The sequence below is a fragment of the Miscanthus floridulus genome, chromosome 15, assembly GCF_019320115.1.
Source record: "Miscanthus floridulus cultivar M001 chromosome 15, ASM1932011v1, whole genome shotgun sequence".
NCBI lineage: Eukaryota > Viridiplantae > Streptophyta > Magnoliopsida > Poales > Poaceae > Miscanthus > Miscanthus floridulus.
The window spans coordinates 76341021-76411071 of record NC_089594.1 but is presented as its reverse complement, the minus strand read 5'-3'; the positions used below and the strand labels follow the sequence as shown (position 1 = coordinate 76411071).

General features: G+C 49.1%; 5 protein-coding genes across 7 annotated transcripts; 3 read left to right on the top strand and 2 right to left on the bottom strand.

Annotated features, from left to right (window-relative positions):
• Window positions 1-7642: 7642 nt before the first annotated feature.
• Window positions 7643-8380, bottom strand: LOC136507695 (uncharacterized). The gene has a single exon (XM_066502342.1). It carries the CDS (start codon window positions 8378-8380, stop codon window positions 7643-7645), a length of 738 nt encoding a protein of 245 aa, XP_066358439.1.
• Window positions 8381-18924: 10544 nt separating this feature from the next.
• On the top strand, window positions 18925-20424 carry LOC136507694 (uncharacterized). The gene is made up of 3 exons (XM_066502340.1): window positions 18925-19404; window positions 19849-20034; window positions 20155-20424. Exons 1-3 carry the CDS (start codon window positions 18925-18927, stop codon window positions 20422-20424), a joined length of 936 nt encoding a protein of 311 aa, XP_066358437.1.
• A 2929-nt stretch (window positions 20425-23353) lies between these two features.
• On the bottom strand, window positions 23354-30100 carry LOC136506765 (methylcrotonoyl-CoA carboxylase subunit alpha, mitochondrial). The gene is made up of 16 exons (XM_066501654.1): window positions 29611-30100; window positions 29072-29193; window positions 28830-28977; window positions 28526-28663; window positions 28329-28424; window positions 28128-28187; window positions 27651-27743; window positions 27421-27532; window positions 26719-26823; window positions 26502-26638; window positions 25819-26044; window positions 25570-25733; window positions 25006-25119; window positions 24671-24913; window positions 24497-24592; window positions 23354-23791 (listed from the first exon to the last, which is right to left on the bottom strand). The coding sequence occupies exons 1-16, from the start codon at window positions 30016-30018 to the stop codon at window positions 23774-23776; spliced, it is 2280 nt and encodes a 759-aa protein (XP_066357751.1). The 5' UTR covers window positions 30019-30100; the 3' UTR covers window positions 23354-23773.
• A 2281-nt stretch (window positions 30101-32381) lies between these two features.
• On the top strand, window positions 32382-39475 carry LOC136508130 (protein tesmin/TSO1-like CXC 2). Of its 3 annotated transcripts, XM_066502756.1 has the most exons (12): window positions 32382-32546; window positions 34134-34303; window positions 34398-35121; window positions 35520-35703; window positions 35794-35911; window positions 35993-36064; window positions 37098-37278; window positions 37359-37454; window positions 37538-37604; window positions 38333-38498; window positions 38595-39006; window positions 39113-39475. In XM_066502756.1, the coding sequence occupies exons 1-11, from the start codon at window positions 32502-32504 to the stop codon at window positions 38980-38982; spliced, it is 2211 nt and encodes a 736-aa protein (XP_066358853.1). In that variant the 5' UTR covers window positions 32382-32501; the 3' UTR covers window positions 38983-39006; window positions 39113-39475. The 3 variants fall into 3 exon arrangements, with proteins under 3 accessions (XP_066358853.1, XP_066358852.1, XP_066358851.1); XM_066502755.1 differs by having other exon boundaries at window positions 35520-35911; window positions 38348-38498; XM_066502754.1 differs by having other exon boundaries at window positions 35520-35911.
• A 2018-nt stretch (window positions 39476-41493) lies between these two features.
• Window positions 41494-53199, top strand: LOC136506596 (CRC domain-containing protein TSO1-like). The gene is made up of 6 exons (XM_066501508.1): window positions 41494-41897; window positions 42031-42096; window positions 43424-43577; window positions 49636-49728; window positions 49816-49879; window positions 52417-53199. Exons 1-6 carry the CDS (start codon window positions 41641-41643, stop codon window positions 52992-52994), a joined length of 1212 nt encoding a protein of 403 aa, XP_066357605.1. The 5' UTR covers window positions 41494-41640; the 3' UTR covers window positions 52995-53199.
• Window positions 53200-70051: the final 16852 nt, after the last annotated feature.

Below are 70051 nucleotides of genomic sequence, written 5' to 3'. Positions count from 1 at the left end.
TTCCTATAGATATTCTGACCTAGAAGTCTCCTGCATGCTGACCATCAATGAGCCTAGCCGCCGTGTCATCGACGACCCAGGCCACCGAAGATGATATTGTTCTTTCCCATCTCTTCGCGGAACTTCCTCTAACACCCAAGACGAATGGACACCAGTAGGCCGCTGTAGAACCTGATCTTGAAAGCCTTCTCCCAGCAATGGCGGAGCCACTGAAGTACCCATGAACCATGGTGGACGAAAGAAGTTGCCGCTCTCTTAGTCTAATGCTAAGGGATTTGGAGAGAGGGGAGGGGCGAGAGACTCAGTGCACCCAGACCCGGCTTAAATAGGCCAGCCTTAAATATGCACCTAGACTTAGTGTAGTTAAGATGCGTGATCTAGGGAGCACGCATCAGGGAATACGAGGTATATGATGGTTCCCGACGTAATAAGTGGTGGGGACGGTATTAGAATCGAAGTTGGGACATTCAACACTCACGCACTTAAATACGCCAGCCTTGAAGATGCACCCAGACTCAGTGCAGTTAAGATGCGTGATCTAGGGAGCACGTATCAGGGAAGACGAGGTATACGATGGTTCCCAGCGTAATAAGTGGTGGGGACGGTGTTGGAAGTTGGGACGACATTCAACACTCACGCACGCTTCCTTGAGTTTTGGGCTTCCTATGCATCTTCCTAGATTTCGGTGTGAACACATGCCCCCAAATTTTTTATGAACCCACTGTCCCCTGGGGCTAGAAAAATTTGGAGGCAAGGCGGAGTAGAAGGAATATTGCTTGTGTTCATTTGTTGTACTGTGACACATATATTTTCTTCTTCGTTTTCTCCTTCTAGTCTTCTTCTGAACAATGGCTCACGACAAGCGTCCAAGGGAGGAAACTCCAAAAGCCGTGGATCTACCTCCGCGCCTTCGTGTCCCTCTTTGTCGCCAAGGGTGAGAGGAAATGATTTCTTATCTCTATGGCTGCCTTGCATTAATCCTTTGAATATGCAGGGCTACCTCTCATGATGCGGTATATCAGCCAACTCCGATGGAGATTGGACAACAATGGATTGTACATCTTGCTGGGTCTATGGTATCTTCGTCTTCGTCTTCATCCTCCGAGTCGGATCAGGATATCTAGAATCTTATTCATGAAAGGAGGGAGGTCAGATACCTGTATTCTGAAGCCACGCTTGAGGTAGGTTGGCTTGAGCAATGTCTCGATGCTGTTAAAACAACCCTCTCTGCATCTGAAGAAGAGACCAATGTTGCTCAGATGAGGGCTGATGAAGCTCATGCTAGGGCAGCAGGTAAAATTGCTTTGAAGAGTCTTTGCTTTTATATTCGCGACTTTATCCGGTAACCCTTCATTTTTATTAAATCTTGAGGAACAATTGGCTGCTTCTCGTCGTGAGATCGAGGAGGCTCGTCACCGGGAGATCGACCTGGAGAATTGCCACAAGACCCTCCAACGTTCAACACTTGGCACAGTTGCAGCAGTCAATGCCAGGGGTGTTTCTCTTGAAGATCGCCTACAGAATATCCCGGTTCGTGCCAGTGCCGCTCTTGATGCAGCGCAACTACGTTTAGGGCATGAGCTCCGTCACCTGAAACCTAGTTTTCCAGACACTGATCGGCTGGAAGATCAAGAGGACCTGATTGGAGACTTCACTGATGCTGTCGAGGCTATTGCAGTGACCACCCATGCACAAGATGTTGTAAACAATGTTTTCTTAGGACCATAGATTATATCTAGGGTCTTATAAGTTATAAGTAAACAATCTACTGTTTGAATGTCACTTTTGATCCTATATCTTTTATTGTTATTTTTTATTCTAAAGACGATACTATAGGTGTCAGCTATTTTGAGCCGATGAGACTCAGCTATCAAGCATCAACCCAAATTAAATACTTCGGTAGTACTTCTTTACGTATTTTCCATTGAGGTCTACGCGATAACAGATCCGTATCATACGGTGGTTTGCACATACAAAGCAACAGATCCTCCGAGGTATAAAGATTATGGAATTTAAAGAACGACGCAGCACATCGCAAAACTTCACCCTCAGTGAGGTTCTCTACCTTCCATCTTGCAACCCTCACAGTCAAGGGATCTGATCTGCTTCTTGACCGTGAGAGCTACAAAATGGAATATAAAGCACCCAATCTTGAAGAACGAGCACCTCGCAAACTTGAAGCACCCCCAATCGAGTATGGAGCCCCTGAACAGGAGAGAACCAAATGATTGCAGATTTTCTGTTAACAAGATCTGCAAGAAGATCTGCAATCATCAAGGTCAAGCTCTTGTTCAACAGCAGCACCTCGCAAAGGATGGAGAAGGAGCACCTCACACAACTTGCACCAGCATCTCAGTGAGGTGCTTTATATTCCATAATCTTGCTACCTTTGAGGATCGAGGGATGCAAATCTGCATCTCGATCCTGAAAGGCAGCAAGATTATGGAATCTAAAGCACCTAATCTTGAAGGCCTTCTCCAAACACTAGCATCCCTGTGAGGTGCAAGGATGAAGACAAAGCACTTCTTCACGATGAGGAAAGATGTAGCTCACGAGTGTGTGGATTGAGCCCAAGAGGTGCATCCAGACCCTGGTTAAATAGGCCAACCTTGAAGATGGAGAAGTGCAAGTAATGGTGATGCAACTGTGTTGTGGGTAGTTGGAAAATAACTCACGCTGACTTTACCGCCGGAAGACCAAACAGTCGTGGAGAGCCGGCGGCCATAACACGTATCCTAGTTGGCTCGGCTTTTCATACGACTGAGAAAATACCATTGTCGCATCTATTATTAACCCGTCGGTGGTAGAAGTTTCAACTGCCGGTTTCCTTCCTCAGGAGGCCTTGCTATCGGTCCAATCGGCGGTGGAAGTAAAACGCAGTCGCTTCTATTGCTACGGCAGTGAAAGTGCCAATAGTGATAAGTCAATCTGTAGTAGTGTACCACCAGTAAAAAAAACTCCCGTTTGTTAGTATTGAGGTATAAAAGCTTATACTAAAAACTTATACAAAGTGGTATTATCATCATCTTGTCTCGTGTTATATTTTAGAAAGTGTATTATGCTGGAAGTTTTCATCAATTATAAAGTTCTCTCGTCCTGCCATTTACCGGCACTCTTGTTATGTTTCTTTAGTATTGCTTATCAATCTGTTTGGTTAACTGCACAAGAGAGTTTGTGTTTGCAAACACTGAAAAGTTTCTGTGCACTGGAAATAAGGAAATCATGTGTTTAAAGTGTGACCAAAGATTTATGACTATCTCATTTTTGTTGCAACTTCTTTTTTGCATAACACAGTAACTCTCTCTTGATGGGGATGACCGCCCCTTTATACATAATTTCTGGAGATGTCAAGCTCATCTGCAATACTGGTTGCTCTGCAATTCAGGATTCAGAGCCCGATATGGCGACAAGTTAATTTATACCACCCCATTGCAACAAGGCACCTTCTATTATGTCATTCGGTATAACAACCGTTACATTGTATGGGTGATAATGGCCAGGACGGCGTGGCTTATTGGTTTTCTTTCAGAGAAAGGATATTTTCAGGTGCCGTCACATGAAATAGAAGGACTGTATATGGATAGTGCCTTTACTAAGATCTTACACTTCAGTGGTAATCGTAAGTCAATCTTGCCTCAGGGAACTGAAAGTAACAGGAGTCACAGTAGTCTATATTCTAGCATAAATTACTTTCAATTCAGTATTAGTACTGGAAACAGCTTATCGTTTAATTTCAATAAATATTGAGTCTATTAAAATTAGCACTTGCATCAGGTATTGAGGTTTGGATCTGCTGTCCATCATTATGATTTTTCTAGGATATCATGTAATACATATATCCTTCACGCTGTGGTAATTATTGATAGCTTACTTGATAGTTTCATCAGTTTTTAAGACTTAGGTCTTTGCCTTCTTGTATTTATATGGATTTTGGTTGTAGCATTTTTCTATTCTTGTAATTTAGGGGTTGTATAAGGACATAGAAAAGGATGAAATGACCTTTGGAGTTTGCTCGAGAACTAATGATGTAGTGGAACCTATGATAAAACCACAGTGGTTTGCTAATTGCAGTACCATGGAAGGCAGGCCGTGACGCTATAAGGTCTAAATTGTTCCCCAACAGTATGAACAAAGAATCGTACACACATTAAATAGAATGAATGAGATAAACAAGATCAGCTTACCGTCGATTCTTTGTGGGGGCGGTAGTACATTTCCTAATCATCTCTTGTCCAATGATCAATAACCATGTGCTCTAGGGATCTACGGATATTACATGCTGAGTGTTTATCCCACTTTCGGTACTGGGGCTGTCAAGGTAAGAGCTGCTGCTGAGGACTACCTTTTTATCATCTTATTGTACCTACTTGTACCTTCCTCATATATCCTCTTAGACTGTATTGTTATTTGCTGTTTTTTATGCAGATTATACCTGCCCAAGATCCAAATGACTTTGAGGTTGCATTAAAAAAATGACTTTGAGGTTGGGAAGCACCACAACCTTGACTTCATCGATATCTTCACAGATGATGGAAAAGTAAATAGTAATGGAGGTGCACAATTCGTAGGAATGCCAAGATTCGCCGCTCGAGTTGCTGTTGTTGAGGCACTGGAGGAGTATTACAGGATTTGCCCAAGTATCCATTAAAAAAGTCTCTGAAAATAGCTCATTATCAATCGTTTTTAAGAATATATGCATTATAATATGTGGAACTGCATGCATAACTTAACAAACTGAAAATTATAATAGTGAAATATCATGATTTTTGTACCATAATCATGTTTTCTCTATTAATTTTGTAATGTGTTATAAAAAAAAGTGTAACAATATGGAGTCACACTAGTCTATATTCTAGCATGAATTACTTTCAATTCAGTATTAGTACTGGAAACAACTTATCATTTAATTTCAATAAATGTTGATTCTATTAAAATTAGCACTTGTATCGGAAAGAAGGATTTTCCTGATGGCATAGCAGAATGTGGTACTGATATCTTACACTTCCCAGGTTGTTATGGCACCCAGTTTAGTTGTTTCATGTATAATGTACTATAAATGCTTTTATTACTTTTATTACAATCTGTTTTTTTCCTCAGTCTGACAGGATAAATCTTGATATCAAGAGAGTAGATGGATACAGACAGTGGTGCAACAAATTATGGAATGCCATTTGCGATGGGCAAACTGGGTGATCATTACATTCCACCCGCAACTGCTGATGCCACGGATCTGCAAGACTGCAAGTGGATACACTCAGTGTGTAATAAGGCCATAGGGAAAACCGTTACTTCTACAAATTGTCTGGTACAGTATCAGCTATGATATGTATTTATAGAAGCTATTGAACCTTCTTCAACGGTTGTCAAGAGTTTGCAGCAAGAGCTGCCTCCGGAGATAGTAATATGGCAGGCTTCTCTTCATAATAATATGGGAAGGGTAGCTCTCATCAACTCGGTTCTCGACAGCCAATTAGGCCATGTTTAGTTTGCAAAATTTTCGGCGAAATGATACTGTAGCACTTTCGTTGTTATTTGACAATTAATGTCCAATCATAGTCTAATTAGGCTTAAAAGATTCGTCTCGTGAATTTCGTCTAAACTGTGTAATTAGTTTTATTTTTTATTTATATTTAATGCTTGATGCACGCGTCAAAGATTCGATGTGACAGGGAATCTTGAAAAAATTTGCAAAATGAAGTGCAACTAAATGCACTTAGTTTATGTGATGTCAGCTCTACAGGTACCACCGGATGTGATCAAACAAATTGACAAACGGAGGAGAGCTTTCCTATGGGCTGGCAACAAGGACACCTCATCTACGAAGTGTCTGGTCGCCTGGGTGGCCTGGGTGGATCGGAGATGATGCCTTTGCCAATCGTTTCCCGAGTCTTTTCAGTCGCTGCACAATGAAGGACGCAACAGTTCACCAGGCCGTGACCTCTGATCTTCATCGGGCCTTTGTCACTCGTCTGTCTACCCAAGCTCAACAAGAGACGCAGCAACTCAGGGTTCTAACTGCTCAAACAGTCCTCTCTGTTGGGGTTTAGTCTCACATCGTGTAGCAATGGTGAAGGAGCACAACATATAAGGCAGAAGAACCCTCACCTATAAAGCTAGTTTTTTGGGTTGGAAAGGCCTAAGGGCTTATATGTTGTAGCTCCGGTGGACCTGGGACCTGTGGGAGCGCAGGCTTGTGGTAACAAGCCGGGCCGGCTATAAGCCAGCTCCAAGATCGAGAACTCGGTGGTCACCGCCGGTTCTAACAATTGGTATCAAAGCTCATGGTCAGAAAAGCTAAACCCGATAAAAAAATCTCGAGCATCACACATATGGCGGGGGCACCCCGATGTGTGACTAAGAAGAAGATTGTTGGGGTTTAGTCCCACATCGTGTAGCGATGGTGGGGGAACACAACATATAAGACATGAGAACCCTCACCTATAAGGCTAGTCTTTTGGGTTGGGAAGGCCTAATGCCTTATATGTTGTAGCTCCGGTGGACCTGGGACCTGTCGGAGCGCAGGCTCGTGGTAACGAGCCGGGCCGGCTATAAGCCAGCTCCAAGATCGAGAACTCGGTGGTCACCACCGGTTGTAATCCTTGTGTGCTAGATTAGCTTACCATATATCTTAGCTTACCATATATTTCCAGTAACTATTTAGGCGCATGATCACTGATCGTGATTGTGTTCAAAGATCTCGATTAGTTTCCTTGTAATAGCTTATTTAAGCATGGCAATACAATCAGAAACGTTGCCGCTTTGCAGCAACAGATCATCGTGTGTCCACTGTGTTCACGTGTGTTGTTCATCTTCTTCCTCTCGCCAGTTCGGGATTCTAACACTTGGTACCAGAGCCAGGTCCCGACGTCGCCAAGTCGCAGTCACCATCCAAGAAGCTGCTGACGGGTGATGCCTCCGGCGAGAAGAAGGTCCAGCCGTCGAAATCGCCGTCACGTCGCCGTGGCCGCTCTCAAAGTCGTCGCTCGCGCAACCGAGACGTCGGGTCGCGCGTCGTCGAGCGCATCTTTGAGCGACCATCAACGAACGTCGCGTGGCCGATGCTAACCCGGACAAACTATCCGGAATGGGCCCTAGTCATGGAGGTGAACTTCTAGAACCTCAAAGTCTGGAACGCCGTTAAGGATGGCAACGGATCGGGTTTGGGGCGGATATCCGCGGGTTTTGGGTTCTGCGGGTTCGGGTTTGGGGATGGTTTTTCACCCACGGTTTTCGGGTTCGGGGCCCCGAAACCAATCGGGTTCGGTTTCGGGTTTGGTTTTCCACCCGTGGTATCTAATGGATATCCGAAATAAATCATTTGGAATTAAAACTCATGTTTTATAATATACTAATAATAATTTGTTTACTTAGATTATTAAATTTATTTAAAGTTGACTCATGAAAATATTTATTATTTGTTGCCTCTTGTTTATACATGTGAATATGTGTATATATATCCACGGGTTTCGGCTATCCATTCGGGTTTCGGGTATCCGTTCGGGTTTCGGGTATCCGCGGGTTTGGTTTTGGTGATGGATTTCCACCCGAATCGGTTTTCGGGGCGGATTCGGGTTTCGATTTTGGGTTTCAGTTTTGGGTGCACGGAGACTCCACCCGATCCGAACCCGACTCGTTGCCATCCTTAAACGCCGTCCACCATGGCATCGCCGAGGACCCCGACGAAGATGAGTACCACGACGATCGACAGGCGATGGCCGGGCTTCTGTGCTCGGTTCCCTCCGAGCTCTGGAGCACCCTCGCCGTCAAGCGCATGGTGAAAGAGGCGTGGGACGTGGTCAAGAACTTGTGGATCGGCGACGAACGCGCGCGCGACGCCAGCGCGCAGCAGCTCCGCCGGGAATTCGGCAATCTCTCCTTCAAGGAAGGGGAGAGCGTCAACGAGTTCGGCATCCGCATCACCGCGCTTGCCACCAACCTCCGCTCCCTCGGCGACAACATCACCGACGCTGAGGTAGTGAAGAAGCTGCTGCAGGTGGTCCCTGAAAGGCTGAACCAAGCCGCTGTCTCCCTCGAGATGTTCCTTGATCTGAACAAGGTCACCATCGAGGAGGTGGTTGGACGGCTGCGCGTGTTCAAGGAGCGCGCCAAGCCCAAGGAGGTCACGGACGCCATGGGGCGCCTGATGCTCTGCGAGGAGGACTGGGAGGCCCGCCGTAAAGCGCGCCATGAGCAGGAGAACTCTGGTGGTAGCGGTGGCCCCAGCAGCCACGGGAAGCGCCGACCGTGAGGACGCAGCCACGGCGGTGCGGGATCCTCGGCGCGTGACGGCCGTGATGGCCAGATTGTAGGCGCCGGGAACGCCGGTGGCGGGAGGCCACCACTCGGTACCCTCTGCAACAACTGTGGCAAGTCCGGCCATTGGGCCAAGGATTGCCGCGGGAAGAAGAAGGGTGCGGCACATGTCGCGTAGGCTGAGGAGGATGAGCACGCGCTGATGTACATCGCCACGGACGTCGAGGTAATCGCGCCATCTGTGTCATGCTGCTACCCCAGGTTGCCACCGCCCGTCGTTGAGCCACAGGCGCATGTCCACCTCGTTGAACCGAAGGTGCTCCTCCACCTCAGCGAGGAAGAGAAGGAGGCCGTGGCGTCTCACCGCTGGGTACTGGACACCGGGGCCATGAACCACATGATGGGAACACGCACTGTCTTCGCCAAGCTGAACACCAGCTTCACTAGCACCATCAAGTTCTGGGACGGATCGATGGTCGACATCCAGGGCAAGGGCACCGTGCTCTTCGCCTGCAAGTCCGGTGAACACCGTCGACTAGATGGGGTCTACTACATCCCGCGCCTCACCACGAACATCATCAGTCTTGGCCAGATGGATGAGGACGGGTTCAAGGTCGACATAGAGTCAGGCATACTGCGCCTCTTCGACCTAGAGCGGCAACTGCTGGCGAAGGTGCACCGATCACCGAGCCGGCTCTACTTCCTCGACATGAACATCGCTGCACCAGTGTGCCTCACCGCACGTGTCGGCGACGTGGCGTGGCGCTGGCATGAGCGGTATGGCCACCTCAACTTCCAGGCGTTGCGCAAGCTCGGGCGTGCGAACATGGTGCGAGGACTACCGGTGATCGACCACGTAGACCAAGTCTGCGAGGACTACGTCCTGGCAAAGCAGAAGAGGACGCCGTTTCCCAAGGCCGCCAAGTACCGGGCTCAGGAGGAGCTTGAACTGGTCCATGGTGACCTATGCGGCCCGATCTCGCCATCAACACCGGCCGGGAACGCCTACTTCTTGCTCCTCGTCGATGACATGAGCCGCTATATGTGGCTCACTCTTTTGCACTCAAAGGCGGATGCACCGGCGGCGATCATGATGTTCCAAGCACGCGTTGAGCACGAAACCGGCAAGAAGTTGAAGGTGCTCCGCACCGACAATGGTGGTGAGTTCACCTCAGTTGAGTTTGGTGAGTACTGTGCAGGCGAGGGCGTCCAGCGTCACCATTCGGCTCCATACGCGCCGCAGCAGAACGGTGTGGTGGAACGTCAAAACCAGATGGTCGTGGCGACGGCGAGGAGCATCCTGCGCGCGCGGGGCATGCCGGGCCACTTCTAGGGTGAGGCGGTGCACACCGCCGTGTTCCTCCTCAACCGGGCGCCCACCAGCGCGCTCGACGGGATGACCCCGTACCAGGCGTGGTACGGGAAGAAGCCGTCCATGCACTTCATCAGAGTGTTCGGGTGCGTCGCCTACATCAAGCGCCTGCGCCCGCATCTCAACAAGCTCGACGATCGCAAATAGAAGGTTGTCTTCATCGGCTACCAGGACAGATCAAAGGCATACCGCTTCTACGACCCCATCACCGAGCGCGTCCAAGTCTCCCATGATGCCACCTTCGACGAGGGCGCGCGCTGGGACTGGGGAGACGCGTCGGTCGCCATCAACGAGTACCCCTTCACTGTCGCAAACGACTACGAACTGCGGCGCCAACGTGTCGAGGTGCTGGCTCAAGAGCTGACGTCTCTTGAGCAGCGCTCGCCAGTTTCCCCACCACCGTCCGCGTCGCGTTCGTCGTCACCTGGCGCACCGAGCTCACCGCCACCTGCATCGCCGTTCTCCACGCCACTGATGGCTGGGACGCGGGTCGAGTTCGCGACACCGCTCAGCACGGACCTGAACCTTGATGCTGATGATGATGAGGAGGGTGAGCACCGGTACCGGACGCTGGACAACATCCTTGGCACGGATGCAGCACCCGAACTGGCACACCGCGACGCCGTGGAGGCTAAGCTGCACGCAGTGAGCCACGCCGTGACCGTGGAGGAGCCTAGGTCGCTGAAAGAAACCGACGGCGACCCCAACTGGGCTGCTACGATGGAGGAGGAGATGAAGTCGATCCGCGACAATGCAACACGGTCGTTGGTCGAACTTCTGCGTGGACACCGAGCCATCGGGTTGAAATGGGTGTACGAAGTGAAGCGCGACGAGAACGGGAGCATCGTCAAGTACAAAGCCCGCCTCATCACCAAGGGCTACGTGCAACATCTCGGCATCGATTTCGAAGAGGTGTTCGCTCCCATCGCTCGACTGGAGTCGGTGCGCCTGCTCCTCACCATCGCAGCGCACTACGGCTGGGCCGTCCACCACATGGACATCAAGTCAGCGTTCTTGAATGGAGAGCTCTAGGAGGAAGTCTACGTCCAGCAACCTCCTGGCTTCGTCAACGACAAGCACAAGCACAAGGTGCTTCAGCTTCACAAGGCACTCTATGGCCTCCGTCAGGCTCCACGCGCATGGAACCAGAAGCTTGATGCCGAGCTACTGTCGGTCGTATTCACGCGCTGCATCGACGAACACGGGATGTATACCCGTGGCAAAGGAGAAGGGCGCCTGATCGTGGGTGTGTATGTCGATGATCTTATCATCACTGGAGGTGATGCAGATGTCGTGGGGAAGTTCAAGAAGCAGATGCTAAGCACTTTCCGCATGAGCGATCTTGGGCTCCTCTCCTACTAACTTGGCCTCGAGGTCACCCAAGGAGCTCATGGGATCACGCTGCGCCAAAGTGCCTACGCCACCAAGATCCTCGAGAAGGCTGGGCTGGCAGATTGCAATGCGAGTGCCACGCCCATGGAGATGGGGTTGAAGCTGCTGAAGGAAGGCTCGACGCCAAGTGTGGACGCCACCGAGTACCGCAGCCTCATTGGCAGCTTGAGGTACTTGTGCAATTCTAGGCCAGATCTGGCATACGCGGTGGGCTACCTCAGCCGTTTCATGGAGGCACCACGGCAAGAGCACCTCGCCGCCGTGAGGCGTGTTCTCCGCTACGTGGCAGGCATGGTGCATTGGGGCCTGCACTATCATCCAGGAAGGAAGAATGAAGGCACTCCCAAGCTGTTGGGCTACTCCGATAGTGACCTGGCCGGAGACGTCAACGACCGGAAGAGCACCAGCGGCCTCATCTTCTTCCGTGCCGGTGGACCGATTGCATGGCAGTCGGCAAAACAAAAGGTGGTTGCGCTGTCGTCCTGCAAGGCGGAATACATCGCAGCTGCGTGTGAGGCAGTTTGGCTAGCAGGGTTGCTGGCTGAGCTCGTCGGAGGAGCCGTCCTCGCACCCAAGCTTAAGGTGGACAACAAGTCCGCTATCGCGTTGATGAAGAATCATGTGCACCATGACCGGAGTAAGCATATTGATGTAAAGTTCCACTTCATCCGGGAGTGCTGCGACAGGAAGCTGATCGACGTCGAGTTCATTGGTACTGAACTGCAACTGTGCGACATTCTCACTAAAGCGCTCGGGGGCGTTCGGTTTCAGGAGCTTCGCGGAAAGATCGGCATGTTTGATGTAAATAGTAAGCACAGCAAGACTTAGGAGAAGATTGTTGATTGTAATCCTTGTGTGCTAGATTAGCTTACCATATATCTTAGCTTACCATATATTTCCAGTAACTATTTAGGCGCATGATCACTGATCGTGATTGTGTTCAAAGATCTTGATTAGTTTCCTTGTAATAGCTTATTTAAGCATGGCAATACAATCAGAAATGCTGCCGCTTTGCAGCAACAGATCATCGTGTGTCCACTGTGTTCGCGTGTGTTGTTCATCTTCTTCCTCTCGCCGGTTCAGGATTCTAACACTCTCTGATGAACCGGGCAGAAGACAATCACCATTCAGTCGGGGCCTGGGAAAGCTTGACACCTCAGCGAACTACGAGCTGCTGAAGGCGCGAAGGCAATCAGCGGATCCAACATCTTCTTTCATCTGGAACAATGCTGCTCCACCGAGGGTGCAGCTCTTCGTTTGGCTACTCTTCAAGGGTCGAATCCAATGCCGGTCTGACCTGTACCGAAAGAAAATCGTTGCCACACTGCGGGGCGCCTGAAGAGACTTCGGAACACCTCATCCTCGAATGTCCTATTGCAGTGAGCTTCTGGGCTTCAACTACAACCAGGACAGCACATTGAAAACATTCACTGTCTGTCGAAGGTCAACTCAATCCCTGATGCCCAGTACAGCTCTTTCATCGCCTTATGCTGCTGGCAGCTGTGGAAAAGGAGGAATGGGATCGCCTTCTGCAACGAAGCCATTTCCTTACATCAGTTGATGCTCTCATGCAAGTCAGGGGCAAGGCAATGGTGGGCAAGAATGCCAAGGAGGGATAAAGCTGTAACCAACGAATGGTGTAGGTTGTTTGATCAAATAACTACAACACAAATGTAAAGCTCCCCCGTTGCAACCCACCCCCCTTCTTAACCCCTCCCCCCACAAACCACACCCCCCCCCCCCCCCCCCCCCCCCCCCCCCCACCCCAATCTCAAGTGCCTCTACCTCCTGATGTAAAACTGTGTTCAGACAATCTTGTAACAGGGCAAAGCAAGCCCAAAAATCAATAAAATCAGGTGGGGATCAATCCCCCACTTAGATTTTCAAAAAAAAAGATTTTCCTTGTAAAGATTCAATTATGATTTGAGGAAAGAGCCTTTGAGTACTTATTTGCCCATGGGAACATATTGTTCTTCGTGACAGGAATGGAGCAATGACAGACTTGAAAATGAAATGGACATTGACTTGGGTGCTGGTGAACAGAATAAGGTCTCCGAAGCCACCAACAGATTCAAATGAAAGGTATAACCATCTGTTTTCTTTTGTGTTAGTATTTGCTTGGTTGATTCTCCTTCAGCCTGCTTTTGCAAAATGGAATAATATCTTATTGATATTTTCTTCTTTTTTATAGATGGTCTGATTTTGCAAAACGGAGTGATATCTTATTGATATTTTCTTCTTTTTTATAGACATCCTGCTTTCGCACTTCGCTGAGACCAAGAGATTGCTGCCACTATCCAATGTTATCAATCTCCAATCTTGTGTCTTTCTTCCATATCACATCTCAAGGTTATACCTTGCACTTCTATATGACTATTTGTGTTATTTTCCAGAGATATCATCCCCCTTTCATCATCTACAACCAGTTTATCCTTTATGGATTGGAATTTATGCTGAAACCTAAATGGATCCTTATTACTTCATCTACAACCAGTTTACCCACTGGTTCTTGCTGAATAACATTTCTTCTTGGCTTTCTTCAGCTGTTAACATTTATATTCTACTACCTACTTACGAAAAGAAAAAATCCACCTTAGCTAAAAGCTCCTGAACAAAAGCACTGATCTTTTATTGGAAATTCTTCAGATCCTGACAGAGAACAATGAAACTCCAGCCGATTGTGCAACTGCTGTTGTTAACAAAGACTTGTCGGTGTACCTTGAGCTCCAAGTAGCTTCAAATGCAGATGCTGAAATGTGAAAAACTAAGGAAGAAAAAAAAATGAAATTCAAAAGTAAGTGCACTTGTCTTGTTTTCCATTTTCTACAGTAGACCTGCGCATGTTTCAGTGTTGTTCGATCTAATCGGGACCATGTTCTCTTATCAACAGTTAAGCCCCAGGTTATGGACCTTCTTCAAAGCTTTCACAGCGGCAATGTTACTTGGCAAGGATCAACCGAGCCTATATGGTTCTTAACTTCTTATCCCGAAGAAATCTGGTGCTGTGACATGCATTCAGACTAGGTCCTTCTAGTTAAGGTCGTGTCGGGTTTGTTTTTATGGGTCTTATTCTTGTGTATGTGTAATCGCCTCATTCATATTTGGTCCCCGTATGAGTGGGGATCCTGTTGGGGACCCCTTTTTTCATTCTCTATAATACAATGAAACGCAACTCTCCTGCGTTTTCAAAAAAAAATAAGTCTTCAGAACTGCTCAGTAAAACTCATTGCCAAGGTACTGACTGCTCGGTTACAGAAGGTGATCTTGAAGCTCATTGATGGACATCAGACAGGGTTCCTTCAGGGCAGGTCTATTTCAGAGAGCTTTGTCCATACGGTGGAACTAGTGCAGCACTGTCATAAGAGGAAAGTCCCCTCAATTGCTATCAAGATAGATTTCGCCAAAGCTTTTGACACTGTCAATTGGATGGGCCTACAGGCAAGGGGCTTTCACCAGATGTGGCGGGACTGGATGCTTCACCTTCTTCAGTCCTCAAGATCGGCAGTTCTGGTTAATGGCTGCCCTGGCCCTTGGGTTTCTTGCAAGCGAGGTCTTCGCCAGGGGGACCCACCTATCACCGTTTATTTTCTTAACAGTGGCATATGTCCTACAACAACTAATCAAGGCTAACTCAGAATCTATTAGGCACCCTGTCTCCCCTGAACACCCGCGCCCAGTGCTCCGGTACGCGGATGACACCCTCGTTGTTGTCCGGGGTGAGCCTGATGATGTTCAGAGTTTGAAGATGATCTTCGATTCTTTTGCAGCGGCAACGGGGTTACAAATAAACTATAGCAAGACAACAGCAGTCCCAATTCATATGTAAGATGACAAAGCTCAACAATGCATCTCAATCCTCGGATGCAGCCGTGAAGACTTCCCACAGGTATACCTGGGACTGCCGCTGTCGGTTAATAAACTACCCTTGCGCCCCTTCTCTCCCCCTACATTGCCAAAACAGATAGATACTTGGCAGGCTGGCAAGCAGCTCTTCTCAATGTCATGGTTCGAGCGGTTATGGTGAATGCAGTCCTTGATTCACAGTTAATATACGCTATGTGCGCCCTCCCTGTTAGCAAACCTCACCCTGGGGATCCATTGGCGGCACCAAGGCCCAAGAGGAAGAGAGTCAGCAACGTCAAATTGGCTGGGCCGGAATGGGCTTGCACATCTTGCAACGAGAAGCCCGAGTCGGCCTAAAGACCACTCCGTCGGCCCACTGGCTTGAGGCTGAGAAGAGTGAATCGAAGCTGGTATATCTGTGCCGCAGGGAGAGGAAGAGGGCATGAAAAGAATTCTGTATTTTCTTCCCGGTAGCGAACAAGTTCTTCTATCAATACATATCGTAGGTTCTGTAATCTCCTTCCTGAGTCCAGCCGCCTGCTATCGGCGACACTGACATTGGTACCAGAGCCGTCGACCTCCGACCACCGCGCGTGCTGGAGATCCTCCCACCCGCCCATCCCCACTTCACCCACCTTCAACGCTCCCGCGGCGCCATGGATCCCGTCGTCCGCCAGATGTTCGACGATTTGATTCACCGCTTCGACAGCTTCCGCTCCGAGTTCGATGGCCTCGGTGCCCGTCTGGACCGACGCTTCACCGAGTCGGAGGCCTTCCGCTCCGAGCACGACTCCGCTGTCGACAGTCGCCTCGACTCCTTGGAGCAGTTCGCCTCCGCCCAGTACACCGCCGCCATCGTCGCTGACAACTGGGGCGGCCACTTCTCCGAACGCGTCAGCGAGCTGGAGGGGCGCGTCCATGATCTGGAGATGGTGCGCTACGTCGAGATCCAGGACGAGCGCGACGAGCGGGTTGCCGCCCTGGAATCCGCCTCGGAAGCATTCGCCGCCTGGCGTCCCCGGATCGAGAGCTCCCTCTTCACCATTCGTTCAGAGGTGGATCGGCTGTCCAAGCTCTAGGATCGATCCAGCGTTGCTCCTAATGGTGGATCTCCCTAGCACAAGGGTATTCTGGAGTTGGTCGTCGGGCACGCATCTGCCGTATCAACGACCGACTGGCCCAGTGGGCATGGCGTCGCCTCACCACCACAGGATGCGGGGTATGGCTCGGTCACGACCATAGCCCCGTGCCCGGCCAATGGTACGTTACCCGCACCTAATCCTCCTCCGCCGCCATTATAGTTCCCTCCTCCTCCTCCACCACCACCATATCCTCCCCCTCCACCCCTGCTGCCGTACCCTTCCCAGCCCCCTCCACCACCGCCGAACCCATACCCATCCCCATACTACCAGTCGTCTCCGTTTCCACCTACGCAATATGCTCCTCACCCCAGTTCCCAACAGCCTAATTATTTTCCCCATCAAGCCAATCCCAATTTAGGCCAACTCCCTAAGATGTTGTTTCCTCAATTCGATGGGGATAATCCTAAGCTGTGGCTCTCCCGTGCTCGTGCCCACTTCGAAATGTACTCAGTTCATCCAGCGCTCTGGGTTCGCATCGCCACTCACCATTTCACCCATGCCGCAGCCCGTTGGCTTCAGTCTGTCGAGTATGAAGTTCAGAACATATCCTGGGAATCTTTCTCTAACCTCATCCATGAGCGATTTAGCCGTGATCAGCACGAGCTGCTCTTACGATAGCTTTTCCACATTAAACACACCTCCACCGTGTCTGATTATATCGAAAAATTCACTGATCTTTTTGAACAACTCAAAGCCTACAATCCTCACCCTAATAAACTCTACTTTACAACTCGCTTTGTTGATGGTTTACGCGATGATATTCGCTCTGTTGTTATGGTTGCTCGACCCCAAAACCTCGATACTGCTTGTACTCTCGCCTTGTTACAGGAAGAGGCGCTGGACCAAGGTGTCCGCAAGGAATTCAAGTGCTCGGAAGCGTCCCCGTTCGCTCGTACGGCAACCATCAAGGGTGCTCTTCCCCTGCCTCTTCCACCCCAGCGTCCCCAAGCTGTGCCAGATCCAGTCCCTGAGAAGCGAGTTCCAACCAAGGCTACTTCTATCGACGACAAGCTGTCCACTCTAAGAAATTACCGGAGAGCACGTGGCCTCTGTGTTCGCTGCGGCGACAAGTGGGCTACAGGCCATAGGTGTGCCCCAGTTCCACAAGTTCATGCTCTTCAAGAAGTCTGGGACCTGTGCTCCGAGGCATTCCAGGAAGCTGTCGATAGTCCAATCCAAGATGCTGATCAGCCCACCGATGTTCAGGCTTTCATGATGCTCTCCTCTGCTGCAGCTTCTGGTTCAGCTGCTCCCAGAACAATGCAATTCAAGGGATCGTTGCTTGGCCGTGACATCGTCATTTTGGTGGATTCCGGAAGTAGCCATTCCTTCTTGAGTTCCTGCATTGCAACCGGTCTGCCCAATCTGAGTCCTCTTCCTAAACCAATGACAGTTCGTGTGGCTGATGGGGGCTCTCTTCTCTGTGCCGCCGAACTCAACTGTGCTGAATGGTCAGTTCAAGGCTACTCTTTCCACTCTACCCTGCGCATCCTGCAGTTGGGCTCTTATGACATGATTGACGGTATGGATTGGTTAGAGGCCTTCTCGCCTATGAGGGTTGATTGGCAACACAAATGGATGAGCATTCCTTATGGCCAGTGCCATGTCATTCTTCAGGGCCTGTTGCCGGATTCTGATCAGCACAATCTCATGCAGCTCTGTCACATTGCTGCTCCTGCTACTTCATCGGACACTCCTGTGCTTCCTCCAGCCATCCAGCATCTCATTGACGAATTCTCTGAGCTATTCCAAGAACCTTCTAATCTGCCACCTCGCCGTCAATGCGATCATCATATTCCATTAGTTCCTGGTGCTCCACCAGTGGGTCTCCGTCAGTACCGTTACAAGCCAGCGCTCAAGGATGAAATTGAAAAACAAGTTGCTGAGATGCTACAGACAGGCATGATACAACCCAGTTCGAGTGCTTTCTCTTCCCCGGTGCTTTTGGTCCGCAAGAAAGATGGATCATGGCAGTTCTGCGTTGACTACAGGATGCTCAACGCCTTGACCATCAAGAGCAAATTCCCTATCCCAGTGGTGGATGAGCTGTTGGATGAGTTGGCCCACGCCCGCTGGTTTTCTTGCTTGGATCTCCAGGCTGGCTTTAATCAGATTCGTCTAGCACCCGGTGAAGAACATAAAACTGCCTTCCAAACACATTGGGGTCAGTTTGAGTTTACTGTCATGGCCTTCGGATTGACCGGCGCACCAAATACATTCCAAGGCGCCATGAACACCACTCTCTACCCTTTATTGCGCAAGTGTGCCCTAGTTTTCTTTGATGACATTCTTGTGTACAGCCGTACTCTCGAATACCACATTCAGCACCTTCACCAAGTTTTTACCTTATTAGCAAGCGACCAATGGAAAGTTAAGATCTCCAAATGTCGTTTTGCACAACAGTCCATTTCATACCTAGGACACATTGTCAGCCATAATGGTGTTTCCACAGACCCCAGCAAGATTGAATATGTCCAGCAGTGGCCTCCACCCCAGAATATCAAAGAGCTCCGCAGCTTCTTGGGGTTAGCCGGCTACTACCGCAAGTTTGTGCAGCACTTTGCTACATTGGCCAGACCTCTGACTGATCTGCTCAAGAAGGGATCTATATTCATTTGGACCCCATCTCACCAAGCTGCTATGGATGCTTTGAAGTCTGCCCTGGTTTCAGCTCCGGTGCTCGCCCTGCCGGACTTCAGTAGGCCATTTCAACTTCAGACCGATGCCAGTGACTTGGGTGTTGGAGCAGTCCTGTTACAAGATGGCCACCCACTTGCTTTTGTCAGCAAAGCACTTGGCCCCCGATCTAGAGCTTTGTCTACTTATGAAAAGGAGTTCCTGGCAATCATAGTGGCAGTCGAGCAGTGGCGTTCATATCTCTAGCACAGCGAGTTTACCATCTTTACTAACCAACGCAGCATCATGCACTTCACTGATCAGCGCCTGCAGACCCAGTGGCAGCTCAAGATGCACACCAAACTGGTCGGTCTTCAGTACAAAGTAGTCTACAAGCCCGGCAAGTCCAATTCTGCAGCCGATGCCCTGTCCCATCATCCAAACCCACCATATCAACTACAAGCTCTATCCATTTCCACTCCGGCTTGGCTTGCCGATGTTACCACCGGTTATGCTTCTGACCCTGAGTCTTCCAGGTTGCTCCAGGAGCTGTCTGTCAACTCTCACAGTCATCCACCCTTCACCTTGCATCATGGTGTCATTCGCCACTCAGGCCGCATCTGGGTTGGCCACAACCATCAACTGCAGCAACAAATTATCTCAGCCCTTCATGACAGCGCGCTGGGAGGCCATTTCGGGTTTCCAGTCACTTACAGCCGCATTAAGAAGCTCTTTTTCTGCCGCGGTATGAAGCAGTCTATCAAAGCTTTTGTTGCTGCTTGCTCAGTTTGCCACCAGGCCAAACCCGATCGAGCCCGCTACCCGGGTCTTCTTTCTCCTCTGCTAGTTCCTGCCGAAGCCTGGCAAATGGTTTCTATGGACTTCATCGATGGCTTACCACCTTCTGGCCACGCTAACTGCATCATGGTGGTTGTGGATAAGCTAAGTAAATTTGCACATTTCATTCCATTACATCATCCTTATACAGCCCAAAGAGTAGCACAAGCCTTCCTCGACAACATCTTCAAAATTCATGGCTTGCCTACTCATATCATCTCCGATCGTGATCCCATCTTTACCAGCCAGTTTTGGCGTGAGCTCTTTCGCCTTGCCCAAGTCACTTTGGCTATGAGTTCAGCGTACCATCCTCAGTCTGACGGCCAGACCGAACGTGTCAACCAATGCCTCGAAACTTATCTGCGGTGTTTTGTTCATTCTTGCCCACGACAGTGGTTGAAGTGGCTGCCACTTGCCGAGTACTGGTACAATACCAGTTCACACTCAGCTTTGGGAAAATCTCCATTTGAGGTACTGTTCGGTCGTTCTCCTCGTCATTTTGGTATTACTGAACTTGCTGCTTCCCCTGTGCCGGACGTCGCCTCCATGCTGGCGGAGCGCACCACCATGCTGGCCTCTGTTCGTCAGCATCTCCTTCGAGCCCAGCAGCGCATGAAGCACCAGGCGGGCAAGAAACGCTCCGAGCGTTCGTTCCAGGCTGGCGACTTCGTCTACCTCCGTCTATAGCCTTACGTGCAGTCGTCGTTGGCGCCGCGCTCCCACCACAAGCTATGCTTCAAGTACTTTGGTCCTTTCAAGGTGCTGTCCAAGATCGGAGCAGTGGCGTACAAGCTGGAGCTGCCACCGACGTCTTCCATCCACCCGGTGTTCCACGTCTCGCTGTTGAAGACGGCGTCGTCCGCTGTTCCAGCTGTCTCCGCCAGGCTCCCCGACCTCGACAACAACATGCAAGTCCCGGAGCGCGTGCTGCAGTCCAGACTTCATCAACGTGGATCAAACAGTTGCTGATCAAGTGGTCCGGCCTCGACGACGACCTTGCTACCTGGGAGGACGCCGACGCTGTTATGCAGCGTTTCCCTGGTGCTCCGGCATGGGGACATGCCGGCACTCAAGGGAGGAGGGATGTTAGCAAACCTCACCCTGGGGATCCGTTGGCGGCACCAAGGCCCAAGAGGAAGAGAGTCAGCAACGTCAAATTGGCTAGGCCGGAATGGGCTTGCACATCTTGCAACGAGAAGCCCGAGTCGGCCTAAAGACCACTCTGTCGGCCCACTGGCTTGAGGCTGAGAAGAGTGAATCGAAGCTGGTATATCTGTGCCGTAGGGAGAGGAAGAGGGCATGAAAAGAATTCTGTATTTTCTTCCCGGTAGCGAACAAGTTCTTCTATCAATACATATCGTAGGTTCTGTAATCTCCTTCCTGAGTCCGGCCGCCTATCGGCGACACTGACACTCCCTTTGCTGCCTGGAATCATTTCTCAAATGGACCAGCACCGCCGCTCCTTTCTTTGGTCTGGAGAGAGCTCTATGACAGGGTCGCAGAGCTTAGTGGCTTGGGAACGGGTCTGCTGGAATCGTGATCACGGGGGCCTGGGAAACAAGGATTTAAGCTTGATGAATGTCTGTCTTCTTCTAAAGCTCATCCATCGCCTGCATGTGGCTGAAGACTCGGCTTGGGCAGCTTCGGCAAGGCAGCATGTCAGCCTTGCATCGCTCGAGGGCGATCTCTGTGGTCCACACTCCACACTGGGATGTGCCTCGGACACTGTCCCCTTTACCAGGCGATCACCACGGTAAACATTGGCAATGGGGCACACACATCTTTCTGGTAAACCTGGGCTTCTGAAGAAGCTTTTGTTGACCGCTTCCCGGCACTGTACAGTCACTGCGTTCAGAAAAAATTTTCGGTGGCACAGATAAAGTTGATCGAATTGCGCCTTGTTCGTTTGGACTTGTTTGGCTGATAAGCCATGGCTGAAAGTACGGTTGGCTGATTTAGTGTGGGAGAAAAATATTATTCGTTGGCTGAAAAAGTACGGCTTATAAGCCAAACAAGCCCAAGCGAACAGGGTGTCGATGATCAGGGCTTCCTTGTCAGCAGACTGTCGTTGCAGGCGGAGGCTGAACTTCTGGAGGTGCGACAGCTGCTAGCAGATACAGAGTTCCAGAAAACCGCTGATTCAAGGAGTGGAACATTCTGCCTACCAAATGGAAAGTTCGATTCAGGAGGACTCTAAAACTGCTGAAGTCACCTGATGGCACAGTCCAAGGCTGGAGGCAAGTTTTGTCTGGGATAGCTACGCCCCAAAACGTGTTCAGTTCTTCCTCTGGCTGCTAATGCAAGGTAGGATTCTGTGCAGAACAAATTTGGTCCGTAGAAAATTTAACGGTGGAAAAGGCTTTGCAAGATAATCGTTGGATATCCCATATCATCCCATTAAGGACGGCACAGGAAATTAGAGAATATGTTGAGCTGTGGGTAGCCATAGGGCAAACGCAGCTTCAGGAGGACAGGGAAGATAGCATCCGTTGGCGATGGACGGCAGACGGGGAATACACAGCCAAGAGTGCGTACAGCATTCAATTCGAAGGAACTTTCAGCAAGTTGAAGCTCCTGCCGATTTGGAAGGCAAAGGCGGAACTAAAATGCAGATTTTTCGCTTGGACGTTACTACATAAAAAAATCTTAACAGCCAACAATTTGATCAAGCGAAACTGGCCGAATGATCCGATATGCAAATTGTGTGGTACTGAGCCAGAGACACCAACACATCTTTGCAAGGATTGTGTTTTCTCAAAACAAGTATGGTCTGATCTAAAGCAGTGGCTTGGTTTAACAGTGCTAGACATAGTGCCCATGACAGGCTCAATCCACTCATACTGGCATAAGTGTCGTGCCAAGATTGACAAAGACCGGAGGAAAGCATTTGACAGCATAATGATTTACTTGTGGTGGAACGTGTGGAAAGAGCGCAACAGAAGAACTTTTCAAAACAAATCGATGCAGCCAAGACAAGTCGCTCTTCTTTGCAAGGAAGCACTAGAGCAGTACCAGTTGGCAGGAAACAATGGGAGGTCCTAGCAATCGTAGTGTCTGTTCCATACTTCTGCTATGCTTTTTTCTTCTGTTTTGTCTTCTTGGTTTTGTCTCAGTTGAGAACTTCTTTTTCTTGCTTCGGGTTGGGTGGTTTTCAGGTCGAGGGGGCAGTCAGGAGACCGTGGTAGTACAGGGCCTAGTCGGCTGTTCTTGTTTGTAAACCTTTTTTCTTGTTTCTATCGTCTAATAAAAATAGGGCAAGGCTCTTGCCGCCCTTCTAAAAAAATGGTCTGTAGAGGTGCTCGACAGTGCCATCTGTGAAGTTTGCAGTCATGAGGAGGAAACGGCACACCATGTTATTATGGGATGCCCTTCTGCAAAGGATTTCTGGGGATCAATTGGTTTCCAATTAACAGCAAACTACACAGGAGCAGCCAATCAATTACCATGGAATTCACCGGAATTTTACATGTTGCATCCCATCGAATTCAGAGCTTAGAAATAGCCATGCAGGTTTCAGGACTTACATGAGCAGACTGGGATGAGCATGAACCAGTATTTCGTTTGCATCCTGACATTATTCTCGGAGCTCATAAATGTACTCTACGATTCAGCAAGTGAGCCGCTGTTGGGCCCTTCTACTCTACTATGTTCGGTTATTACTGTTATATTTCTTAACTGTGGATGATCATTTGGTTTCCCGTCCATTCACTGACTGCGCATTTCGTATATTTATCATCATTTTCGCTAACCGACAAACCATTGCATATATTCGGCGAGAACTTGGTGATCTCTTCACGACGCTGACCTTTCACCTCAAAATTTGTTCTAGGCGGTTGCAAGAGTGGCATTTGGTTGGGTATAGCAATGAAAACAGACGGACCAGACTCTGTTCTGTTTTTATTTCTATGTTTATAACCTGGAATCCATTCTTTGTGAACCCAAGTCGATGAGCATAAGTGTTATCCTGTCAGTTTAAACAGACAAATCAACCGATTAAGCAGAAGCGATGTACCGTCGTATAGACAAATCAACCGACCATCGTATCAAGCTTATTTCTTTGCTCAACGTGGTACAGTTTCATGTTCGTGTACACTATGCAATGGAATTATTGCGGCGAATGATGGATTCGTATCAAGCTGGGAACACCATGAGCCGTCTGCTTGCATTGCTGGATTGCCCGCAGACGAACCCAGCTTGTTTATTTCCTTCGCTTCTCTATCTAGACAGGAGACAGCAGCGTCGTTGGCCAACGCCTGAGGCATCCGTTGAGTGTTTGATACAGTTGCAGTGCAGCTACTTGGGCTGTGATCGCTCCATCTCAGCTTGCAGCATTGTCCTGGAAAATTGGAAAAAGGTGCATTTGGATTTCATCTGAGTTCTAGGCCTGTACTCGAAGGAAACATAACTTTTGTAGTCGTATCATATCATATATATTATAATATATAATTGTATAGATTCCATCCATGAGAAGCTGACACAAGGAACGTGTGAAACATTTGTGGATGAAGGGGGAGTCCTGCTCTCTACATAAAACGCCGCGATCAATTTGGTGGGGCCGTTTGAACCAACAACTCCGCTACAAATAGTAAGGTTTTACACCGTGTGAAACATTGTTGCTACTGCTTGCTTTCCCTTGAGATGACTATGAACACCGTTATTGTTTCAAACCATTATAGATAGCTAAAATATATTAAAAAGTTAGCAAATCAATGCAAAAGAGCAGGAGCTCTCTGCACTGGGTACGCCCATTTTTTTTAGCAAATCAATGCAAAAGATGCTTTTTGCTGCTGCTATGCTACAGAGGGTGCATAGCTGCAGATGCTTATGCAGCACGTCACAATATTCTAATTTTCGTCGCTTACTGACTTTTATACGTTTTTCCTTGATTTCAGTTAATCTTCTAAGTTGAATACCTTTAAATAAGTTCGATTGCTATTGGTCTGCCTCTAATGATGATGAAACTTAGCACTAGCTTTGTAGTGACAAAAAAAAAGGCAAACTGCAACATTCCAGGATATTTTTATAACAAAATACTACATACCTTGATTGTGAAAAGGACACTGGAGTCAAAAACTTGTTGGCCAGCAGTAACCTTCAGGCCCTCTACATATCCGGCATGAGGCGCTTTCACAACATGCTGAAAAGAGTAAAAAGAGAAAAATTAGGATTATTTTCGTTAACTTAGAAAAAAGAACCATGAAAAAGTTATCCAGACCTCCATCTTCATTGCTTCCATAACCATGATAGGCTGCCCTGCCTCCACCTGTGCCCCATCTTCAAGCAAAACTTTCACAACCAAACCAGCCATTGGTGCCAGAACACTCCCTTTTGGATGTGACTTCCCTTCAGAAGCATGACTAGGTTGGGAGCTATCATCAACTACATGCTCAGCTCTTGCAGACTGTCTGTAATGGTGATGATGCTTCCCATGCCAGACATGTATGTGTTTGCTGTTGCCCTGCAAGAAACGAGGTGAGGATTTAGTGAAGGAATTACAGAAATAACGGATTCTGTATGCCTCAGTTCACTGTGACCAAAGTTCAGGTAAACCTTCGAATAAGATGCTAGAGTCACATCGGTTTGCAGACCAGAAACATCGACACGAAAATCATGGTCACCCTTGTGATCAACTTTGACATCTAAACCAGAAGTGCCATCTTCTGTCTGATCAAGATAGAAATACAATTAGTAAGATATCAACTGACATATGAAGTGTATTATATTGCTAAAGTCCATTTGATTAATCTGCTGGGTTGAAGCCATGCGATGGACACATAACATCAGTCATATTTGTATACTTTCCTGTGTCTGGTCTCAACAGTGAAAACCGATTTCTAGTGGGGTTTACTAGAAAAGTAGAAATACTCTCTTTCACTATGCAGGCCATATGAGTTGTTTTGTCAAATATTCTTTGTTTTGACTATCAATTATGTAAAGACATATCAGATTGGCCACATGAATTTGGTTTGCTACATTCACCATAAAACATATGATGTTTGTTTGTGCCTAATAGGCAGTAAGCATTTTGTGACATGGATCCCATCAGCTCAAGTTCAAATACGGAAATGTCTATGAAAACTTGAAAAGTAGTATGTGCCTATATATAGTAATCACCTCGATGAAGTAGCTTTCATCAGATTTATGAGTAATGAACAGTTTAAGAAGTTTCTCACTGAATCCATCATTCTCTTCCAACTCAAGATCCAGGGGATGCCTAGCAAAGTGATGCATCCTGAAAGGTGGATTATTGTACCATACAGATAGTGTGTTGTTGGCTCCTGAAAAGCACGTAGCATATGTCATTACCAGGTCAAATTAGCAATGTTATTGTTGAAAAAAAAACACATGGTAGGTCTAACATACGTTGTGATTCTTTAGATGTAATGTGATCCTTCTTGCAAATGCATGCAGCAGCCAAAATTGCACCAAGCTCAGCTACACCATGATATTCTTCTGAGGACTTCGTAGAAATACTCAAAAGATCATCCTTATAACATTCAATGAAGTGAGTGTCAACTAGGCCTTTTTCAAAGGCACTATGGCTTGCGAGTTCTTGGAGGAAACCAACATTGGTTGGCAAACCTGCAATCTGTTTATTCATTAACCAAGGCATGTCAGGGAGGTTATCATCAAAATGACAGTATTGAGATTGCATTTCTACACGACTACACTTCCAAAGTTCAATGGACTATTTATGCATAGAAAATCAATATTGGTTATCATCAACGGACTGTCACTTCTTAGGCCTCATGTAAAACTTTAGTAGCCACCATAAAAAGGGGGGTATGTTAACTTCTGTATGGATTATGGAACGAGGATATCAGCAAAAGCATAAAGATTAGTGACACTTCTTGAACTGAACTAGCATAGACATCTTACACAATTGGACTCCCACATAATATGCCTACATTTGTGAAGTTCTTTAAGACAACTAAAATTATATCAACATGAAAGCGTCACTGTACTGATGACCTCTTAGAGAAGGGAAAAGATGTAAACAGATAATACGTCAAAGAAATGTATTGATTCTGGTGAACTGATTATACCTGAAACTTTGATAAACAGTTCTTTAGCTTGACTAGTGCAGCAGTGCGACTTTCACCCCATACTACAAGTTTGGCTATCATTGGATCATAATGCATGCTGACTGTATCTCCTTCTTGGACTCCAGTTTCAACTCTTACTGAGCAAGAATATGTTAATTGTGCAATACTGAAATGTAACTCGTAATATAATTGGTCATAGGATATCTCCATATTTCACCTGTTGGATCAGAAGGGGCTGGTCGGTAGTGATGTAAGGTTCCTGTTGCAGGGAGAAACCCTCTTGGAACATTTTCAGCATATATCCGTGCTTCAAATGCATGTCCTATATCAAGGCAAAGCAGTAGTTAAGAAGTAATCTGGCTGAGTGGTGTTATAAGTTTAGAAGGCTCATATGCAAATATAGATAATCCTAATTCAAAGGAAAACAAAATATTTTCGAGCTTCTTATCATAAACCAATAGCAGCATGTAAGTTCGGTTTCCACAATCATAAATAAATTTCTTAATTTCTTAATGGGTACTTGGCTACAAGTAATGAAGTGATAATGTATGAAAAATAGCTTGTAGAAAAGGGCTATAGGGGCTCAGCCCCCTGCCATATGAGATGGCACCTGTGCACAGAAGGGAAGCCCCTCTCTCAAATGAGCTAACCAACCAGGCTAGAGCCCATTTGCATGAAAAACAGTTGAATAAAATGATGTAATCCGAGTCCAAAAATGTATCAAATCAGTGCATTACTGTGAACTGTTAAGTTAATAATTAAAGGCGGCATCTTCAAAATTATGGCCCAAATAGAACTAGATAAGATGGACAATGCTGTTCATGATGCAAACAAACTATAGTAGCCAAGAGACAACATGACAATCAGAAATCATCAGTAAAGTTTTTGGGTGAGACAATGAGTTATTGATAAGGTTTACCATTTAATGGAACCTGCTCCTGAGATAATGGCAGCCGTTCTCCATTTGCAACACGTATTTGCCACTCCACAAGATCTTGACCAACAATCATCTCTGTCACTGGGTGTTCAACCTTCCAAGATTGATTCACAAGATGATTTTGTGTTTGACTTTTAACCAAGTGAGTCAATGAAGTACCATGCAAACCCAAGGTACTCAAGTATATCAGATTATTATCGTAGATATATTACCTGGAGTCGAGTATTCATCTCCATGAAATAAAACTCTCCAGAAAGAGTATCCACAATAAACTCCACTGTGCCAGCATTGTAGTAACCAACTGCCTTCAACACAAATAATCCAATAAGTGACCCTGTATGTGAAATAGAAGGATTAAACAGAATAACTACTAAAGAACATATCAACAGAGAAAACAAAGAAAGAACTACTTGTTTTGTGACAGACAGCATGAAAATGTTAGGTAGCTTGCAACTGTCGAGTATTATTCAACAAAAAGTTGATTAACATAGTAACATGAGCTACTAGATAATGCATGTAACTTTGAACTGAAGTTCATGTGAAGCAAATTGCTTGCGCATTTGTCATTCCATATTGGTGTGAAAAAAATTGGCAGTGTAGATAATAAAAAGAAAAACTTAACCAACAATAGCGAACTGAAAACATTAAATTTGTCTCCTAAACACATACTAATGTTCAGAAGCATTCACCTTTGCGGCAGATACAGCAGCTCCACCAATATGAGACCGAAACTCAGCTGTCACATTTGGCTACACCATATACAAAAGGACAACTGAATCAATTATTCTATCAAAGTAAAATTCAAGGCACAAACAGCTAGCAAAGCCTTAGAGCTTCCTCAATATGTTTTCAAGCAAGTTCCAGGGTTTTGTTGGATAACAGATCCTTACAGCTGGAGCTTCCTCGATAATCTTCTGATGCCTTCTTTGTAGACTGCAATCTCTCTCATAGAGGTATATTGCATTCCCATGTTGGTCGCCAAATACCTTCAAACATCAATACAGTACCAGGGAAGACAACAGGGAGTTACTGCAGGTTTCCAATTATATAAAAGACTGTGGCAGGTCCAAAATCAATTGAGTCTTACCTGGACTTCTACATGTCTTGGTTGAGTAATATACTTCTCAATCAATAGTGTGTTTACACCAAATGATGCTGCAGCTTCCCGTTGAGCGCTCAGTACAGCATCCACAAATTCGTCAGGCCTTTCGACTATTCTCATCCCCTTAAGAAAGGATATAGGATGAAAAGGTTAGAGACATGACACACATATGATAGGTCATGCAACTACAGAGAGCAGGCTTCTCTGGAACAGTATAAAGCTATACGCATAGGAAATTAGAATAAGCACTTTTCCTGTATGAGACAATCTGAGAAACAGTTCGGCATACCTTGCCCCCTCCACCATGGGTGGGCTTGATTAAAACAGGATAACCGATTTTATCTGCTTCAAGTTTCAACAGCTCAATGTCTTGGTCAGCCCCATGGTATCCTGGAACCAGCGGCACGCCAGCAGCACCCATGATCCTCTTGGATGCACTATATTTCACAAATCATGTTTAGGGTGCACCGTTCTGAACAAAAGCCCAAACAGAACACTCTGTATGCACACACCAGACAACAAGATATTTACCTCTTGTCACCCATATCTCGGATTGCAGAGGCTGGTGGTCCAATGAATTTGAGCCCCTCAGTCTCACAGAGCTGCGCAAAATCAGCACTCTCTGAAAGAAAACCGTATCCTGGGTGGATAGCCTGCACAAAGCAAATAGAAAAAAAAAATGTCTCATAAATATCCGTGCCTGCATCATGGCACACTAAAACTTTCGTACTGTTTTCCACTTTCACACTATTTCCCTACGACACGGTTCTTGTATCTTCACGAAAATGTGATGTAGCAGCCAACACTATTTCGACACAACTCGAGGACTGATGAAGTGGCAGGATTACAGAGGTTCAGACGCTAACTAGTACTGTATCACCTACAGTGGAATTGTGTGGCGCGGGATCAGATGCTCATTTCAAGCAACGACCGACAATCAGTATGCCTGCTCAGTAGCTCACCCACCTAGACAGAGTGACACGGCAGGGCACGCGGCTCAAGACGCAGGCAAGCTAGGGGAAATAATGAGCGAGACAGCGACGAGCGGCAGGGGTTGTTGGTACACGGACCTGGGCGCCGGTGCGGAGCGCGGCGTCGATGATGGCCCCGGCGTTGAGGTAGCTCTCGCGCGCGGGCGGCGGGCCGATCCTGACGGCCTCGTCGGCGGCGCGCACGTGCAGCGCGCCGCGGTCGGCGTCGCTGTACACGGCGACGGTGGCGACCCCGAGGCGGCGCGCGGTGCGTATGACCCGGCACGCGATCTCGCCCCGGTTCGCCACCAGCACCTTCTCGATGCCCCCGCCGCCGCCCGCTGCCGAGGACGAGGGCCCAGCTGCGGCGGGTGTAGGGGACGAGGAGGAGAGGAGCCGCGCGGCGAGGAGGGGCAGCGCGGGCACGGGGCTGCCCGCCGGGCTCCCGCCGCGCCCGCGCCCGCGCCCGCGGCGGCGCAGGTGGAGGTGGAGGAGGCGGGAGGCCATCACGCAGTGGCGGTGGTTGGGCTGGTGGAGGCTTGGAGAGCAGTGGTGAGCAAGGCGGAGTGGCGCGGCGACGGGTCGGGGAAATAATTCGCGAGGCGGAGGACAACCCTTTCAAAGAATATTTATATTTAGGTTACGAGTCTGTTACAGCCTAAAATACGTCTTATATAGATAATCTGTTGAAGACCAAAACAGTATCAATTTGGGTTTAGGTACCATATGGATAAGCTTTCGGAGACAGTCAAGGGCGGTGACCTGTCAGACGAGTCCGCGACGTCTCTCCCTTGCCTGCTCTCTCCAGTCCGACTGCGCGAGCGTGTCGGAGCGGATGATGGGATGAGCACCAGCACTCGTGGGTGTGACTCGGACGGTATAATTGTATAAATAAATCGATTATTAGAAGGAATTTTTTTGCTTGAACTAGCAGAAATCAATATCTGCTAACTAATTTTCTTTTATAGCTGCCTACTTATTATTATTCGGTAGGGTGTTTGCAAAAGGAGAAGAAGCTTAGTGGGTTAGGCTACCTGTGGTGGACATACCATCTCAGTTCAAGTTATAGATTTGTTCATATTTTTTTAGATTTATTAACGTTAGAATTTAATGGTGTTGTTTCCTCAATGATAAAGGCCCCATTCGTTGGTCTGAAACTTAGCTGAAACTAGTTGAAAAACATTGTTCTGGCTGAATTGTTGTGAGAGAAAAATATTGTTCCGGCTGAAAAAACAAGCCGAATATGAGGTAAGCCGAACAGGGCCAAAGACATGCTAGGGACATATTTTTTAGGATTTAACGGTGTTACTTTTTTAGTGGTAGTAGTGAGATGCAAGATCTAGCGGCTAAGTCTACATCGGTACTATGATTCTCAAAGACAAAAGAAAAAATAAGAAAAGAAAACTTTTGGTTTCATCCTAATGAGAGCCTTCTTGATTTAGAAATCGATTACTTGTCCAAAGGAAAAGTTGCTATGATTTGAAACGGAGAAAGGAGTCCAATGAACCTAAAGTGTAAAATTTTGCAACGTAGTAGCAAGTAAGAATGAGAACCTCCTTTTTGTGATGTTTCGTGATATTTAGGGTCAGAATTAGCATTGAGGTTCAGATGGCCACAGATGTCATCCGGCCAACATAGCCAATGGTGATAGGGTATTGGCAATGGTTAGCAGAGGCACTAACCACTTTGATTGTGGAGCATAGTACTCCCTCTGTTTTAAATTATAAGAGTTTGGAATCGAGGGAGTAGATTGAAAGAATCGGTGTGTGGGCAGCTCATTAAAGTGGTTAGGTGAGAGGCACGCGAGGAGCAACAACCGTGTGGGTGAATTGCAGTATAAATCGCCAATGATCGCTAAAGGTAGAAGGAGGCAATGGATAAGGGGCGCTGCGCGAATGTGGCATTGGAGGCCATGGGATGACGACAAACAGGGTAGATCGAGAAGAAGGGAGGTGGCCAATAAGAGCGATAAAGTGGATGCGAGAGGAAGATAAGATGATGTCGTTGATATTGTTGTTCCTTTTTTCGATGATGCAAATCAACTCGTTTAGAAAAATATACATGGATCCATCGGACTCCTAACAAACCATTAACAAAATACGGGCACGATGCCAGGGAGAGATTACACGGGGTCTAGCCAGCGTTCACCTTTCCGGGGAATGCATAACGACACCTACCAAGTTCCATGCTACTCATCCATAACCATCTACCAAACTATGCCATCAATCAATGATTAGTGCATAATATTAGGTAAAAACACCTGCAGCTGTTAATTAATGTTGATCAAAGATGAAATAAATGTTATCATAAAATGGAAAGACACAGCTAAGCCCACTCCAACAATTTTTGGGCCTTTGTTTCCCTTTTCCACGTACAACCTCCCAAACAACAACATTCTTCCAAATATGGGCACCCAATTCAATCCACCCCTGAATCCCCTGCATCTCCGTAGCCTACGCAAAAGGTAGGAAAAAAGGGTTCCAGCCTGGCCTCGTAAATCGGCCAGGTGAATCTAAAATCCTCAGTTTATGTCCTACTCAACTCACCCAATCATCAAAAAAAAAAAAATCTTTTTCCTTCTCCCGTTCCCACATGGAAGGCCCAATCCGAAACTGGCCTGCTGGCTGCGGCTGCGGGGCTGGCGGCCCATGGCCCAGGCGCCCGTCCTCACTGACAGCTCGCCCCCACCGCCGAAAACCTGGGGTTCCCGTTCCCGCCCATGGCCGCCTCCTTGAAACGCACCCGCACGGCCGCACCCGACCCGAGCCACAGCACGCGGCGGGAGCGCTGGGGTGGGGGACGCAGTCGCAGGCTCGCAGCAGTAGTATAACACGAAACCCCTCGTCAGGCATCAGGCCCAGTAAAAATTACTGGTAGTAGTAGTGCTGGTGGTGCTGGGGGCTCATCACTCACTCGTCAGTAGCAGGAGGAGGAGGCGGCGGGGAAGGGGACGCAGATGCGGGAGGCCCACCGCGGGGTCGCCGGACCAGATGGACACGCCGGATAGGCCCCGCGCCGCCGCCGCCGGTTTCGAGGTCCGCCATCTCGCTCTGCGGCCCGGGGCCCGCCCGCCCCCGCTGATGCTTGTTCCCCACCGATTTTCCATGTTCTGATGTGGGGTTTGGGGGCCATTTTTCCTAGGGATTTTAGGGGCGAGGAAGCGGGCTGTTCGTGGGTAGGCGGCCGTGCCTGTATTAGGATTGGATTGGTCGGTAGGTCGGCGGGCGGCTGCGCGGCCGATGCGATTTGCTGCGCCGCACTTGCTTGACTTTTCGGTGATTTGTTTTGGGGGACTGGGAGGGCGCATTTCGGCGGGTGGGTGGGGGATTAGGGTTCTGATCGACGCACCCTGTCGCGGTTTTCCCCGATGTTGGACTTGGATTCGAGGTCTTCAGTCTTCAGGGGGGTTTCTCTCTCTCTCTCTCTCTCTGTGGTGGTGGTGGTGGGGGAGGGGGGGGGGGGGGGGGGGGGGGGGGGGGGGTTGAGAGGTGGGGATTTGGGGGGCTTGGCTTACTCAACCATCTGGAATGAATCATTTCTACTGGATGGATCAATTGGCGGCGCCTGTCAGTTTGGATTGTTATGTCTTTCCTACGAGATTTGACAAGCTCTGATGTGCGCATTGTTCGGAAATGGAGGGATTCTACCTTTGGGTCTCCAACGTTAGCGCTTAGAGGGTGTTTAGCTGGGTGAATTTTGGATTTTGGGCTACTGTAGCACTTTCGTTTTTATTTGGCAATTAGTGTTCAATCATGGTTTAATTAGGCTCAAAATGTTCGTCTCGCAATTTCCAACCAAATTGTGCAATTAGTTTTTTTTTCGCCTACATTTAATGCTCCATGCACGTATTACAAGATTCGATGTGATAGGTACTGTAGCACTTTTTTTGATTTTGGCCCGGCAACTAAACACGGGCTTAGATCGGCAAATCTCAGTGTTGCCTGCTAGTTTGATACGTTTGGTGGTCTTCTGTCCATGGGAAATGCTAGTTCTTCTTCGGAGTCTGAGGTTGTTTGTGCCTTTGGCTGACAAACTCCTGCGTGTAGCTTGGATAGGAGTGTCTGATCATGCACATTGCTTTGTCATGGAAAGACTTTCTCAGCAATTCGGACGTCCTAGTATCAAACCCCTCACTTCATTTCCTTGTGCAAGTATTATATTTCTCAGCACTTCTACATTTGTTTAGCTCATCATTCTAGGCCTTTCAATGCATCTCGGGGTTCCTTGCAAGACTGCTTTCCAATCAGCAGAGGCACTTAACTATCTTAATTAATTGTCATCACAATTCAAGTATTCATGAAGCACTCGTAATAGATAAACTTGTATCCTATTTTATGCATGCAACTCCGTGCGTTACTTTGGATATGCTGGTCTTATTGAGCCTGCATGTGTTTTTGTTCTCTTAAGTGGGTTGGAGCAAAAGTTGGTGTAAGTTACGGGGTTTAGCAGACTTCCTTCTTACAGCAGATTGTGGTAATCTCAATTTGCTAAAAAAAGGGTCATGGTTTGGATTTGGCCAATCCTCAATTCATTGACATCAGGGCACTAAGCTCGCTTTCATATTTAGTGATGAAATAAAGACCTGTGGCTTTACTTTTCTAATTTGATTTTACTGCTTGCAGGATTCTCCTGTCTTCAATTTCATCAACAATCTCTCTCCTATACCACCGCCTAAACCTTTAGACACAGCACATAATGTGCAGCTATTCAAGTCATCAGATTTGGCCCCTGTTTCTTCGATCTTTGCCTCACCACATGTTAATCCAGCAAAGGAAACTAAAGTTTTGATCAGGTTATTTTCACTTTTTCCCTATGCCTTCTAGCTAATGTCGACTTTTATGTATCTGTCTTGGCTCTGCCTTACAGTTTGTATTTCATGCTGGTAGGGATGAATCTGTTCAGCTTCCTCAAGAATTGCACTCACCTAGCAGTGTCAGGACTCGAATATGTCCCTCAGGCTCTTTTAGAATGATCAGATGCAAAGACATTGTGTCAGAGAATTGCAATATCACTTGTCATCTAAACGAGGCATCTATTGATTCTTCAGAACATACATCAAACCGTACAGGCCAATTGACTCAATCCATACAGGATGCTGCTGGCAGTATGGAAAGCAATAAGGATCAATGCGCTGATGGTAAAACAGACCTTACCATGTCCCAGGAGTGCACAGGCCTAGAAGGTATGAACCTTGATGAGAGTGGCCTAGACAAAATGGATTCATCACATTCTGGGATAGTTGTTCACGAAAACCAGCTATCTGAACAAAACAATGATGAACCTGCAGCATATAATGGGGATTACATGATTACACACCAATCAAGTAGTGATATGCTGACTTTAGCTGTAACATCTGGAACAGAAACACAACCAGTGAATGATACACAAAAGTCTGATGATCCCTACTCTTGTGAATCCTTTTTGGATGATCAGTCAAGTGGATATTGCACCCAAAATTCTGTGCATGAACCCCATCTGTATTGGACTGGGGCAGTTGAAGGGGCTGCAGTAGCTTATACTCCCCAAACACTCCCTGGTGCTTTGCAAAGTCAGTTGATGCCATGTAACAAGCTCAATGAGACAAAAGATCACATGCCTACTGAGCAAAATGTATGTATGCTTTGTGTTATCATTTAAAAGTTTTGTATATTGGCTTTACTAATGCTTTGTGACTAAGTGGTAATTGGCCTGATCTAATTTGAAGACTAGTGCAATATATCTGTACATACAAACTAATATTAGCTTGGATACTATATGTACGAGAATGGATTTAACAAGCCCATGTTTATTAGCAGTTTTCCATTCATGTGCCTTGTGCACTGTATTGCTCTAAATTGCATAATCTTGTGTCCACGTGTTAACAAGATTGCCATCACCCATCAGTATTCAGCTCTCTTTACTTTATAGCATTTTCTTTCCTGTAAATCTAGTTTTGTATAGGCTGTGCTAATTTGGCTGAACTATCAATGTTTTTTTCTTATGAAAGGACATGTTTTCTGCTATTTCAGGCCTTGCCACAGCATTTACGTGGCATGCGTAGGCGCAGCCTTTTCAACGAAAAGGCTGGGGTTAGTAATAAAGGTGTAGACAAAGCTTCAGATCATCATCCTGTAAATTCAACTACCCCCAAATGCAAAACTATTTCTGGTGACAACTCAAAGCCTCTAAGAACCCCTCCACGTGCATTGCCTGGTATTGGCTTGCACTTGAATGCCCTTGCTGCAATACCTAAAGAGAAAATAGATATTCAGTCTACTATAAATGAATTGAGTAACTTGATAGGTCCTTCTGGATCTTCTCCAGCACCTTCTGAGCAAATCATTATAAATGATGATTTCAATCAAACAACTGATGTTGCAACCGCCGAAGCTTCTAGTCAGGGTAGTCCCAAGAAGAAAAGGTACTATGTCTTTGGCTATTATTTTAGGTCAAATAGCACTATTTCATTGGAAAAATCATGAAATGCAATAGTATTTTCCAGGCAGAAGTTTGATAATGGTGATGGCACTTCATGCAAGCGTTGTAGTTGTAAGAAGTCAAAATGCCTGAAACTGTAAGTTTGAATATTTGGTTCATTTTAGGTATCATTGTATGAAAAAGGTGCTGTTGTTTGACTTGTGAGTAACTCGGGTTAGGATTAAATGATTAATCATTTATCCATTCATGTTTTTCCTTGACTAAGATGTATAGCCTTGTAGGTGTGTCTGCCACTATACTGTTTAAGTGCTTTTCAGTTTTGGGCAGAATGTTAAATAACAAGTATAATAGTCTTCTAGTCAATCCTAATCCAGTTTTGGGCAGAATGTTTTTCCTTGACTAAGATGTATAACCTTGACTAAGTTGAGGTAGGCTAGTAACAACATTCAGTTAATAGTTCTATCAATCCTAATCAAGTTGTTGCGAGGTGTTCAAGTTTCGATTTACAGTCATCTCTATACCTGGTTACCTTGTTTATTCCTGTATTCATGAATAACACTATTATGCTCATTAGCGTTCATCATGGATTCTATTCTTGGTTGGTTTAGTCCCTTTATCACGGATAATAATGACTTAGTTGTGATATTTATTTTCAGTAAATATATTTCCTTATTTGAGATTGATTGTTTATAGGACAAGTTACATAATTCCTACAAAAAACAATGGCATCTTACCTTATTTAATAAAAAAAGTCCCAGTCATTAAAATCCATGCCATGCTAATTTCTTTTGGCTAGCTGTTCTAGATTTATCCCTCCCTAAATGATGCACTCCTTCACTTGCCATTCTACTTGAAGTCATTGCCATCCGTCTGACCTCTCTAATGGATATTCACCCTTTTCTGAACTAGGTTCAAAACATTGATCCTTTTCAAGAGTTACCCATGTTCTTTCCATGCTATTCCTTCCCTCCGTCTTCAAACTGATATTTTGTCTGGTCTGAGTGTCTGACCCTTCTCTAATGAATGTTTACCCTTTCCTGAATTAGTTTCAATCCTCTGACTCTTTTGAAGGGAGAAGGGATCTGTGTTCTGTTCCTGGCAAACTGTCTTTACACTGACAGATTGTCTGGTTTCTGTTACATGATAATTTTTTGCTTAATTTCATGCAGTTACTGTGAGTGTTTTGCCGCTGGAGTCTATTGTTCTGAGCCTTGTTCGTGTATCGGCTGTCTGAACAACCAGAGTCATACGGAAACAGTTCTATCTACACGGCAACAGATTGAATCTCGCAATCCATTAGCATTTGCTCCAAAAGTAATTCATACATCTGAGCCTGGTCTGGAATTAGGGGTAAGAGACACTAACTTATTGTACTTGATCACTTCCTTTAGTCTTGTCTGTTGCTAATATCATTATCTTCAATATTGTAGGACTTCTCCAATAAAACTCCTGCTTCAGCTCGTCACAAAAGAGGATGCAATTGCAAGAAGTCGTCGTGTCTAAAAAAATATTGTGAATGTTTTCAGGTTTCAACTCCTACATTGTTTTAGTGCTCTCTTTTTTTCTTCCTAATCCCTTTGTATGCATCTTATCTTTACTCTTCATCAAGGGTGGCGTGGGATGCTCCATAAGTTGCAGATGCGAGGGCTGTAAGAATGCTTTTGGAAAACGGGAGGGTGAGTCAAATCCATTTTCATAAACTTCTGTTTTAAACAACTGCAACAGCAACATGCATGCTCTAAGATCATAGTTGCATCCATGCAGTCTTATTCGATATACAAGTTACAAAAGCAGCTAAGAGATGGTTCTAATCAATCGTGCTACTAGTTATAGCTTCACATGAAACCTGGACTCATTGAGTTCTTTAGGACCTCATGTTTGACCTTTCAACTTGAAAATGTAATACCATATATCCTCTCTGTTAATTGGTTACCGACTTACCGATTAAGAAAAGCAAAAAAAAATGACCTTTGCACATATTGGAGTTATATCTCTTGCTACCTGATTTAATTTGGAGTACTCTTTAATTTGTTTGTCTCCTAAATCACCACGGTGACCATTGGCATCAGTAGTCTGGTTATGCTGCTTCAGTTTGGAGTTGGGGTCTTTGTCTCTTCAACAAAATAATTTAGTTCTGCTTCTTGGTAAAACTTTCCTAAGATTAGCTTGTGTTGTATGATGTTTGGTTTATTTAAAGCAAGCTGCTTACTTTTAGCTATACCATTCTGAAAGGGTGCCCTATACAATACAATACTAGATCTTGGTTACTATATGAAGTAATATACTATGGCTACCTTAGCTATTTCAATTTGTCTTAGTAACCAACTAACCATGTCCTATATTCTGCTATCCATAAAAAGCTACTATTTCTCTAAAGTATTTTTATTTTAAAACCTGATTCAAGGGGCTGCTGTGTTAGGCATAGAGGAACCTAAGCAGGGATTGGAAGAAAAGAATGTTTGTGTGAAAGAAGAAAAAAGTGAAATCGATAAACAGCTTGTCATCTACCAAACTACTGACGCTGCTCCTGCTGAGAATGTACTGACCACACCTTCCATGGTGGAGTGCAGGTTTGTATGTCATATGTTTGCACAATACACATCTGTTACTGCGAATCCTGCCTTCTATGTAATATACTGAATTCTAATGCATTTTGCTCTTCCCAGACCCTTGGCTTGTCTTCCACCCCCAAGCTCCAAGAAAAGCTCCAAAAAACCACGATCTTCAACAAAACTCACTGGACATCCTTCTCGGTTGTGCAACTTACAAGCTCCTCGAAAGACCGACATTGTGCTCTCCCCATTCGAAAACTACGCGGAAATGGTCCTTGGCGATAGCACATCAGATATCCTGAAGGGAAATTCATCTCCTCAAACTTCTGTTAAAGTCGTGTCACCAAATAAGAAGCGAATCTCTCCCCCACGAATGGGTACTCGACTATCTCCAATCTGTATGAGTGGCAGGAAGCTGATTCTCAAGTCCATCCCTTCTTTCCCTTCCCTTGGTGGTGATGTAAACAACGAGGATCCCAAGGCCAAGTCGCCAGCGCCTTGAATTTATCATCTTTTGTCCCTCGTGGTGAACTTCTTTGCCTCTCTATTTTTCTGTTATTACCGTTGCTTCTTGTTGAGATGTTAATCCTCTTCCCTGTCTCAACACAACTAATATGTCTCTTCCTGTACAGGCTTTTCCTGTTGGTTCACGAGATCACCCACCCGCCGACTGCACCAGAATTGTTTCTATCATACCATCAGATATCCATGGACAAGCGAGCTTCCTTTCATCATTTCTATTTCTCTTGATTGACGATTATTTATGTACTGCTATAATAATCCACTGTGTGATGGCAAGATTCTACCTCCCAGAATCACCGGTGGCACTTGGTTTGTTGGTAAATTATGCCTTAGCTCAAAGGACGTCGTCGTTGTGTTACCTGTGGCTGTATGTCTGTATAATTTATGTTCATTATCTGGGATCAAAATGTAGAACTTGTATGTATCTGATGACAGAACTGTTAAGACTTTATTTATGTGAGGTTGAACTGCAAGACTTATTTATCTAAGGTCAAACTATTTTTACATTTTTTATCAGGCTTCAGTAACGTGCCTGAGCATGTGTTTCATTGATAGGGGGAAAAAAAGAGATTACAAGAAGCAACCGACTGCACATTCAGAACAGGTTTTGAATAGTAGAAAAGTCCAAAAAAAATTCAATGTACATCCACCAACCTTCCTATTGGCGGCTTGGACCCAGAACCTCCCTTCGTTTCGGTCCAGCCCCAGTCTTGTCACTTGTCAGGTCAGAGGCAAGGCTGAAAGTCCGTTCGGTTCCTTCCATATATATTGCCGGCTGCCGTGGTTGAAAATATCGTTGGCTAATTTATTATGAGAGAAAAATATTATTTATTGGTAGAAAAAGTACGGTTTATAAACCTAAGCGAATAGGACGATAACCATGCTCCTAATAAAATGACCAAAGAATCAAATCAAAGCCTCGACCCAGTTCCTTGGCAACTTGGGCCTTGTTTAGATCACCTCCAAATTCTAAGTTTTTTTACTCTCTCTCCATCACATCAATTTTTGGACGCATGCATGGAGCATTAAATGTAGATAAAAAAAATAACTAATTATACAGTTTGGTTGTAATTCACGAGACAAATCTTTTGAGCCTAGTTAGTCCATGATCGAACAAAGTTTGTCAAATACAAACGAAACGTGCTACAGTGTCCAGATTACAAAAATTTGCAATCTAATCATGGCCTTGTTGTTGGATTGGCGCTGTCCGTAGGACGGCATGCCCGAACGCGATAGTATCCATGTCCAACGTCACTCATCGATAACGACATGCCCCTTGGCGGAAATTTGCATGCAAGATCACAAGCCCAGGATGAACAATGTGTTCTTTTGCCTTGTGTTTCTGTTTTTTTTTTTGTTTTGTTTTAGCTAGAATATGCACGATAAACATGTCAAATTGCCAGCCTCGGTCACAAGGAAATGGTACATGATGAAGACTATTCGGAGTTTCGGACATGTCAAATTGCTAGCCTCGGTCACGAGGAAATGGTAGATCCCGTAATGCAGAAGTCCATCCCTATTCTGAGCAAGCAAAGATTTTGAGACTAATAATGCTTCCTTGATCCCACTTATCACTTATGTCACACACAGTACTTTTTTAAAGAACACTTTTCGGATACAAATCATTTATAACTTGTAGCTCAAGGCAATCTTTTCCCACCTCTTAGACGTCACTATAATTACTATCATATCTTTGAACTTCAACTAAGTGATATTTTTGCACAAAAGACAAAAGATGATGTTTTTTTATAAGGACAAAAGATATCCATACTAATAATGCGTCCTTGATGTTTTTTATAAGGACAAAAGATGATGTAGATGTAGCATGAAGCAGTAGAAGAGAGAGCGTGCCGGCAAGTGCACCAGACAACATAGCTGTAAAACACCGTATCCCGAGCAATGAGTACGCCAGTATCCACTTTGGCTATCCATACTCGTATTCATTTCATTCTTGGATTTGTGGAAATTTATATGTACACACCGAAAAAAAAACCCTCCAATTATTATTCGAGCTGCTACTGATTCATGTGGAGCATAGGATTTGGAATATCAACTTTGGCTATCCATGTTCGTATTCATTTAACATTTGGATTCGTGGGAATTTATATGTGCACACCACAAATTCATTCATTATTTGAGCTGCTACTAATCTATCCGAATTTCAGCTGCTAGTAATTTACTACTCCATCCGTTCCAAATTATAAGTCATTTTGATTTTTCTAGATATAGTATATGTTTAGATGCATAGTAAAGGCTATGTGTCTATAAAAGCAAAAAAAAAAAAAACGGCATTAATTTAGAGTATTTAATCACTCCACTACCGATCACACCCTGCCAAACCAAAAAGAAAAAGGCCAAGCCCAGGTCGAAACGGAACCAAACCGGATCCAAGGAGGAAACAGCCGATCACAGCCGTCCCAGCAGGGAGCGCGAATCTCAAAGCACCCCTAACCCCCATCCCTTCCATTTCACCAGTTGGCTTTCCTTCCCTCGTGCCCCTCCCTCTCCCCTTCCGACCGCACCTCGCACCCCCTCACGCGCTCGCCTTCGCTTCGTCGCCACGGAGAGCCCCACCACGCCGCCCGAGCCGCCGATCGGGGCGCCGCCAGCTGCTGCGGCGGCGGCGGCGCCCGATCTGATGGAGGCGGAGGTGGGGGCGCCGAATCTCCCGCTGCCGGAGCCCGCCGGATCGGAGCCCGACGACGCGCGCCTCTCCCCGCCTCCTCCTGCTCCTGCTCCGCCTCCTCCTCCTCCGCCCCCGCCACCTCCCGCCCCGGTCCTGCCCCCGACCCCCGCCGCAGAGGCTGCCGCTCCCACCGCCTCCGCGGCCGTCTCGCCACCGGCTCCAGCGCCGGCGCCGGCGGAGGCCAACGGCAACTCCGACAGGAAGAGGAGGTCCGTGCGCCTTCCCCTTTTCTGCAAAGTTTCCGGTTTCCAATTTTGGTTCGTTGCGTGCGATTCGCTCCTGCTAACATTTTTTTCTCTCCCTTCGCCACTCTGTTTTTCTTCTCTTTGCTGGGTGAATCAGGAGGAAGGCGGAGGACGGGGACGGGTGCAAGACCTGCAGCTGCAAGAAGTCCAGGTGCATGAAGCTGTAAGTTCCCCTCTTTCACCCCCACACCGGGCTTGCAGCCTTCTCCATTGTTTCGTTCGCCCCAGCAGTATATGTTTCACCATGGGATGACTGATGAAGTGATGAGGTATGGCTAGAGAGAAAAAAACGAGCTTTTTCCTTCAGTACAACATGTCGTCCTCAGTGTGCGCCTAGGATGTCTTTATCATTTTTGATGCGCTGCTGTTCTGGTTTGCTGTCGCTGACGAATTCAGTATTGTTTTAGGCAGGTTTAGATCTGATTAGTCTTATATGTTTCAAATGCACGGTGCTAATTTTTGTTTCGTCAATCTCACACTGCCTAGTAGCATAATGCTGCGGCTTTATTTAGTATCTTGAGCTCTCCACTAACTCCAGTAGTCCAGTTCATAATTCGATATAGATTAATGAGAAGAAGCTGGTTCCATTGTTTTAGTTCAAAGTGTAGCAATGCTTCTCGTTTTATTCTATCCCACTGTGTGGTTGCACAGTGGAAGAAGAGCATGCTGCATTTTCTGGTGTATTTGGATGTAATGCTGTGTACCACTCATCCTGTGGAGAGAGCTGAGTTTGCCGATGAGGGTTTAACATACAGGTCATTATTGCAATAAAGGTGAATGCTGAACCAATGTTTTCAAGTGTTATAAAGTCAGGTGGACTTGCCTGGGCACTGCACCACTACCAACTAGTCAACTACACATGCATGATTAGTCCGTTGGCTAGTCGACCAAGTTGTCCGGTTGGCTCATGCTGCCTACTACCTAGTTTGTTGGCTGTACCTGATTGTGTAAACCCTATTAACTCATGTTGAGGGCATTAACATCTTGCAGAGCATGGAATAGAGACTGCAGAGAACAAATAGATTCGAGTTAGGTAAAAAAACAGAGCTGCAAATGTTATATGTGTGTGTATACATGCATATATTGATTTCTAATGGGCTCATATACTGTTGGGCCAGAATTGCCAAGCTCATGCTACTGGCTGCAAGTCAGTCGCCCAGACTTGGCAAACTAATTGTGACTAATATTAGCCTACTGGTTGTCTACGCTAACCAAAGTCAATATACCTGATCACATCCAGTTACCAATATGTTTATGAATCATGGAGTAATCGTGATTAGTCTGCTGTGTTGAAAACACTGTGCTAAGTAAATCGGGCTGGTTTATGCACACACCTGTAGTCCTGTGGACGCTTAGTGCATGCCATTGCCTATGCACTGGCATGTAACCTCCACACCTGACCATATGTTTGTGTGCCTTGCTTTTTGTTTTTTCTTGCTAATTTAAGTTCTCTTTTGTGTATAATCATTATCTGTGTTATTCTGTAACAGTTATTGTGTGTGCTTTGCTTCTGGGTCACGTTGTACTGAGTCATGTGGATGCGAACCTTGTGAAAACAAGCAACCACTGCAAGTTGCTCCACGGACTGCACCGGTTTTACCTCTGAAACCTGTCCAAACATCAGAAGCTGGTCAAGACATAGTGGTATGAATTTCTTCTTACATCACCTTATCTATATCTTTTTATACTCTTTCTTTCATTTTGTTTTTGGTGATCCTGCTGATGGATAAGTCTCATGTATGGCTGGTCTTTGTGGGGCTATGATGCTCACATGGTCATGGTCCTTGTGGCTGTTTTTCTGTTTTTAGGACAGCATCTTAGACTAGAGGACAGCATCTTAGAGGACAGCATCTTAGACTAGAGGACAGCATCTTAGCTAGGACAGCATATTAGTATCTTAGACTAGCATCTTAGACTAGCATCTTGGCATATGCTTGGCTGGCTAGCAGCCTATAAATATGTAACCCCAACCCCTCAGGTTGGTATGGCATTTGTGTGAGCTTGTGTGAGAAATAGACAAGAAAATTGCCCCAACTCCTAGTGTCATCCTCTCTCGATGAGAGTAAGAATTCTCCTACTACCAAGAGTGAGAATTCAGCGACTAACAACTGGTATCAGAGCCGTATTATCCTGTAGCCTGAGCATCTCTTGCTCATCTTCTCTCCCAGCCCCACAACAGCCCCAGCTGTTGGCAGCAGCAGCTCCTCCGGCCGCTCCTGTTCACTCCTCTCCCAGCTCGTCTGAAGCAGCCCTCTCCCCACGCAGCAGCCCCCCGGTAGCGCGTCATGTCCGCAGGGCAGTCTCAGCGCTCGGTCGCCTCGAGCACGCGGCGTCGGCAGGAGGCCGAACTTGCCGCGGCAGAGGAACGCGAGCGAGCGGCGGCAGAGACCGCTGCGGCGGCGGTAAGGGCGTCGAGGCTAGCAGCGGCGGAGCTGGCAGCAGCCAGAGCGGAGGCGGAAGCAGCGGCGGCGGCGAATGCAACGCGTGCGGCGGCGGCGGAGGTCGAGGCTCTGCGCGGCAGCATCGGCAGCTCCATTTCCGCTGACGACACCGCCGATGCGGACCTCGAGCTGCTAGAGAGGGAGGCAGCGCGAGCGCGGGCGGCGCAGTGGACAGCCGCGCACGTCCACGAGCGTGGCGGCAGCCCAGATAGGCGCGGACACGCTGGCGGCGCTCCTGGAGGAGGTGCGCACGGCGGTGGCGCTCCTGGGGCAGCCGCGCACGCCCACGAGCGCGGCGGCAGCCCAGACAGGCGCGGACGCGCCGGTGGCGCTCCTGGAGGAGGCGTGCACGGCAACGGTGGCGGACGGGTTGATGGAGAGCGCGGCCTTCACAGGCAGCGTGGCTCTCTCTCCCCGGATCGGTACCGACGGGTCGATGGAGAGCGCGGCCTTCACAGGCAGCGTGGCTCTCTCTCCCCGGATCGGTACCGTGGTTACCACGGGCTCCAGGCTGTTGTCAGGGACGTTGGTCCCGGCGGTGGGTGGCCTACCCTCACCAAGACCAACTACGTCGAGTGGGCTGCGGTGATGAGGGTAAAGCTCCAGGTGCGGCACATGTGGGAGGCAGTCCGGTACGGCGACGTCGACTACGACCTAGATCGACGGGCGCTGGATGCTCTCATCGCTGCAGTCCCGCCCGAGATGCAGTTCTCGCTTACCGGCAAGCGGACTGCCAAGGAGGCTTGGGACGCCATCGCTGCGGCACGCATCGGCAGCGACCGCGCCCGCAAGTCCACACTGCAGGCACTTCGCAAGGAGTGGGAGAACCTGGCCTTCAAGCCAGGTGAGGACGTTGATGACTTTGCTCTCCGTCTCAACACTCTGTTGCAGAAGATGGTGCAGTTCGGCGACGACACTTACGGCGAGGAGAGAGCTGTCGAAAAGCTCTTCCGCTGCGTCCCCGAGAAGTACAAGCAGATGGCTCGCTCGATCGAGTCTCTGCTGGATCTCTCCACGATGTCGATCGAGGAGGCGATAGGTCGCCTCAAGGTCGTCGACAGCGATGAGCCACAGTCCCTCTCGGGGCCCATCACCACTGGCGGGAAGCTCCTTCTCACTCGGGAGCAGTGGCTTGCCAGCCAAGGTGACCGGAGGAAGGGGGAGCCTTCTTCCGCGACAGGCGGCCGCAAGCGTGGCAAGCCACGCAAGGCGCGCAGAGACGCCCAGGCCGGGGCGCGAGGACGTGCCGAGGGTGATGCCCGCGGAGGCGCCCAGGGCGGCGCCGCCGGCAGGCACAAGCCGGCACGAGACGACGCCTGCCGCAACTGCGGCCAGCTTGGCCATTGGGCCAAGGACTGTCGACAGCCACGACGCGGCCAGGCCCACGTCGCACAGGCGGAGGAGGAGCCGGCTCTGTTCATGGCACATGCCAGCATCGAGCTACCTCCAGCGGCACCGGCCGCAGCGGCTCTCCTCCACCTTGACGAGCCAAAAGCACACGCCCTCCTCGGCGACAGCTCCGGCAACGACAAGACTGACGGGTGGTGCCTCGACACCGGCGCCACCCATCACATGACCGGTCGACGGGAGTTCTTCACCGAGCTTGACTCTAGCGTCCGAGGCTCCGTCAAGTTTGGGGATGCCTCCGGCGTGGAGATCAAGGGCGTCGGCTCCATCATCTTCACCGCCGTGTCTGGTGAGCACAGGCTGCTCACCGGAGTCTACTACATCCCCGCGTTGAGGAACTCCATCATCAGCTTGGGACAGCTGGATGAGAACGGTTCGCGCGTGGTGGTTGAGGACGGAGTCATGAGGATTTGGGATCGTCGTCGTCGCCTTCTTGCCAAGGTATCCAGAAGCGCAAATCGACTCTATGTCCTTAACGTGCAGGTGGCACAACCCCTCTGTCTCGCTGCTCGTCGGGACGACGAGGCGTGGCAGTGGCACGAGCGTTTCGGGCACCTTCACTTTGAGGCCCTGAAGCGGCTCAGTGCCACGGAGATGGTGCGAGGCCTGCCGTGCCTCGACCATGTGGAGCAGCTCTGCGACGTCTGCGTGTTGACGAAGCAGAGGCGACTCCCCTTTCCCCAGCGGGCGAGCTTTCGAGCCAAGGAGAGGCTCGAGCTCGTGCACGGGGACTTGTGTGGCCCGGTGACACCGGCCACACCGGGAGGACGACGCTACTTCCTGCTGCTCGTCGACGACCTCTCCCGCTACATGTGGGTGATGGTCCTCGGCAGCAAGGGAGAGGCTGCGGACGCCATCAGACACGCGCAGGCTGCTGCGGAGGCGGAGTGCGGCCGCAAGCTGCGCGTGCTGCGCACCGACAACGGCGGCGAATTCACGGCGGCTGAATTCGCGTCGTACTGCGCTGACGAGGGCATTCAGCGCCACTACTCCGCGCCGTACAGCCCGCAGCAGAACGGCGTCGTCGAGCGGCGCAACCAGACGGTTGTGGGGATGGCTCGGGCCCTCCTCAAGCAGAGGGGGATGCCGGCTATCTTCTGGGGAGAGGCGGTGGTGACGGCCGTCTACATCCTCAACCGCTCGCCTACCAAGGCGCTCGACGGCAGGACGCCGTACGAGGCTTGGCATGGGCGCAAGCCGGCGGTCTCCCACTTGCGGGTCTTCGGCTGCCTCGCATTCGCCAAGGAGCTTGGCCACATCAGCAAGCTCGACGACAGGAGCACTCCGGGAGTGTTCATCGGCTACGCGGAGGGCTCGAAGGCCTACCGCATCCTCGATCCGAAGACACAGCGTGTGCGCACGGCGCGCGACGTTGTGTTCGACGAAGGGCGAGGATGGGCGTGGGACAAGGCAGTGGACGACGGCTCGGCTCCGACGTACGACGACTTCACTGTCGAGTACGTCCACTTCGAGGGAGCTGGGGGAGTAGGCAGTTCTTCTTCGGCGAGCACGTCTACCCCAGTCTCCGAGCCTCCACCGACCCCGGCACCTGCTACTCCGACAGCACCACGCTCTCCAGCCAGGACCTCGGCTGCGATGAGCTCTTCGCCGGCTCCACCACAGCCGGCAACGCCACGCACTCCAGCACCGACAGGCACCACTCCGGGCACGTCTACTCCACCACCAGCTCGTGTCGAGCACGGCCCGGTTGAGCTCGCTACTCCGCTCTCTCACGACGAGGAGCGCGTCGACGCGTACCACGACGGTGAGCCGTTGCGGTACCGTACGGTGGAGAACCTTCTCGGCGACCAGCCGGTGCCGGGACTGGTGCCTCACGACCTGGAGGACCTGGAGGCGCAGTTGCACCTTGCGTGTGACGACGGCGAGCCTCGGTCGTTCGCAGAGGCCGAGAGACACGCGGCATGGCGTGCCGCGATGCAGTTGGAGATGGATGCGGTTGAGAAGAACCGCACCTGGGAGCTTGCTGACCTTCCTCGTGGTCATCGCGCGATCACCCTTAAGTGGGTGTACAAGCTGAAGAGGGATGAAGCCGGTGCCATCGTCAAGCACAAGGCTCGCTTGGTGGCACGAGGTTTCGTGCAGCAGGAGGGGGTCGACTTCGACGACGCCTTTGCTCCCGTGGCACGGATGGAGTCCGTGCGACTCCTCCTTGCGCTAGCTGCCCAGGAGGGCTGGCGTGTTCACCACATGGACGTCAAGTCGGCGTTCCTTAACGGCGACTTGAAGGAGGAGGTCTACGTGCACCAGCCGCCGGGATTTGCGATCCCCGGCAAGGAGGGCAAGGTGCTCCGCCTGCGCAAGGCCCTCTATGGCTTGCGGCAGGCACCGAGGGCGTGGAATGCCAAGTTGGATTCCACGCTAAAGGGGATGGGCTTCGAGCAAAGCCCGCACGAGGCGGCCATCTACCGACGGGGCAATGGAGGAAATGCCCTGCTGGTGGGTGTCTACGTCGACGACTTGGTGATCACCGGCACCAAGGATGCGGAGGTGGCGGCATTCAAGGAAGAGATGAAGGCCACCTTCCAGATGAGTGACCTGGGGCCTCTCTCCTTCTACCTGGGAATCGAGGTGCACCAGGATGACTCCGGGATCACGCTTCGACAGACCGCCTACGCCAAGCGCGTCGTTGAGCTAGCTGGGCTCACCGACTGCAACCCAGCTCTCACTCCGATGGAGGAGAGGCTGAAGCTGAGCCGCGACAGCACGACGGAGGAGGTGGACGCTACGCAGTACCGGCGTCTTGTGGGGAGCCTTCGCTACCTCGCCCACACACGGCCAGACTTGGCATTCTCCGTCGGCTACGTTAGTCGGTTCATGCAGCGACCGACGACGGAGCACCAGCAGGCTGTGAAGAGGATCATCCGCTACGTTGCGGGGACTCTCGACCACGGCCTCTACTACCCGAGGTGCCCTGGGGCGGCACACTTCGTCGGGTACAGCGACAGCGACCACGCCGGCGACATCGACACCAGCAAGAGCACGAGCGGGATCCTCTTCTTCCTCGGCAAGTGCCTCGTTAGCTGGCAGTCGGTCAAGCAGCAGGTGGTGGCCCTGTCCAGCTGCGAGGCCGAGTACATAGCGGCCTCCACCGCTTCGACTCAGGCGCTCTGGCTCGCTCGACTGCTTGGTGATCTCCTCGGCAGAGACACTAGAGCGGTGGAGCTCAGGGTGGACAGCAAGTCCGCTCTGGCCCTGGCAAAGAACCCCGTGTTCCACGAACGCAGCAAGCACATCCGGGTGAGGTACCACTTCATCCGAGGCTGTTTGGAGGAAGGGAGCATCAAGGCGAGCTACATCAACACCAAGGACCAGCTTGCGGACCTGCTCACCAAGCCCCTTGGGAGGATCAAGTTCCTTGAGCTCTGCTCCAGGACCGGGATGGTTCAACTCTCCCACAAGACGACGCACAAGACTTAGGGGGAGAATGATGGATAAGTCTCATGTATGGCTGGTCTTTGTGGGGCTATGATGCTCACATGGTCATGGTCCTTGTGGCTGTTTTTCTGTTTTTAGGACAGCATCTTAGACTAGAGGACAGCATCTTAGAGGACAGCATCTTAGACTAGAGGACAGCATCTTAGCTAGGACAGCATATTAGTATCTTAGACTAGCATCTTAGACTAGCATCTTGGCATATGCTTGGCTGGCTAGCAGCCTATAAATATGTAACCCCAACCCCTCAGGTTGGTATGGCATTTGTGTGAGCTTGTGTGAGAAATAGACAAGAAAATTGCCCCAACTCCTAGTGTCATCCTCTCTCGATGAGAGTAAGAATTCTCCTACTACCAAGAGTGAGAATTCAGCGACTAACACCTGCTATTTATTGGCTTCAGGAACAAGTCATAAGGTCCCCTATGGATCTTGTTAGAAGAAAATGCACCTGCAAGAAGTCAGGCTGCCTTAAGAAGTACTGTGACTGCTACCAGGTTCCATATTCAGCCTTGTCCCGTTAATTTTCATTTTCATTATGACAGTTTGTGATTAAGGAAACATGTTTTTTTTTTAATTTGAAGGGAGGGGCAGGATGCTCCATCAACTGTAAATGCGATGATTGTAGAAACCCATTTGGGAGAAAAGGTAATGCAATTAAGGAGCTGGAATGGAGTCTAGCGAATGATTTTAATGTGGGAGTTTTGCATCAGATAACTTCTAGTTTAATTCTGTTTGGTACCTTAGTATTGCACACGTTTCTTCCTTAACTGCCAACTAGATAGTTTTTTCGCATGACTTGTGATTTTTTTCATTGCTTGATACTGTTTTGAACAATTTTATGTTCTAGCACTCTTAGGAACAGCTAGATAGTGTTGTCAGGAACTCTGCACCAATAGAACCTGTCACCCAATGTTACTGCCCAGTCTTACCAGGGCCCAGAGGGGTTGGAGGAGGGAGGGAGAGAGAGAGAGAGAGGGTGTAAGCAACTAAGCATGATTAGGTTCATTATCTTGCTCTTGAAGCTATCGTTTTTCGTAGAGACATTAGAATCTGAATACAGAGGTTATGAAGTACCTTGTTAGCTTCCTAGCTAGAGCAGCTTTTTCAGGAGTTGTCTGCTGTATAATTGTATTAGAGGATTTAGGCAGATGGTCAAAGGCTCTTCTGAAAGTCCCAGCAGGCCTGCACTACCCCTTTTCCTATCTGTAGGAACATGGGCTGTTCTGTTGGAAGGTAACTGATCTTTTAATTAACCTCTACAACTAGAATTCATATCCTAGTACCATCTCTACAACTTGTTATGACAGCCAACCACCGTACCTTCCTCTAGGCAAACCTTGACTATGGAGCCATTCTAACAAAAGTGACTGCCAACCCCATTGAGCTTACTATGGCCCTATTTGCAGAGCTTGGAGCTGGCTATTCTTAGCTGTGAGATCGGTCCAAGACCACTAGGGGTCATTAGAACAGCAGTGAGTCCTCAGCAACAATATCTAGGATAGGAAGGCATGTTATCTCAAGTTGATGAGAAATAATAAGCAGGCTATTCTTGAGAATGCTTTTTGAGGAACTACATATACTTTGGTAATTTTTCAGAGTAGTTGACTTCATGCCAGTGCACTGGCTGTAGTGCTGTCTTAATATAGAATTAGAGACTGTAATGCTAGTATGGTATGCAAAGTGTAGTCGAGAAATTTCCTTATTTGACACTGGTAAAATGATTAAATGAGGGCTTCTTTCTATGGCCCTTAAAAGTTCATCCTCCCTTACTTGACACTAGGTTCAACTTTCATCCGTAAAATGACACTGCCATCCAAGGGACATCCGGCCGACGGGCAGCCGCTCATCCATTCACTGCTCCCTATCCCTATCCTCCCAAACCCTAAAGCGCCTGTGGTCGGAGGTGACGGCGCAGATGTAGCTAAGGAGGGTGTGGGGGCAGGCTCGTTCATGGACACGTGGGCAGGCTTCGCTCGATTATGTTGTGGGACAGCTCAGTTGATGGCACTGTGCCAAGCAAGAGGCAGGAGCTCGATGGCAATGCTGATGTTGTTCTGACTAGGAACTGTGTGGCCACGGGACCAATTGAGAAGGGCATGGGCGAGGAGTGGCATGGGTGTTCTCTGCGGGAGTGTCACGGGCCCAGGAGAGCTGCACAGGTGCCCTTGTCGTCGTGGGAAGGCACAGGTTTTGATGCTTTACGTGGGAGCCGCAGGGTCTAGCAGCGGAGGCGATGCTCTATGCGCGAATGGAGCTGGCGGCGCCAGGTCGGTGGTGTTGCCGTGGTGTGTGCAGCAGGCGGCACTGTGGGTGCGGGCAATAGCAAGGTGCAGAATGCGATAACTGCAGGCCAATGGCGTCCCATGCTGTGAACTCACGTCGGCGACGGATGGCTGTGGTAACAGCTCATAACTCGCGGTGGTGAGGTGTCATGACCGATATTGAGTGGCGATTTGTGTTCTGCGACAACAGAGCAACGGCCCATGGTGCCAGTAGTGTGGAGGCGCCACTTCGACTAGATATGTTTATTTAAGCTCAAAAGTTCTGAAATCTGGCAATACGCAATATGCATGTACTCTTTCTGTGCTGCTGTTGGACGTTTTGAAATGGAAACATACATTTGAGTTTCCACTCTAAAATATCAATTTGTGTTAAATATATCTCATATTCATAGTTGGTATCTCGCAACATAATCTTGGTGTGATCTTTATTTGAGAACAACATATAGAGACCTGATATACTGTACAAACTGAACACTTTCTACCTCGGAGCAAAATTGTCCTTTTAAACTACACTTAACACCATTAAGAAAAAAATTGAACAGTTGGATAGGAGTGTCATTTTGGGGGATGATAGTTGAACCTTGGGTGAAATAAGGGAGGGTAAACTTTTCAGGGCCGTAGAAAGAAGCCCTCATTTGAAGTGTTTTCGTAGCCTCCTGAATAGCTTGTTTTGTTTTGGCTGGTAGTTTTGGATATCTTGAAGTTAACCTGATATGTTATGCTGTCTTCCTGAATAGCTTGTACCACCTATTTTTGTTCGGATAAAGAGTAACATGTATGTTTTTTTTTAACAAATGATGGCTTGCTTGGTATTTGTTAACTAATGGGATAAGATATGATTTCAATGTGCAATTTGAACCTGTTCTTGATACTAAGATATTTCTCATTCTTATTCTGCAGTTGGCGTTATTTTGGATGGTAAAAGCAGTGTTGCTGCACCTATACTGCATGAAAGAAATGGGACTGAAGTTGACTCAAGCGACGACGAAGATGACTTCTACATGAACAGACAACTCTCCCCAGTCCCTCCGTCTCCAGTGTCCAGGGAGTCTTCATTTCAACAGGAGACTCTAGTCGGCGTCGAAGTCCAGACCATGAACGGGCACCTGTACCCTAAACCACTGGCTCAGGTGCGTCCCGAGTCATCCTCCTGGCAGCCCTCCAGGAGGCCAGTTGAGGAACCGCGCGGAGAAATATGGCGCTTCTCCAGGAGGCCGAGCGAGGACAGGACCTCCGATGCTATGGAAGCCCATGCCATCGCCCCGAGAGAGAGAAAGAAGCCAGAGATCCATGGGGACAACAGGTTCAGCATCCCGAGGTGCATCGAGGTGATGAGCGCCATGTGGGAGCTGTCGCCGGTCGAGAAGTCGCTGGCGCCCGACGTCTTCTTGGACGCGAACAACCGGGAGATTTTCCTCTCGCTGAGTGTAGATATTAGGCCAATGTGGCTGAGGCGTAAGATGAAGAGCCTTGTCTAGGTAGCTAGCTAGGGATAGCGTGAGAAATTTTTGTCGGCGTATACTTAATAATGCTGTGCTGTACTGTAGATATATAATGCCTAGCTTGACAATGAGTTGAGTTCTGGACCGATGTATGTACCTAGTGCTAATTTATGGTGCATGTTATATTGAAATCCTGCCTATGGTTAGCAGTAATAAGTTCATTATGATTTCAGTTAGAAAATTACAGTAAATCATCCCCCCCCCCCCCCCCCCCCCCCCCCCCCCTTCCTTGAGTAATTAAGTTCATGAACCTGTTCTGAAGTGCTTGATGCCACTGATCTGTTGACATTCTCATTTGTACAATGGGAGTTCCTGGTGCCATGTCCTGATATTATCCATGTTATGTGGCATTGTGCCATTGTCAAAGAGTGCCCAGATTCATGGAACCTCACACTGCAACCCTGTTGGAGGGCGATGCATCAGTTGACGTTCATTCATGCCCATGAGGTGAGGTTGCCCGGTGGCAAGGCCAGAGAGGAGATGATGTGTCCCGTGTCCCCTGAACAGTGGCAGCAACGTGCTGTGGCAACGCAAACAGCTCAGACGACGGGAACAACACGGGGGCAGGTGTGTGCCAATCAGGCCTTACGCATGCAGATGCATGTCCCTGTCCCAAAGAGACAAACCTGGGAGCATGTGAGCCATGGGCGCCACCAAGCAGCACCAACCAGATGGGGTGCCGCCGTGCCGGCGCCGGGCCGGCCTCACCAACCAGGCGGCGGAATGATTGGCCATGGATGATTGACCACGCGGTGGCCACCAGAGATCAGCACCATGGAGTGGCCACCGGAGCTTCAGATACCTCGTGTTCTGTTCTTCGAGTTCAGCTGACAAGAACAACAAAATGGACAGATTCTATTTTGTGCATGCTACAAACATTGCGTGACCATTTTTTCGAAAAATAGACATGTGTGACAAAATAAGCTGTCTTGTTTCCCAGTCTTTTCAGAAGAATCATAAGATCTGACTGTGCAACGAATTCCTTCTTTTTTCTACGAGTATATATATAAATACAAATATAAATCTGGAGAGCACTGATGAGAGCTCACAGTGGTATAGCACAGTACAGCTGACAGGGACCCGTGTCGCGAAAGGCTGCACACCTTGGCCCTGTTCGCTTCCGTACTTTTTCAGCTTTTTAACCCTAACAGTATTTTTCTCTCACAATAAATCAGCCGAAACAGTATTTTGATTTTTTTTTCAGCGAAGCGAACGGGGCCGACATTCCGATTTAGAGGACCGGGTGTCCAGAAGGCTTCCTTTTTTTTTTTGTCTTTCAAACAGCAATTTGGTTCGAAGTTGTACTATTTTTAGAGGAAAATATAGACGATCGTGCATTACATGAACGAATGCTATTACAGGGTTGAAAGGTGGCATATTGATATGCTTGCAAAAGCTAAAATAGAGGCAGCGTTTTCAGGGTGTAGCATTGCGAGATTCAGAAAGTGTGTTTGCTGTCCTATAGAAATTCTTCTCAACTCTCACACGAGGTGACTGAGGACCTACAAACCGAAGGAAACGGCAGTGGTGGGTCCAGGGCCCACGGATGCTCATGTGGAACGAAGCCCAGTAGGGACGTGGGCCCACTACAAGGACTGGACTGTTGTGCAGCATGTGGCCCACCTGGGCATAGAAAGCAGCGGAGAAGTGGCGTTCTCGGCGGGGCTTGTGCGCACCCATCATTGCAGCTTGCTGCTCCCTCGACGCTTTTCCACCCGCCGGCCGTCCATATCATCCCAACCTTTCCACCGCATCTTCGAGCTTCGGATCCTCATGCTGTGTATGTGTATCTTCACAAATCACCAATCTATTATTCTTATTCCTTTCATTTTTTATCTATGTAAAAAATGTATTATATACAGGGTGAGGCCAAGATTTAGATATAATAAGGGAACTGTTCAAACCAATAACAATCATACATGACAGAAATATATACACGATAAAAGATACATAGTTAACGTTTGTGTTATGATACAAAAGAAGTGCAGAGCAAATTAAAAGAGCACTGAATAATATGAAGAAAATAGAAATTAAATTAATTAGTCTTAAGTCTCTAACTTTCACATGATCGATCTAACTATTAGGCCAGAAAAAGAATCACGGTAATAATAGTAACTGTCGAGTTCATAAACCCGGGATCCCTCGCAGACTGGCTTCTCAACAAAGACTCGGCCCAAGCAGACAACACGCAACTTATGGGTCAGCCTAAGTATCAGAACGACAGGCCAGGAGGACGATCCAATCACCGACTGGAAGGCCTGGCCGAGGAGGAACGGCACCCACCTTCCGACTTCGACCTACCTCTCCGACCGAAGCGCTCGCTTCGGTCTCCAGCCCGCCTCCGGACGGCCTCTCCGACCGAAAGGCCTGGCCAAAGCACTACTTCCGACTCTGACTCCACGTCTCCGACCGGGGTACGCGAATACCTTGCTCACTGCTCTTCTCTGACTGGCGCAATCAGAGCCGGCTGGGACCAACCGACCAGGGACACCCGCTCGGAAAGGACCAGGAAACGGACAGAGAAAGTAAGACAGGACGCACAAGTCAAACCTCAGTACCAGGGACCATACCCTGTACACCTGCAGAAACAATACTCTACAACCTCTCTGACACAAACAGTATTGTAGGCGCCGATATTTTCCCCCTACAGTATTGTGGGCGCCATTAACTCCCATATGGTAAGGCTCCCCCCACATGCCTCTGGGCATCGACAGTGTTGTGGGCGCCGGGATTTACCGTACCGAGTGAACATAGTGAAACTCCTCACATGCCTCTGGGCATCAACAGTATATGCAGGTACCAACATCTGCCATACCCAAACAAAGACGACGTAACCTCCCACGTGCATCTGACATCCAACAGTGTTGTGGGCACCTACTATCATCCTGTACCTGTCGGCGTGGACAACAAGGTTTAGAAGCATACGTACTCTCTCTCTCTCTCACTTGTAAGGCCATCTCATTCATCTATAAAAGGGGATGCACTCTCTCCCAAGAAACTCAGTTAACCCAGGTCGATTCAAGTGAATCCAAATTCATTAGATCGATCAAGTTCACTAGCTCACAACCATAGAACCGTTAAGTTTGGACCTCAAGCACACGCTTGAACACTTAGCTCATAGCGGAGCTCCTGTCGCTCTTGGCCCTTCAGATCAGAGCCGATCGGACCTCTTGTACACCCCATCTTTCTCCTTCTCGTTTGTAACCCCACTACAAACTTTGAGCACCTGGGCTCAGGAATAAAGTCACCAACCGACTCAAACAGGACGTAGGGCACGTTGCCTGAACCAGTATAAACCCTATGTCATTGAGTGTTAGTCCACCTCCGATCACAACGTACGGCAAAACTACAAATATTTACTTGTTGGTCACTTTCTGCACCGACAGTTGGCGTCGTCCATGGGGAAGATGTTGTATGTTCAACACTTTTTGGTCATCAGATGGCCCACTTTTCCGCCACCTTCGCCATGGCGGGCTCGGGCGATATGATTCGCTTCGGCTCACTCGAGTTTCCCTCTCTCCCACGGGTTGGGATGGGGGTTCCACCCATCTTTGAGCCATCCCAGGACTTCCTCCTCAGAAGCCTAGACTTCGTCCCCGACCGGCTCGGTATACTACACCTCCGTGAGGAGGCACTCGTTCTGGCACCCGTCGGAGGGGCGCCCTCCATCGACTCCGGGACGCACGACTTCGACGACACAGCGTCTGCGCTTCATTCCGAGCAAGCTCTCTACTCAAACCCTGCTGTGAGTAATGTACATGCTGTTATTTACTTGCTATCCTCTATCTTCAGCCAATTACCCGGAGGGACCCCATTGTCCCTGTCACAACTGCCATACAACCGGTTCCCCTACGGCCTTGCATCTTCCACGGACGCATACGCCCGGGGGCTCCAAAGGATGCCGGCGTCGCCCCCTCTCACATCCGAATTCATGGGAATGGCGAGCTACGCTCCCACCTATTTCCTCGACCTCATGGATGACGATGTTGGGAGTGACGGCTCCAGCATCAGCGACGTGGCACCTAGCCACCGTTCGTCCCGAGAGTGCGCTATGGCGGACGCTCCGGGACAGCCATCGATGGTAACGGAGTCCTTGCAGACTCACACCCCTCCGAACCCTCATACGGAGACCCCTACGCTCACACGGGAGCACGGCGAGGAACCATGACAACAGTGCTACACCAGCCACCGACTGCGCCAGCACGCTCGACGCACCACACTGCACCCCATGCGCATAGACTGGTGAGCGGTGCCCGGGGTCACGCCCGTCGGGTCCAGCGCAACACCATGGACAGGGGGAATGATCCCCCACAGTTCGCTCGGGTCAATCAGAACATCCCTGCTGTGGCAATGCTTCTGCGTGATCTTTCCGAGCCGAACGACCCTCAGGAACAGGTGAGCCACCGGAACCTCTAGGCACTAGTGGAGACCACCGCTATTCAACAAGCGGAGAGCTCCGTATCACGACACCGACTTGTGGCCTCGCTCCCCACCAGGGGAATTAAGACGCAGCAGATGAGTCACTCCACCCGCTCACTGCTACAACCACCGAGCATGGCACAAGAGCCCGCATCAGCACCTCGTCTTGACTTGACGACCGCTCCGCACCGACCGCCTATATACGCATGGCTCGGGCTGAACAGAGACACACGCAGCAGCGACCGGAGTCCCAGCCCTGATGGCCCGAGACCATGGACCTTTGTCCAACACCTCCAGCGAGAGCCGCTCCTGCCGTGCTCCAACGGAGGCTGAGGCAAAGGCAAGGCCAAGTGTTAGGATCAAGACGAGGGCCCCTCCATGTAGAAGGGGAAAAAGAACAGAAAAGATCGCCACCGATCGGCCAACTCCGCGTTGGTCGCCATGGCTGATCACACGGGCAAGCTGCCCCAGCAGGACCCTCTGGGCCACTGCCACGAGCTCATGGAGAGCCCATGCACCAACCACAACTACCCTGTAAAACACCTCTACAAGGACTGCGAGCTCCTCAAGCGCCTTCTGCGATAGGTCGGCGGGCCAAAGGAAGAAAAAGGCACAGAAGCAGCTACCGAGAAAGGGGGCGTAGCGGACAAGGATCCGAACGACTGAAGGTTAAAGTGATCCGACCGGACGTCTACCGACTGAAGGACGATAATGATGACATCCTCACCGAACGCTTGGAACAGCTATGTCATTTTTTCTTCCCCTAAATTTCAGTCTTACCATTGTTTACTTAGCGTTTGCTCCTATAAGAGCACCCCAACCTGAACACTTTTTGGCCCGGGTCGCTCGGGGGCTCCACGAGGGTACACTACTACCTCTCTTTTTTGTTTACTATCATATGGTGAAACTCCTTCTTACCCAAACAAAAGGGTAGTTTGTTCCTTTAATTTGCCTTATGTAGCTTTTCTTTAAAACATTCTGACCGATCGCACCCCGCCTTTTCCTACGGTTACGAGCAAGTGTGCCTCGCGGGCCACGCCCTGGGCTCCCAAGGTTGCAGCCTACAGGACGAATGGGCAGGTACGAGAAAGAAAGAATAAAAAACAAAATTATACTTAGGAAAAACTAAGGAACAAAAAGGACAAGCTTCCCCGAACAGAGTGACTCCATCACAAAAACGGAACCGATTGTAGTCATTAATTACACAAGAGCGTTTACACGGGGACTCCCCCACGAACTTAAACTTTTTACATTTACTAAACTACTTATACTTTACAAACTATTGGGGCGGCTCGGCGGCATCTGCTGTCGGTGCGACCAGTGAAGGCACGAGCTACTCACTCCCCGGTGGGACGACATTCGGCTCGATCGAAGCCGGGGCGATGTCCACCTCTGACCCAAGCTTCGTGCCATCCGCAGGCTAGGCGACATCCTCCTGACACACGCTTCTGGCCATGCCTTCATGACGGACGTCCATCACCCACTGCGCAGAGACTTGCTCTGCCACCAACCTTGTGTGCGGCAGCAAGCTCTCCCTGAGCATTTGGATGTCCTCCATGCTCAGGCCGTCAGCATACTCGCTACAGATAGTGGCAAAGTCTAGGTTCGGGTGGTACATCGCCACCGAGGTCAACACCCCCGACGCTCCATAGAACAACCCACTCGTGATAAGGTCCCGAACCGCATCCGGAACCTCCTCCAGCTAGACAGGAGGCGCGCTGGTACTTGGCGCCGACTCGAAGACCTCTGAGATGACAAGCTGTGCAACATTGCGGATCTAGTCAAGTTCCCCCTCAAGAGCACGCTGCTCTTCACAGGACTTGGCCAGCTCCTTTGCATTCTGGCCAAAAGTCGCCTTGACCGTCTCCAAGTCCCGCTCCAGCGACTTCACCTTTCCGCCTAGCTCTGAAAGAAGGGTGACAAGCTCAGAAATTGGCTGAAGGAAGAAACCGACATGACGAAAAACAGAAAAGGTATGTACCAACGAGGAAGTTCTCATGGGTGGAGAATTCCTCTGCCTGCTGAGCCACCTGCTCACGCAGCCGGGTGCTCGTGTCCTCTATCCCCATCACCCAGCCCCGATGCGTGAGCACTTCTCGGTCTGCCTCTGGCCGGGCCTTCTGCTCCGACTCTAGGGCCTTCCGCGCCAACTCTAGGGCGTTCTGCTTTGACACCAAGGTGCTCCACTCTGACTCAAGGGTATCCAAGGATTTTTGGAGCGCCACCTCGGTGTCCACCAGAGATGTCCACAACCCCGCCTTGGTCTCTGCCTGGCAGGCCTTAGCCGCCTCAAGCCCCCGCTCGGTGGTGATCGCCCACTCTGCTGCACGCTGCCCCTCCACCCGCACCATGGTCGCCTCGGCCGCCCGGTCCTAGGACTTGCGGCGGGCGGACTCTAGCTGATGCTCAAGCTCAGCCACTCAGGCATGCTCCATTCGGAGGAAGCAGGACTTGCGGGATGACATCTCCCTCAGACCCTACGAAAAACAAGCATGCTGAGGCAACCAACAAGAGATTCAGAGGTCAAGGACAAATATGGGAAACTCACCTCCGCGGCAAGCTGCAGGTCGACCTCGACTAACTGCTGAGCGGACTTAACCAGCTCCTGGGCATCCTCAAGCTTCGTGGACAGGTTGGCAAGTTTGGACATCGTGGCGAGTCCTTTCCCCCAAGGATGTCCCAGAGCTGACACTCCTGGAAATCTCGAAGGACGAACTGCACCTTTGCCGGGTCCTTAGGGTAGGGCCACTCCAGGTCACCATCTGATAGCCCACCAGAGGGCCCAGCCTCCGACTGAACCATCGCCAGCTCCCACGATGATACTGGTAGCTCCATCATGTCATCAGCCTCGTCATCGAATGAGATATCCACCACCTCGGTTGCATGGGCTGCCGCCGAGCGTTCTGACTCTGTCCCGGCCATGTCTCCCTCTGGCACCTTCGGCTCCGACCACTAGGGTGAGCCGTGCAACCCTCCACCCGGTGAGGCAGGGAGCTCGGTCTCCCTCTCCTCTTCCGCTGTAGCTGGTGGAGGAGGGGCCGCGAGAGTTACCTCCGACGCAACCTTCGCTGTCAGCACCGAGATCGCTGCCAACGCTGCTGCCATCGCTGCCACCGTACCAGCAACCAACCCGGGGGGGCACCACCCCCAGAAGGGAAGGGTTCGCCACCGCCACCCTGTTCCCCCCGTCACTCACCACGACATGCTGCAGGGTGGGCCTCCAAGTCTCCTACATGAGAGTTGGGGCGATGCTCAACCCCATCATCGCTCGGCCACTGACGAAAAAGTGCAGGTAAGTCACACTCCAAAAAGACTCAACAGCAAAAGATCGAAAAGAAACAAAGAAAAAACATACCGGGAGGTAAGCGACATGACTCTAAAGGCAAGACCCGACATCGATGGGCCTCTAGGGCAAGGACCGCTCCTAGGTTGTGACCCATGCCCCCTCATTGCAGCCGAGGGTGGAGTCATCCCAACCGGCTCCTACCCGGCCTGTGGGTCACCGCGACCCTCGGCTCAGGACTCTCCGACCAGAGTAGTAGGCGGGGCATCGTTCGGCCGTGAGTTGCACGCTGGCGCTGGTCCCGGTGATGCGCGGGCCCCAGTCCACTCCTCGGACTGCCTGGCTTGCTTGGCTGCATCCGTGGCAGGCGAGGACAAGACCGGCGATGCCACCAAGGGGCGCGGTGACCGCGTCCACTTTGCCTCCCGTTCACCGACGGTGTCCGCGCTTGCCGCACGCTTCCTCAGCACGGGAACCACCGCATGCCTCTCCGCCTCCTACTCATCACCAGTGGACATCACCGTAGGGCGCGACGCTCTGCTGAGGTCATAACGACCTCCCAACTTTCCTCCTCGGAGAAGACCATGTCATCGACATCTGTGGGATCCTTTGACTCGAGCTCCGACTCAACATCGCTCCTACGTTCCCCAGCCTTCATGCGTCGGGTGATCTCTAGCTCCTTCTCTTGCTTCCTCCAAACCTCCGTGGTTCTCTTCTTCCTCCTGGCATCCACCACCTCCTTCTAGGTGGCCTGTCGGGCCACACCCTCTGGTCCCTTGGGAAGGTGTGGCTAGGACTTGTAAACTCCAAGCCCCTACAGAACGGGTGGCTCAAAATTAAAAAAATAGGAGAGTAGAGGAAGAAACACAGACTAAAGGGAAGAAAGCATACCAGTCTGGACATGATTGTGGAGTTGAAAGGTGTGGGCTTCCCATCGACCTTCTCTTTGAGCTTTAGCTGCAGCACCCGGCCAAGGCGACTCCAGACCTTGTTGTCCGATAGCTCCTCTAGCAACACACGGTCTGGGTCCATCGGGCCACTGTACTTCCACATCGGTTGCGTCCTCTCCACCAACGATGCAACCCAGCGGCGGTAGAGGGTGTGGAACACCCATACTTCGTCAAGGCCGCACCGCATGAGCTTCTAAAGCTCCTCATCGATGATCTCCACCTTCTTCTTCTCCCAACGGGCACAACCCCACGACCAACTATCCTGCTTCTCTGGCCTCCCACCAGTGAACATCGGGAACAGCGCCGCCACTGGATTCCTAATATAAAACCACTCCCCGTGCCACCCCCAGTTAGAGTCATAGGGGATGTACGTGGGATACGAGCCTCCCGCGCTCGGTTTCCTCTATAGAGCAAAACCCCCTACCGGCATGACCTCAGACGGATTCCCCGTCGTCAAAGCTCTCCCAGAGAACAACCGCCCAAAGAAGTCCACGTGCGGCTCCATTCCAAGGAAGGCCTCGCAGACAGTAACAAAGTCGGTGATGTGCAGCACCCCCATCGGGTTGAGGTGCTGCAGCTCCAGATCGCACTCGTTGAGGAGTCCACGCAGGAACCAGTGCATGGGGTACCCTAACTAGCACTCATGGAAGGTGAGAAAGGAAACCACCTCATCGGGCCGAGGTTGCGGAAACTCCTCCCTCCCAGGAGCCCTCCAGTGCGCCACCTCCTTCGGCGACATAAACCCCTTCACGGCGAAGGCCTTCAACACTGACTCCCTCATAGTGGACGACCTCTAGCCCAACATTTCGCTCTAGGATCGCAAAAGGATTTGTGACTTTTTCTCTTCTCCCTCGCTCTCCCCCTTTTCTTTCCTAGAAACCACCGCGGCTCTCAAAGAACGCTCTCGACAAGGAGGAAAAGGAAAGGAGGCGATAGATGAGGAACAGGCAAAAGAATGGGGTGAAAAGCTTCTCCCTTCTCCTACTTAAGGAAAAGGATACATCAGTTAGGGGAGGGTGCGCCGATCGGGGAAGTCGAAATGGCGGAGCAAAAAAACCTCTCTCTTTCCCATTTAATGCAGATGAGATGCACCCTGACCGATGAGACGTGCCCTGCCCGACGGAATGGCTCCTGATTAGACAGGACGTGGCCTAGGTATGGCCCACCACTACCGCACGCCGTGCATAAGAACCAAAGCGCCACCACACACAGACGGCTCTCCACATCCCCAGGTAGGACTTAGAAAAAACCCAAAATGAGATCTCTGCTAGAAAAGACCGTCGGGCTTCTTAAGTCGATCGAACAGCTCAGAAAGACACACCGAGGGACAGGTAAGGAGCAAAGGGATGCCCCATGTAGGCCATGCCGACTCCATCACGAACGATGAGCATGGGTCCCGATCGGACATTTCTGACTGGAGCTCTTCAAACCCCGTCACTCGAGTCATCAAGGTAACACTACCGACCCCCTCTATTTCTTTATAAATCATTTCATACATCCATACACGCATTCATTCCATACGCCCATGCCCCCTAGACGATTCGGGCCTTGAACCGCCCAGGGGCTTAGGAACTAAGCATCGCACGTGTAGCGAAATACATCACAACGCTCTGTGTTACGTCACTAAGTGGCAGTTGCCTCATTCGACATGAGCAACAACAGAGCCAGGGGAGAAAAACACAGATGAGCCCCATGAGGCCCTTGCCTAGTCTGGCAGACAAGGTCATCTCAAACCTTCTTGTTCGATCCTAAGCCTCTACCAAGCCCATAGAATCTCCATCGAGGGGAGGCCATTAGGCCACCTGGGTCAGTCTCCAGAATGACCTAGGCATGTACCGGGTTGTAGGTAAAGGAGCAGTGGAATGTCACAAGAGGGCTATGCCGACCCCATCATGAATGATGGACCCGGATTCCACTCGATCATACCCGTTAGCGAACTCACCGAGCGTGTCACTCGAGCCCGAGCGATCGGGACAAGTGACAAAACTTAGCCCCTCCGGTTGTGAGGAACCGAGGATAGGGTAACGCACACAACTCAAACCGACCCCTACTAAAGCCCAATGGGGCTCGAGGGCTCAAGACACAAAACGCATGGGTCTACGACCCCGAACTCGCCCCATCCGACTACGCTTCGACTGCACTCCAAAACTACCTGGGTCTGCAACCCCGAACTCACCCCATCCGGCTATGCTTTGACTGCACTCCAAAACTACCTAGGTCTGCGACCCTGAACTCACCCCATCTGGCTACGCTTCAACTGCACTCCAAAACACCTAGGTCTGCGACCTCGAACTCGCCCCATCAGGATCCATGACTCTGACTCGCCCGATCCCATGGCGCGCACTGATGCCAGGATCAGCGAGCTCTGTCTCGACCGATCCCTAAACTAACTGACTAACTACCTCAACTGCACAGGCTGCACCGATGCCAGGATCCATGACTCTGACTCGCCCGATCCCACAGCGCGCACCAACGCTAGGATCAACGAGCTCCATCTCGTCCGATCCCTATACTAAACCGCCTCGGCTGCACAGGCAGCACCAAGGCTAGGATCCACGACTCCAACTCGCCCGATCCCACGGCGCGCACCAACACTAGGATCAGCGAGCTCCATCTCGTCCGATCCCTATACTAAACTGCCTCGGCTGCACAGGCAGCACCAAGGCCAGGATCCACGACTCCAACTCGCCTGATCCCACGGCACGCACCGATGCCAGGACCTGCGAGCTCCGTCTCATCTGATCCCTTAACTAACTGCCTCGCCCGATCCCACGGCGTGCATCGATGTCAGGATCCACGAGCTCCGTCTCACCCGATCCCTAAAAAAACTAAATGCCATGGCTGTGCAACGACGCCTTGGTTGACAATCCCGTCTTGACTAAAAAACACGCACGCATGCCCGCTAACAAACACCCCAGGCGATTCTGCCCGAATCACCTAGGGGCTCGGGGGCTACACCCGCGGGTGCGCTCACGTGCACCCGTTGACAAAAACAAAAAACCTCCCCCACTGGCAACACGAAACCCCCCCAGACGATTCTGCCCGAATCACCCGGGGCTCGGGGGCTACACGCGTGGGTGCACTCGCGCGCACCCACCGTCAGGACAAAAAATCCCCTAGACGATTCTGCCCAAATCGCCCGGGGGCTCGAGGGTTCCTGTCAGCTTCATAAACCCAGGGTCCCTCACGGACTGGCTTCCCAACAAAGGCTCAGCCCAAGCAGACAATACGCAACTCATAGGCCGGCCCAAGTATTAGAATGACAGGCCAGGAGGGTGATCCAATCACCGATCGGAAGGCCTGGCCGAGGAGGAACGACAGCCGCCTTCTAACTCCGACCCACCTCTCCGACCGGAGTACTCGCTTCGGTCTCTAGCCCACCTCCAGATATCCTCTCCGACCGGAAGGCCTGGCCAAAGCACTACTTCCGACTCTGACCCCATGTCTCCGACCAGGGTACGCGAATACCTTGCTCACTGCTCTTCTTCAACTGGCACAATCAGAGCCAGCTGGGACCAACCGACCCGGGACACCCGCTCAGAAAGGACCAGGAAACATACGGAGAAAGTAAGGCAGGGCGCACAAGTCAAACCTCAGTACTAAGGACCATACCCAGTACACCTGTAGAAACAGTACTCTGCAACCTCCCTAACACAAACAGTATTGTAGGTGCCGATATTTTCCCCTACAGTATTCTGGGCGCCATTAACTCTCATATGGTAAGGCTCCCCCACTTGCCTCTAGGCATCGATAGTGTTGTGGGCGTCGGGATTTACCGTACTGAGTGAATATGGTGAAACTCCTCACATGCCTCTGGGCATCAACAGTATATGTAGGTACCGACATCTGCCATACCTGAACAAAGACGACGTAACCTCCCACGTGCATCTGATATCCAATAGTGTTGTGGGCGCCTACTATCATCCTATACCTACCGGCGTGGGCAACAAGGTTTACAAGCATACGTACTCTCTCCCTCTCACTTGTAAGGCCATCCCCTTTATCTATAAAAGGGGATGCGCTCTCTCCCAAGAAACTCAGTTAACCCAGGTCGATTCAAGTGAATCTAGATTCATTAGATTGATCAAGTTCACTAGCTCACAACCACAGAACCGCTAGGTTCGGACCTCAAGCACACGCTTGAACACTTAGCTCATAGCGGAGCTCCTGTCGCTCTTGGCCCTTCCGACCGGAGCCGACCGGACCTCTTGTACACCCCATCTTTCTCCTTCTCGTTTGTAACCCCACTGCAAACTTCGAGCACCTAGGCTCAGGAATAAAGTCACCGACCGACTCAAACTGGACGTAGGGCACGTTGCCTGAACCAGTATAAACCCTATGTCATTGAGTGCTAGGCCACCTCCGATCACAACGTACGGCAAAACTATAAATATTTACTTGTTGGTCACTTTCTGCACCGATAGTAACAAAGGAGATAATGAAGATAATAAGAAGGCTAATCTCAAATAATATAGATGTCATTGCAGATTATTCCAGAGGGAGAAAACAAGCAAAGCACTAATGACAATTAACTAGCTAATTAAATGATGTAACGTGGGGGACAAACTAGATGTTTAGTAGACAATAATAAAAAGAACAAAAGAGATGTAGAAAACAATAGAAGACTTAATTCTTAGTTAGATATATAAGATGCTATTAGAGAGGACAATGAATAAAAGCATAAATAGCAACACTAACTAGATAATTGGAATATTAAATAGCTAACTAAGGGGGGTTACAATATGAGACAAAAATGCTGGGGGTGCCGAACCTCCCTTCCTTTTGCCACCGAGTACATGTGTGCACAACATTAGCGGAGCCAGAAACTCTTTGAAACCTGGGCAATCTTCACTATGCAAAAAGAATTTAGCTAGTAAATTAGAGTCCTCTTCTTTGGTATAAAGGAAATTTTCTATTAAAAATCGGCGACGAGCCCGGCCGGCTGCCCAGGGTGGCCGAGCGGTGGCCTCACCATTGGTGTGCAAGAAAGTAAATGGATGGAGGCTAGCTAGGTTGTACCAGTGAAAATAAAATTAAAGGTCTGACAAAGGCTGAAAATGAATCAATACAATTAAATGAGTAGTGATATGGTTGTAATATAGTGGATCGTTCTTTTTTTAGAACAACTGAGGAGAGGGAGGACGACAAATTTCACACTTTTAAGATATATGTCGATCGAAATAAAGGTCAATAAACACACATAAGATTGTACCCTAGAATGATGGCACTAATGCTCCAAGACCAAGAGTTATCAGCCATGCTTGGGACAAGGGATCCAAAAAGAAGAAGATTCACGCATAAGTGAAAGGTCCTAATGGCTAGAGGGGGAGGGGTGAATAGCCTATTAAAAAATTTCTACAACAACACTTAGCAAAACGGTTAGACAATAATGAGGTGAAGCAAGTGTTGCGCTAGCCTACTAAAATTGCAAGCCACTTACCACAATTCTAGTTTATATGGTTTCTATCCACACAATAGCTATGTCACTACACTAAGTTAGTGTGCTTTCAAAAGCTAACTAAAGAGCCACACTAACCAAACTAACAAGCTCTTACAACTAGCTACACTAAAGAGCTTAACAACTAGTTTGCGGTATTATATAGAGAAAGAGCAAGATAGTTATACCGCCGTGTCAAGGAGTGAACCAATCAATCACAAAAATAAATACCAATGAAGACCAATCACCTCAGAATCAAATGATGACACAATGATTTTTACTGAGGTTCACTTGTTTGCCAGCAAGCTAGTCCTTATTGTGGCGATTCACTCACTTGGAGGTTCACGCGCCAATTGGCATCGCACGCCTAACCCTCAATAGGGTGCCGCACAGCCAACACAAGATGAGGATCACACAAGCCATGAGCAATTTACTAGAGTGCCTTTTGGCTCTCCGCCGAGGAAAGGTCAAGAACCCCTCATAATCATCACGATCGGAGCCGGAGACAATCACCAACCTCCGCTCGATGATCCTCGCTGCTCCAAGTCATCTAGGTGGTGGCAACCACCAAGAGTAACAAGCGAATCCCACAGTGAAACACGAACACCAAGTGTCTCTAGATGCAAACACTCAAGTAATGCACTTGGATTCACTCCCAATCTCATAATGATGATGAATCAATGATGGAGATGAGTGGGAGGGCTTTGGCTAAGCTCACAAGGTTGCTATGCCAATGCAAATGGCCAAGAGAGTGAGCTTGAGCTGGCCATGGGGCTTAAATAGAAGCCCCCATGAAATAGAGCCGTTGGCTCCTCAGTCCACTGGAAAACGGGGCGACCAGACACGCCGGTCAGATCAACCAGACGCTGGACCTCAGCGTCCGGTCACGCGATGCATGCCACATGGCCCTTGCTTCAAACACTGATCGCCCGATCTCAACAGTTATCAGTACATTTAAGTTGTGACTGGACGTGCTTCTTCGAAGTGACCGGACGTAGGACCCTAGCGTCCGATCATTTCCAGTAAGCATCCAAAGAGAATTTTTCATGATCGGACACATCCGGTCACCCTTGACTAGACTCACCCAGTGTCCGGTCACTCAACGTCATCATATGTCATACTGACCGGACTCAGGCCCTGAGCGTCCGATCATTTCTCGCGCCAGCATCCGGTCATGAGACCGAAACCGCACGCTCACTGCTGCCACTGACCGGACGCACCGGTCCTATCGAGACCAGCATTTGGTCACTTACAGTGACCTCCGTTCACCTGGGTTAAGCCACCAGACACATCCGTTATGCTCTATGAAACCTTGTCTTTTCTGTACAGTGTGCCGGTGGCACCGTCAGACTGTCCGCACTCTATGGGCGGACACTCCACCGGTGAAGTTTCTTACCCTTGCTCAAATGTGCCAACCACCAAGTGTATCACCTTGTGCACATGTGTGTTAGCATATTTTCACAAACATTTTCAAGGGTGTTAGCACTCCACTAGATCCTAAATGCATATGCAATGAGTTAGAGCATCTAGTGCCACTTTGATAACCATATTTCGATACGAGTTTCACCCCTCTTAATAGTACGACTATCGATCCTAAATGTGATCACACTCACTAAGTGTCTCGATCACCAAAACAAAATGGCTCCTACCATTTATACCTTTTGAAAGGTCCTTGTTTGGTTTTGGTAATTGAGTGACAACTTAGGTGGACTAATTGTGTTTATGTGAGATACATAGGTGATTAGTCCACAGGTACATGTGTGTGAGCAACATATGTTGGATTTAGGCCCATGTTTGGCCTAATCTGAAAATTCCAAAGCATGTACAACCTATAGTCCCATATTGCTAATTCAAGGAGAGGTTGCCTTGCTTAAATATGGGAGTCTCCTCTCTATGCAAAATAGGTGAAAATGAGAGAGAAGGAGACTGTTGCTACACGCACGCGCAGCTCGCGCGCATTTTTCGCGTGAAAAATCGCGTGACTTGTGACTTGCGACGAGCGCGACGCGTACGTGTACAGCAGGCTATTATTTGTGCAGTTTCTATTTTTTATGCTGAGCGTAATGGCGCTTCAATGTGATTGAAACTGCCGTTTTAAACAGTAATAAGGTGTGTCAGTTTCTGCTGTTTGATTGCAGCATTTTCTGTCATTAAATTGGGCAGTTTTTACTGCTTGATGAAGGGAATTGATGCACTATGAAGGCCTATAAAACCAGGAGACGTCCTGGTTGAATGGTACGGATTCACATGCTCACCTTCCCACTCGCTGTGCTGAGATTCTCGCTGCTGCGCCTCGTCGACCTTTGAGTTCGGCGTGCACCGGACTTGAAGAGAGCGGGATCTCCGAAACCACTGCCGCGAGACTCCTGCACGGGGCGGCAATCAGGTTTTTGGGCAGCGTCTACACGCGACCGCTTGGTGATCTGCAACATCTACTTCAACACGTTCAACTACGTTTTGCGCGGGATCATTGAGTAATTTCCTTGCGCAATCCTATTCTAGTCAATATGTTGCCTGTTTACTTGTGTTATGTGCTTGCATCATTTTTTATATATGAGTTTTTCCTCCAAACAAAATCTGGAATGTATATTAGGCACTTATTTCCAACATTCCAAAAACCTTATTGTGCCTATTTCTATGATCTAGCAATGGCAAATAATGCATCTGATGCCATGAAACCTGAGAGGTTTGGAGGTGAGAACTTCCGCAGATGGCAGACAAGGGCCAAGTTTTGGGTCATGTCATTGGGGCTATGGTGGGTGATATACCCTGTGTTTCCCATCACAGAGGAACAGACCATGCAGTTTGAGAATGCGAATAACACCGCATTGGGCTGCATCCTCACCATTTTGGCGGATCAACTCTATGATGTGTATATGAATTACTCATCGGCCACCATGCTGTGGGAGGATTTGGAGCAAAAATATGCAGAAGCCGAAGCCGG

Bases quoted from the DNA above. Each gene is read 5' to 3' on its own strand.
- LOC136507695 (XM_066502342.1), bottom strand. From the start codon at position 8,380: ATGGCCGGACTTGCCACAGTTGTTGCAGAGGGTACCGAGTGGTGGCCT.
- LOC136507694 (XM_066502340.1), top strand. From the start codon at position 18,925: ATGCACTTCACTGATCAGCGCCTGCAGACCCAGTGGCAGCTCAAGATG. The intron at 19,405-19,848 runs GTTTGCCACCAG...TGCCCACGACAG, and splicing joins CTTTTGTTGCTGCTTGCTCA to TGGTTGAAGTGGCTGCCACT. The intron at 20,035-20,154 runs GTTCGTCAGCAT...CCTTACGTGCAG, and splicing joins GCACCACCATGCTGGCCTCT to TCGTCGTTGGCGCCGCGCTC.
- LOC136506765 (XM_066501654.1), bottom strand. From the start codon at position 30,018: ATGGCCTCCCGCCTCCTCCACCTCCACCTGCGCCGCCGCGGGCGCGGG. The intron at 28,978-29,071 runs GTAAATATCTTG...TGTGAAATATAG, and splicing joins CGAGATATGGGTGACAAGAG to TGCATCCAAGAGGATCATGG. The intron at 24,914-25,005 runs GTTTACCTGAAC...CGTTTCTTGCAG, and splicing joins CTCTAGCATCTTATTCGAAG to GGCAACAGCAAACACATACA.
- LOC136508130 (XM_066502754.1), top strand. From the start codon at position 32,502: ATGGACACGCCGGATAGGCCCCGCGCCGCCGCCGCCGGTTTCGAG. The intron at 32,547-34,133 runs GTCCGCCATCTC...TACTGCTTGCAG, and splicing joins CCGCCGCCGCCGGTTTCGAG to GATTCTCCTGTCTTCAATTT. The intron at 37,455-37,537 runs GTTTCAACTCCT...CTCTTCATCAAG, and splicing joins AATATTGTGAATGTTTTCAG to GGTGGCGTGGGATGCTCCAT.
- LOC136506596 (XM_066501508.1), top strand. From the start codon at position 41,641: ATGGAGGCGGAGGTGGGGGCGCCGAATCTCCCGCTGCCGGAGCCCGCC. The intron at 43,578-49,635 runs GTATGAATTTCT...TATTGGCTTCAG, and splicing joins AAGCTGGTCAAGACATAGTG to GAACAAGTCATAAGGTCCCC. The intron at 49,729-49,815 runs GTTCCATATTCA...TTTAATTTGAAG, and splicing joins AGTACTGTGACTGCTACCAG to GGAGGGGCAGGATGCTCCAT.